The sequence below is a fragment of the Nothobranchius furzeri genome, chromosome 9, assembly GCF_043380555.1.
Source record: "Nothobranchius furzeri strain GRZ-AD chromosome 9, NfurGRZ-RIMD1, whole genome shotgun sequence".
In the NCBI taxonomy this organism is placed as follows: domain Eukaryota; kingdom Metazoa; phylum Chordata; class Actinopteri; order Cyprinodontiformes; family Nothobranchiidae; genus Nothobranchius; species Nothobranchius furzeri.
In genome coordinates, this window is record NC_091749.1 from 29,723,690 (window position 1) to 29,774,352 (window position 50,663).

The 50,663-nt window shown below is 44.5% G+C and overlaps 2 protein-coding genes across 4 annotated transcripts in view; both read left to right on the plus strand.

The window, feature by feature from the left end:
- Positions 1 to 2,238: 2,238 nt before the first annotated feature.
- LOC129153237 (leucine-rich repeat-containing protein 28-like) lies at positions 2,239 to 15,252 on the plus strand. Of its 3 annotated transcripts, XM_070554744.1 has the most exons (6): positions 2,239 to 2,456; positions 3,695 to 3,792; positions 14,198 to 14,300; positions 14,463 to 14,635; positions 14,753 to 14,912; positions 14,981 to 15,252. In XM_070554744.1, exons 2-6 carry the CDS (start codon positions 3,783 to 3,785, stop codon positions 15,048 to 15,050), a joined length of 516 nt encoding a protein of 171 aa, XP_070410845.1. In that variant the 5' UTR covers positions 2,239 to 2,456; positions 3,695 to 3,782; the 3' UTR covers positions 15,051 to 15,252. The 3 variants fall into 3 exon arrangements, with proteins under 3 accessions (XP_070410845.1, XP_070410846.1, XP_070410844.1); XM_070554745.1 differs by lacking the exon at positions 3,695 to 3,792 and having other exon boundaries at positions 2,314 to 2,456; XM_070554743.1 differs by lacking the exons at positions 2,239 to 2,456; positions 3,695 to 3,792 and adding an exon at positions 14,018 to 14,138.
- A 33,962-nt stretch (positions 15,253 to 49,214) lies between these two features.
- LOC129152247 (ladderlectin) overlaps positions 49,215 to 50,663 on the plus strand; it is a 2,448-nt gene continuing 999 nt past the window's right edge. The window contains exons 1-4 of the mRNA XM_054732550.2: positions 49,215 to 49,257; positions 49,390 to 49,455; positions 49,540 to 49,558; positions 49,944 to 50,038. Of these exons, the coding sequence (XP_054588525.2) occupies positions 49,390 to 49,455; positions 49,540 to 49,558; positions 49,944 to 50,038 (180 nt within the window). The 5' untranslated portion in view covers positions 49,215 to 49,257. The remainder of the gene's footprint in view (positions 49,258 to 49,389; positions 49,456 to 49,539; positions 49,559 to 49,943; positions 50,039 to 50,663) is intronic.

Here is a 50,663-nt window from a genome sequence, read left to right on the forward strand (position 1 = left end):
TGCAATGAGCTGAGGTGTCAATGGCCATCTTCCCCTCTCTTCCAGAGTCAAATGCTTTCCTCAAGTTCAACTGCACTTCCAGCAAACATTCGGACATTTAATGACAGTTGAACGGTCATAACTGTAAAATATATCACTGGAATAAAAATAAATATAACCTTATATGTCATCTGTTGTCCTAGCCTGAATTCAAACCCAGTTCCTCCGAGTGAAAGCCATCAGCTCTACCAGCTGAGCTATAAAAGTACTTACTAAAGTTTGAATCAAATTTGTTCTTCAGCTACCCCCATTGTGCTCAGAGAGGAAACCAGTGGGCCAATGAGGTAGAAGGTAAGGAGTGAAAAAAACGTACCAATCAGAGGACAGAAAAGATCAGCCACAGGCCAGAGTGCCAAAACTCCCTACAGCCGAGGGAGCAGAATCGGAAACCGAGCGCGCAGAAAGGCTGCCACCCGCAGTGAGACTGCCGCCAACTGTTTTCCTCTGCCTTGTGTGTGTGCTCGTTGGCCAACGTGCGCACGCAAGTTTGTCACTTGTGCACATCCTTGTGCGCTCACAGACACAGTTTGCTCCCTCTCAGAGTACAAATGACCTCTCGCCATGTATATTTTCACTCGAGAGGTTCTAACTTCCACGCGTGAGTCCCGTTCGCACGTGCGATGTGGACCGCGTGCACGGCGTTTTGGCACCCATCTGATGCCATAGGGCATCAGTTCAAGTTAGCCCTGTTTTGCACCTGAGATTAGTTGCTGTAGTTCAGCCTTAGTAGAACAGTGAGACTCATACTCATCACTAAACCGGTCACCTCCTGGAACTTATTTATGTTTTTATCATGATAAATGTTTTTATGCCTTTGTGTTAAGGGTTGGCTGTTTTTGACGTGATTTTTTTTAGTGAAGCTAGCTGGGTTTGGCTAAAACATGTTGCTATTAAGGCCCTGTCCACACGTAGCCGGGGATCTGCCACAACGTAGATATTTTTCTACGTTTTGGCCTGTCATCCACACGAAAACGGAGTTTTTTCACATGAAAACAGATCTTTTTAAAAACTCCGGCCAAAGTGAAGATCTGCGTTTTCTCCGTTTTGGGTGTCTGCGTGTGGACGGACAAAACCGGAGTTTTAAGGTCCGCAACGTCACTTTCCGCGACAAAAAAATGCTGACATCACGTGTGCGACCTGTGTTTACACTAGCCGGCATCATGGAAGCCCTCAGAGCTGCGCTCTGTCACTAACCGATCCATCAACTGTCCAAGCGCTTTTTGCTTGTTTGTATTTGCAAGCGGAATTACTGCTCCTTGCGGAAGACCACAGACGAAGGACGAGGTTAAGAACGGGGGAAGTACTGCCGCCTACATGTCTGGCATATCCTTAACAACGTATTTATCCGGGTACGTGTGGACAGAGTTTGTTTTTAAAACGAGGTGGTGTGGATGCAAGTTTTTGGAGGGGCGGATATTCGTTTTTAAAAAACCCCGGCTACGTGTGGACTAGGCCTAAACTTTTGGTTTGAACTTAGTTGAAATCACTCAAGGTGTGTGGGGTGGATGACCCTCTGTCATGGTCCACAGCAAGAACAGACTGGTACTGCAGGGTAACGATCCCTGTCTCATTGCTGAGAGTACCGTTATAGCACCGTTCTTTGTGGTTTTACTTTGACTGGTCTTCAGAACCAAAAAGCTTATTTCCGCTTGAAAACTTTTCTGGATCTGAAGTTTGTGTCCTTTGCCCTTTTCTGTTTGATGTTTTCTTTTTTGCAGAGTAACGAGGACTTTGGTAAAGTTTGCTGTCTTTAGGGTTCAGTTAGTCTCAAGCTGGAAGAAAGCCTAAAAACTCTGTTTTTCATTTAATTTTTATCAGGTTACACGAAACCAAATTACATTTCCAAAGCATATTTGTCAGTAATTTTTTTCTGCAGCTTATAAAACCAACAGAACAAAAAAGTTTCTCCCAAAATATTTACAGAAAGCTTTTATCTGACGCAGAAAAACGTTTCAAACTCTTTAAAGGTCGTGATGTCAAGCAAAAAGAAACTTGATCGGTTTTGGATAACAGAACATCATAAATAAAAGTCACGCTACCATAAACATGTATGTATTTGTTCAGTTAAAGACAAAACACCCCAACGTTCTTTGCTGTTCAGCCTGTTCTAGACTCCAGTCCGGTAGGTGGCGGTAATGCACCTTTACGCTTGTTGTCAACCGCCCAAAAGTATAATGAGAAGAAAACGGGAAGCGGTTAGCTTGTTGTGTTGGTCTGTGAACAAATGATCCAACTGTGCAGTCTTCTGCTCCATTTCCGAGAGAGTTTATCAGCAAAATCGTCTAATTGCTGCTACTGTAGGAATATTCTTACTGGCTCATGTTCTTATTTTTATTCTCAACAACTTGGTGCGAGTCTTTTCCAGGACAAAAGAAGATATTATGCAGTCTTCGTGACAGTCGGAGCTCCAAAATAAGGTCAGCACTAAGTTTTATAGACTTCCCACCCTCTGGGTCTGCTGTTGTTCTTTTGCCTGCCTTTGTTTTACCCTCAAGTTGAAGAGGTTCCCTTTATCATCATCGTGCGGATCTCTGCTTGGTCTGCTCCGCTATCTAGCAGGATTTGAAGTAAAATTAGCATGATATTCACAGATTCGACATTTCCCCCTCAATAACTCCGGATTAGAGTGTTCTGTAGAAACATATAAAATCTTTTCAGAATCGTGGCAAGGTATCAACAAGCTACAACCTTGTTTTCTTAAAAACGACCCGTCCTCTGATTGCGACGCATTGCGAGGAGCGCTTAGGGACCGTCTGCAAATGGAAATACCAGAAGCGGCTCATGAGAATAAAAGATCAAAATCTGCTTTGTACACTGTCCACCACATTCATAAAACATAACACTGAACACAGTGCACTCCCACGTTCAAAAAAGTTTCGTTAGCACGTTGACGCATTATAGTTTTGAAGAGGAAAAAAAACACACTATGCAGTTCTAAATAAAATTTTGTTGAAAACAAAAACAACTTCAGATGTCTGCAGCCAGATCTTCTTGTTGATTGGAAAACAGCTTGGAATGAACTTGTAGTACTGCAGTCCACCAGAGAGGCAGCAGCAGCTTAAAGTAGTGAGACTGCGGTGAAGTTAGCTTTATGTTGGATATTTGATGGATGTACAGTACAGTCCAAAAGTTTGGGCACACCTGCTCATTCAATGTGTTGTCTTTATTTTCATGACCATTTACATTGGTAGATTCTCATTGAAGGCATCAAAACTATGAATGAACACATGTGGAGATATGTACGTAACAAAAATGGCGTGTGTGTACTGCTTTACACACTCTTGGCATTCTCTTGATGAGCTTCAAGAGGTAGTCACCTGAAATGGTTTTCCAACAGTCTTGAATGAGTTCCCAGAGGTGTTCATCACTTGTTGGCCCCTTTGTAAATGGTCATTGTCATGAAAATAAAGAAAACACATTGAATGAGAATGTGTGTCCAAACGTTTGGCCTGTACGGTACGCTTCATGGTTCACTACAGCCAGTGCGCTGTGGCGGAGACGTGGATTGCTCTACTCCATCTACTTAGATCACCAAACGCTCTCTTTTCCAGACTGGATCTGTTCTCAGCTGATTAGAACTAAACAGTTGGGTCTTTATTCTCAAGCATTATTTTGAAACATCTTAAACAGCTCTTCTACTTTGTTTCTATTGCAGCTGTTGGCTAAACTCGGCTAACTAAAACATGCTACCACTTTAGGACCATCGATTATCATGAGTATTTCACCATAAGGATCTGGACAGCATGAATACAGGTACTGTTACAAAACTGCTAGTGAGTGAGTGAGTGAGTGTGGTTTCCTCATATATTTTCCGCTTATTTATTCAACAAATCAACTATCAAACTATCAGTCCTCCCACATCTATGTAGCGTTATGGATTGTCTACATTTTAAATTAACCTAGAAAAATTTGCATTTCTTGTAGAAATGCGGTTTGAATGCTGGATAGCTGAAACTGTAAGCTGAAGCTGCTGAACAGCTGAACTGAAGCTGAAACTAAGCAAAACTGTCAAAATGAGCTGAATGTGTTGAAAGATGTAGAGGCAAAAAGCACCAACAAGCAAATAAAGCACAAAAAGTAAGTGAAGAATGGAGAAAAATAATCCCAAATAGCAAAAAAAATCTGTGAACATTGTATGGCCTGTAAATGACCTGTATTTGATGTAGCACCTTCTAGAGTCATGGAACCCCTCAAGGCGCTTTACAACACAATCAGTCATTCACCCATTCACACACTCATTCACACACTGGTGGGGATGAGCTACGATGTAGCCACAGCTGCCCTGGGGCTACTGGCAGAGGCGAGGCTTCCGAGCACTGGCGCCACCGGTCCCTCCTACCACCACCAGCAGGCAACTTGGGTTAAGTGTCTTGCCCAAGGACACAACAACAGCGACAGACTGAGCGGGGCTCGAACCTGCAACCTTCCGATTACGGGGTGAGCACTTAGCTCCTGTGCCACCGTCGCCTATAAAAATCTGGACAGCTAAAATGTCTGAGCACTTGTAATTTCAGTTGGACAAGTTTAACAGTTTAATCTTTACATTTAGCTGAACTGTGAAATTAGCAGTTTATGCTAAATTTGGTAACTGATTGCTGAAGTTGTTGAATAGCTGAACTGAAGCTGAAACGAAGTTAAACCGTCAAATGAGCTGAATGTAGTGAAAGATGTGAAAGCAAAAAGCACCAAGAAGCAAATAAAACACAAAAAGTAAGTGAATAATAGAGAAAAATAATCTTAAACAGCAGAAAACTGAAATCTGGGAACATTGTATAAAAATCTGGACAGCTACAATGTCTAAACACCGTTTATTTCAGTAGGACTAGTTTAACAGTTTAATTTTTACATTTAGCTGAACTGTGAAATGAGCAGCATAAGCCGAATTCAGAAAATGATTGCTGAAGCTGCTGAATAGCTGAAGTGAAGCTGAAACTAAGCTAAACTGTCAAAATGAGCTGAATGTATTTAAATATTTAGAAGCAAAAATCACCAACAAGTGTAATAAAGCTCAGAATACAGGTGGAGAATGGACAAAAAATGCTAAACAGCAGAAAACTTTAATCTTTCAACATTGATTAAAAACTCTAAATTTAAAATGTTAAACAGCTGGCATTTGAATGAGAATAGTTTAACGGGTACATTTTTACAATTGGCTGAACTGTGGATTTAGAAATATTTACTGATATCTGAAACTGATAGATTAGCATATGTTCAGACTTGATATGGGATGGATGAATGAAATGATGGATGGATTGTTGGATGGATGTTAGATGGTTTATTGCAGTGGTTCCTAACCTGGAGGTCCCGACCCCCACAAGGGGGCGCCAAAGCCTCTCAGTGGGTCGCCAGGACCTCTCCACTTTAAGGGGTTAAAACTTCATTTATTACTTGTTTATAGCCTACATTTTGCTCACATTTTTTTTCATGAGTGAAAAGTTTACTGATTATAAGACAGGAAATGATTAGTACAGAAAAAGTAACACACTTTTAAGAACATTTTGCTCAGCTCACTGTTTTATTTTCAAGTGTCAAAAGTTCATTAAAGATAGGACTGGTTGATTAATCACAGCCTTTACAGTAAATAAACTAGTATAAACAGTAATATACACATTTAAGTACATTTTGCTCAGTGATATTTTTTATGTGTCAAACGTTTATTGAAAGGAATGATTGATTTATCAGTGTTTACAAGAAACAATGTGTTCAGAAAAGTAATACAAACTGTCAAGCACATTATGCTCTGTTTGGTTTTGTTAATGACTTTGTTCTGTACTGGAGCCTACTATTACTATTACTGTTATCTATTGAATCAAAGCATATTAAAATGTGCTTGAACAATTGTATCATTTCTTAATAATGTTTGTTCTGGAAGAGAGAATGGGAGGGGGTCATCAAAAATTTTACTGGTAAAAAACGGGTCCCTTGGGAAAAAGGTTGGGAACCACTGGTTTATTGGATGGATGGATGGATAGAAGCATGTATGGATTTATATGTAGATGGATGGATTCCTTAGGCCAAGCCGATCGATTTGATGTCTCACATGCGTGGGTGTGTAATTCCATTTAGCCAGAAGATGATTGACCTCTCTCAACCAATCAGGGGGCTGGGTGGGAGCGGGGCACTTTCCCACCTTCTGACGGTCAATCACATTGAACTTGTTTCTAGTTTTAAGTACAAACAGTTCAAAAAGATCAACAACAGGAGTCTGTTCATGGCTCAATATTCTGCTTTTTAATATTCATTCCTATGAGACTTGGTTAAAGTGATTTGTAGTTCCTTGTGTTGCCATGGTAACAGATGACAGGAGTCTGCTTTAATAAAGCAATGTACAATGTCACATGACTCTTTTAAACTTTGAATAACATTTCTATAATAAAGTATGTTGATACAGTTGTGTCTAATTTTCAGTTTAGAGTGGTGGGAAGCATTTTTATTTTATTTTAATATTCTCAAAGAAATTAACCGTACGATCACAATGTTTAGAGTACATTCATGAATTATAGCTCAAAACGAAGGTATATTCGTAAGCTGTAAGCCAGCGTGTGCCTCATTTCAATCGGACCTACGGTTCTCTCGGGACTATGCCAGAAATGGAGCAAGGGAGGGTCGATGCTCCTATCTTTCCCCATTATAACTTTTGTGAATTTTTCTGAAAATTTCAAGTCGTACCTCAGCTTCTACCTGCCATTTCAGAAAAACCGTAAAAGATATCAAAAAGCCTCTTTAATATGTTAATTAAAGGGACTATAGGGAAGTTTGACAGTCGAAACATGTATAGAAATAATAAATTTCTTCTTCATACATTCTCCTGCAATGCCCTGGTCCTGTAGAATGAGCCCTGGCATTTTTACTGTGATTGCCTGTTTTTCTGTAAAATCACAGAAAAAGAGAGCTGCTCGGGTCGAGTAGGCTGCTTCATGCATGTTCACGCTCAGGCATAGCCCGTAGCATTTGCTATCCTTAACTTTAGCAGCAGAGAGAGAGGCAGTGCCACTTTGTCACTGTTCCTAACAGCTTAACAGCATTCAAACAATAAAGAGAAACAGGATCACTATAGTTTAATTGCTTTAGAGCATTCAAACAATGATCAATAAGATGTGATATTCCATATGAATGACCAATCTGATTGGTCTTTGAATATTTGATTTGGTGTTGCAGTGTGAGCGTCCTGTCACTGTGTCCCGATTGATCATGCGCCCTGGCTACTTGGCCAAGGGGATGTTCCTTTGGCTGACCGGTTAGCTCTCACCCGGGAGTCTGGGGATCAGATCCCGCCCGGGCCCTCGTTTCTCCACCTTGCCACATTAGCATTACCTTTATGTTCTTTGACTATTCGGGGTGCACACACTTTATATTAATTCAGACAGAGTCAAGGATATAGGGTGTGTCCAAATCCATGGGAAGGATGCTTATGAGTACGGGTCCTCGCCGGTCTAGCAAGGCCGGGTCCTTGCTAGACCGCTAAGACCGGAACACAGCGGCTCTGAATTCGGACAGTCTAGCCTTCACCTCTACGGTGGCCCGTAGGTCCCGTCACAGCTGTGGCGGCAGCTACACGCAGAGGAAAAATGCTAAAGCTAGCGAAAATGGAGCAGGAATATTAAGGAGCTACAGCAGCTTCACGTCCATCAGCAGCGTTTGTTCACCAACGTTTTCAGGTAAAGTAACTTTGTTTATTCTAGAAGCTTTCAGGACTTACATGTTAACTTTAGATGGTTTCATGTATGTTTTAAGCTACAGAATAAACTAGTTAAACGTACACAACACATTTCTACAGAGTATTATCATGTAGGTAATTAATATAAACCAAATGCATTATAAATGTTGAATGCAGCAGGATGTTTTCTAATTTTATTTGGACCGTAGAATTTCTTATTTAGCATCAAATGAGGATAAAACGTTTTAAAAAACAGGCTTTTTAATAAAATAGCATTGAAGTGTTTTCAGTGTGCATTTGTTTATTCAACTTAAGCCTAATAATGAATAGATCTGTCTTAAAAATGTAAATTCTCTGTAGTTTTCCCTGCTGCTTTTCTTTAAACTGAACAGAACCAGTGTACTGCAGGTTGTTTTGTTTTACATTTTTCAATAAAAAACCTTTTTTTAATCTATTACAGGTCAGCATGCACTGTGCTGCACATCTGCCTCTGTGCTGGTGAAGTTGTGGGTCTGGAGGATGAGCCTGAGGAAGATGTGTGTGGAGGAGGTCAGTGGTGCTCTGTCCTGCAGGAAGTACCAGCAGACCACCACTACTGTTAACAGGCAAGTCATTTATGTAGGAACCTCTATTAAAAACAACACTGTGGTTTTATTTGCTGAAGAGTCACAATTGTTATACCAGTGGATCCATAAACCATCTCCTCTCATATTTCTGAATACGTCTTAGAAATGTAACAGCCATCGTCTGAGCCAGCCCAGCAGTCCCTGTAGATGGACGATGGAGTGGACAGTGAGAGGAAGCGTCCCAAAGCTCTCTCTGCAGACCGTCCTGTATGATGTTCCTCCGACCAGAAACGTCCAGCCACGGTTCTGCTCCAGCCCTCCATCCACGTCTGGATCCTCCTGCAGCAGATCCAGCTGCACTGTTAAAGACTTCCTGCTCACTCAGTTTAAATAAATGATCCAGGAAGAGTCACTCAGGTTAATCCTGCTTTAACTGTACATAACTGGTCCATACTGGTTTTTATCTGTAAATAAGTGTAATGTATTATAAATAATCTTGTCTCCTTACCATCTTTTCATTTTCTGTTCATGTGGCATGTTCAAAAACATCTGTAATAATAAAACTGGTGATAAAATCAATGATCAGAGTTATCAGTTAGTATTTGTTTTAATAAATGTGCTCAAATATCAAACAAACAGCTAATTAACATTAACATGATGACAGTAGGAGGCCTCTCTCTCCCAGGATGACCAACAGGTAAAGCCTCTCCTGACCCTGGACACCTGCAGTCCTACAGAGAAAATCAGAGACCACAGGTGACAAAAAGACAAACACATTTTTACATTTATCCACATGAGAAGATAAAAATTATATTCTTCACACAAACTATTTTAACTTCATTAAAACATGTCAGCTGTGTAAATCCCTGAATGTAAAACTACTTTTCACAGCAGAACTACTGTGGTTGTGTGTAAACAGCTTCACTCTTCACCTCTAAGCTTAATAAAAATGCTTCTTTGCTCCGTCGTCCTTAAAACAAATGACAAGTTTAATTCGACACACACACACACACACACACACACATATAAAGGAATAACTGGGACCCGTGAAACAAACTCGTTTTTGCTGATTTCTGCCTAAAATGTAATTTAAAAAAACAAATATACAAACGAAAAATGTCTATAAACAGAACCGCTTTCAGCTTAGTTTTCTACCGCTATTTTTTTAGCAAAGCCTGCTGGGATCAAGCTAGTTTACGGTGGGTTTTTCCTATTACACATTCAAGCTAGTTTTCAATGGGGCATGTTTTAGCCTTAAATTACATGAAAAAAACAATTTGCGGTATTAGATCTTATATAAAAACAAACCAAAAGTGCCCAAACACGTATTTTATTTTTTTGACCGCTATTTTTAAAAAAAACTTACACTTTAAGCTGTACTGCTCTCCCACTCCGTCCGCCATTGTTGTGAGTGTCGAGTCCAGCAACCGGCGCGCAAAGCATGCTGGGATACCCTTGCTCCTGTGAGGATCCATCAGACCCATCCTCGAAATGTGGGTGGAGCGAGGACGCATTTGAGGACGCGAGAATGAGTATTCTTGGAATTCGGACAGTACTCGTCGCTGCGCTGTGACGTCATGGACCTCAAAATGCGCTCTTACAAGCATCCTTCCTCTGGATTCGGACACACCCAGAGTTATGAAAATGAATGTAATTCAATCTTTCTAAACTATCGATTATACATGACAAGTTATGAAGGAAATGATGATTGTACAAGATAACAGACAATGAATGAAATGGCTAAATGTAATCTAGATGTTTGTAGCAAAACTATGTAAGTATCTGAGAGCTCTTGTGATGTCTGGGTTGTAAAATCAGTTTGGCCGTGTGGTTGGATAGGCTAGAGACTATTCATAAAACCAGCCGACTCCATTTGTGCCAAGTCTACACACCCTTTGTGTTGAAGGTCCCTGTGCTATCAAGGGGGTCGAGAGGTTGGAATGGAGACTGCCGATAGAGTGGACCTCTGGGCAACAGAACCCGTAGTTCAGCTCGAGCACGATCCGTCTAGTCTGAGATACCCTCCAGGTGACGGCAGGAAGCCGGCGTATCTATTTTGTATCTGATACACTTGCAAGGATTGCAGAGAGTCTTGAGTTTGAGTCAAAAGAGAGAAGATGGTTTCAAATGCTTGCTCACCCGATTGGCTGAACCAGGAGGCGACGGAGAACTGACTAGATCAGGAAGTGATCTTTGTTTTTGGTAATTGTTGTTGACAAATTTAGACAAATCAGAATTTGACAAGTTTAAATGCGTTACCAAAGACCTCAAATAATCACTCACTCACTCAGGTACTTAGAAGTTAACTCCTCGTGTGACGTGAAAATGTTATAACATTAATAATAATATTATGAGGTGTGAATATATTGTTAGAATTAACTTTTTTTTTTCTACCGTGTCCTGTCTGGCTGTGAAGCAAGCAGAATTGATGTCTGAATGCTGGTGACAAGCCTTACAGATTTACTCTCAGGTGGAGCATTAAAGCGTTTGCTTTTAATGTCACGCCTGATACTTAAAACTTTATTGTTATTGTTGTTGAATGCTTGGTAATTCCGACCAGACACGGAGACAGAGGTGAAAGAGAGAGGAAAAGAAAAGGTGGGGAGAGAGAGAGAGAGAGAGGGGGGGGGGGGGGGGTTCCACAAAAATAAACAATAATGAACAAGAGTCTGCTTCTAGACCTGCAGAAAAAGACAAAAAAAGGCAAAAGGACAAAAAAAGGGACACAAAAACAATACAACAAGATCTAGCTATCACTGCGTCAACTTGATGAAAAAATATATAATCAACATTGCTTAACTGAAGAATCACGATAAATCACAGTGCTTTAAGTGCCCACCATAGTCTTAAGACCTGTGTTTAACGTGCCCAAGCCCATACTTTTGAGAGCACCATGTGAGCACCTGTGTGTACACGCGCTTGTTTATTTAAGGTTTTTCTATAGGAGCGTCCAACAGAGAGTGTGAGGGACCACAGATCTGCCCCCCAAAGATGCGCAGGAGACGGGGGAGCTCCAAGTCCCAGAGATCCAGGCGCTGCCCCAGAACACAGGAACCCCAAGGAGACTGCAACCAGAAAGGCCCCCGCCCCCCTCGAGAGGCACAGAGGATCGCCCCGGGGGGCCACAACCAGCAGCCGGCAGAGTCCCGGGAGATATCAGCGGCAAGCCCACAGGCCCGCCCGCAGCCTCCCACCCCCTAGCCGGCCGAGCCCGGGACCCAGCAACCCGGGACCCAGAAACCCGGGACCCAGGGGCGACCACCCCCGCCGGGGACCCAGCAGAGCCCAGGGACCCAGACCCCACCAGGCAGCCCCCGGGATCTATCAGGCAGATGCCAAAATCTTAAACCCCAAGACCCGGTTGCCACGAACACTCAGGCAGACCACGGCACAACCCGTCACACCAGGTGTGGCAGGGGAGGGGGGACAAAGATCTATATCAAGAGAAGTTCCAGGAGAGGGGAGGAGTCAAAGGCCCCACCTGACATATACAGTCATACACAAACACAGTCACACACTCCCTCCCTCATGCTCACACATGCACATATAACCCAAGACTTACAAAAATGCACGCCGGACACCCACTCATGCTCCCCATACACACCCTATTCACTCTGATCCCGGTACTGCTGCACACTGGGTACAACCATCACCTGTAACCAGAGTTTGACCCTTTCTGCTGGGGTGCTGATGAGCAGGCTCCCCTGCCCAACGCTGAGCACAGCAACCCACCACCCCAGACCCCAACCAGACGGCCAGATCCCCCTCCTAGCCTCCAGCCCCAGGAAGCCTAGCAACAACAGAGGTGGCAAAGACCCATAGTCTCCCTCCGCCTGCTCCAATATAGTGTTGTGTAATCATGAGGTGTATTCCATGACTGTGGTGAGTGGGCAGTGCGGGCATCATCCGGCCTATGCCCACTGATTCCACCGCAGCACCCCACTCACACCTTCAGCCATCAGTGTCTAAGTGCGGTTTAAAATTGGAAGTGGGCAATGGCCCCCGGGAGGAGGCTGAAATATCCCCCTGCCAAATGCCGTTGAATGTGCTCACTCCCAAGGCCCTAAGTGTGTGTTTGTGTGGAATGTCGTCAGTGGAAGCGTATAAGGTGCAAATATAATTGGGGGGCAGGTTGCCACAGGAATGCGGAAATGGGGCCAACCCGCACTCCCTGACTTGCCCACCCCCCAAGGTCCTATGTGTATGTTTGTGTGATGATGTGAGGGAGCAGGAGGAGAGAAATATGCGGGGATGGGGAGGAATGGCTGGTTGGGCTTAGCCCTCCAGGGAGCCAGCTCCCCTACTGGCCCCAATAGGCACCTCTGTTGTCAAACTGCCACCCAGGGCATGGAGACCCCAGCCCATCCTGCCAGGGCCCAAAGCAGCAGCATTACAGAGCCTCACGGAGTCCGAGGGCACCAACCCAGCCCCACCCCAGCAGAATATCTATGCCCGTCCCTGCATTTGAACAACTTCCAGAATATATAAGACATGGGACATCCAGGTAAGGTTGGGTCCTCCCCCTCCTGGACCTCCCCCTCCCCTGTGATGGAACGGCAGAGGAGCCAAGGTCTACCTGAGGCCCCCGAACCCGGGCCAGGCACTGCTGGGTGTCCCTGCCTTCTTCCCGGCAGCATACATGTCAGGACCCGAAATATACCTCGTTAGCTGTGTGCTGCCGAAAGGAATTAACTAATTTTCTTCTTTTCCGCTTCTTCCGGCTCATCTACCGACCAAAGTCCAAGCTTATCTGTCGTTAATACCGAAGCGAAACTCGTAACCGTTTCCTCCAGCTGTTCCTTCAACTGACAACTGACACTTCTCACAAGCAAGTCTCAGTACAGCTTGCAACTGATTACCATTGGCTCATCTATTCATCCGGGTAGCTGATAGCACCCTCTAGAGGTGGCATGTTAGACTACACATAATAGAACTTCAACAGCGAACTATATGGAATACATTGTGAGAATATATGCTGCAGTTACAAGGTTAATAGCTCGTTTAGAGAACCTTTTCATGATATGCTAATTTTTTGAGATAGGAATTTTGGGTTTTCATGAGCTGTATGCCAAAATCATCAATATTAGAAACAATAAAAGGCTTGAACTACTTCAGTTGTGTGTAATGAATCTAATATATATGAAAGTCTAATGTTATCAGTACATTACAGACAATAATGAACTTTATCACAATATGCTAATTTTTTGAGAAGGACCTGTATATAACCGGTTAATACTTGTTGATGCCCACAGCTCACATGTATTAAGCAGCTGCTGCCTGATGCTGTGGTCCTTGCTGTTGGTAAAAAGTAGAGGTTGACCAATATTGTTTTTTCTATTGCTGATATGATGCAGGCAGATATGTAGAGGTCATGGTCAGCTGAAGGTCGATATCTAGACGTTTTCCACCATATCTGCATGTTAAAGTGTCACTAATAACATCAGTGAATGAAAACGTTTCTGAAGCTGAATCCGTTTTTCAACACTGCATTTAACCAACTGTTGGTGTTACACACTAAACAGTTACACTAAATTAACTTTATTTAGGTGTCTGACTTTAACACTGAACAGTGCATTTGACATTTTAGCGTGAGTATTGGGAAATTTCTAGATATGGGCCCATAAAAATTGGCAGTACGTATCGGCCATCGGCGGATCATGTCTTCCACATATCAGTATCGGCAATAGAAAAGCCAATATTGGTTAACCTCTAGTCTGGATGTTCCTAAAGGGGAAAAATAAATATAAAGGTCCTTCTCAAAAATTAGCATATTGTGATAATGTTCATTATTTTCTGTAATGTACTGATAAACATTAGACTTTCATATCTCAACCAGCTCTCCATGGCTGCCAACCGACTAACCTTCCTCCCACTTGGTGAGTTTTCCTTTATTTGTGGCTTTTTGTTGATTTGATATACAAATTTTGTGTTTTAGATCTCGGCAGATCCAGAGAGCTACAGTTTGTGTTTGTGGACAACAACACGGACCTAAAAGGTCTCCCGTCCTACATGTACAACAAGGTCATCGGCTGCAGCGGGTAACACACCTGACTCACTTCTCCTGACTTCTCATGCTGCTGTCACAAAGGTGTGTGTGTGTGTGTGTGTGTGTGTGTGTGTGTGTGTGTGTGTGTGTGTGTGTGTGTGTGTGTGTGTGTGTGTGTGTGTGTGTGTGTGTGTGTGTGTGTGTGTGTGTGTGTGTGTGGTGTATCCTACCAAGGGCTGGGGGGTGAGATGGGTGAGGTGCTGCGTGATGCTCTGATTGGGCTTCCAGCTGAGGTGAAGGTGATTGGATCAGAGAAGGATAACGTGGTTCCTCTGGAGGAGCTGGCCATGAGGACTCTGCACCACATCCACCAGCAGCACCCAGCAGGTGAGCACATTTACACCAGTTCTACATTAAATGACGACAGAGGTGTGTTTGTAGTTTCTTGTGAGAAAACCACATCTCCCTGTTTGCTGTTTGAATCCTGACCTGTTTTGTCTCCAGGCCTGAACCTGCTGCCCCCCATCAGCCTCCCAAAGGCCCTGCTGGACCTGCTGCAGTTCCTTCTGGGTCACTGTCACCGGTGCAGCCAGGCCATGTTCACCATCACATACCCGAAGTTTTTCCCACTCCGCGACACGGCCCTGGCAGGAGTGCACCGCAGGTCAGAACACGGATTTGTCCCTGTAGCAACAGACATGTTTGGTTCTGACATCTTTGTTCCTTCTGCAGAACCACAGTGAGTTTTGTGGCCTATTGCTGCTCCAGTCACTGCCACAGGACCTTTGACCTGCAGGGGTGATGCAACCCCCCCCAAAAAGTTCATCTTCAGTATCGAGGGGGACAGATAATGTCCTGAGGGCTGTCAGCTGGTGAAGCTAATCACACAGGAACTCTGCTACCTGCCATTGCAGATGCTGGACGATGGGACTGCTGCTCCTTGAGTTCATATTCCCTCTCTCTGGACATAAAACACTTGTGGTCTAGCTGATCAGCTTGGGTTGTTTGGGTTCAGGATGATCATCATCAGTGTTGGACCTGAGGACCACTCACAGGAGAGGACTTTGACAAGCAAAGACTTTGATTCTTGGGAATTCATGGAGTCATTTTGTAATAATGCTAATTACTGAAGAATGTTTAAAGGTTTCTTATTTAAAAGTGTGTCAAATGTGTTATTTATAAATAATACAATTACTAGAAGCTAGTTGTCATTACTGGCCTTAATGTGCTCACTTAATGACACTCTGTGTCATTAAGTGAGCAATGATGATGTTCAAGGCATCATTGTGTGTGTATCTATATATATGTATATATATATATATATATATATATATATATATATATATAATGTGTATATTTTGTATATATATGTATATATATATATATATATAATGTGTATATTTTGTATATATATATATATATATATATTAATATATCTTAATATATATATATATATATATATATATATATATATATATATATATTAATATATATACACACACATACATATACATATAAGGAACGTGTACATGTACAGGAATATCCTGGACAAGATCCTTCTCCAGAGTACTCAGGACCCCAGACTGGACTGAAGGTTTACCTTCCAACATGACAATGACCCTATAGGCTCACCGCTAAAATAATGATGGAGTATAGCTTCAGGGCAACTCTGTGACTGTTCTTGAATGTCCCAGCCAGAGGCCTGACCCAAGTGAGCATCTCTGGAGAAACCTAAAAATGTCTGTTCACCATCCAACCTGACAGAACAGGAGAGGATCTGCAAATCAAGGTGTAAGAAAGAAGCAAACACAGCGCTTAATCCAAATGAGTTCCGGTGCTCAACAGCTGGTACTTGCAATTTAAGAATAAAAAGGAAGGCTGGAGTACGCACCTATTAAATACTTTATTTGACCCAAGGGCTCCGGCCTTCCTCCATATTCTTGAGGTGTAAGAAACTTGTTGCATCAAGAAGACTCAGAGTTCATACATCTATAAAGTTCAGGACAAGCTAGGACATCATCATCATCAAAGAAACAACTGAATCACACCCAAAAAGCAAATGTGGTTCTTGGGTAGTCGGGGTGTTGATTTAAGACTCTGAGGAACCAATTTAAGCTGCTAAATAATTACATGTTACTGGAATAGAAATAGAACTAGAAAATTCATGAAGAGGTTTAAAAAAGGGACCTGCCACCTGGCCAAAGATCGTGTTTACACACATGTAAAAATGCCACACACTCAAAGGTTCAAAGGGATAGATCAATCTGCACAAAAATGAGACATCTTTTGAAGTCTTTTGCTAATTTTTTCACCATGGTAAATCAGATCCCTTATAAAAATAACAGCACACTTCCCACGGCCGAGCCGCTCGTTATGTATAATATTTGCGGGTGCACGCTGCCGTTCGAGCCGCTTTACATCCGCGGAAGAATATTAGTAAGTAAGTAATTACATTTTATTTATTTAGCACTCATCACAGACACAGAATCACAAAGTGCTTCACGTAGATCAACAACAAAACAAATCAATGCAAAATATGGATCTTGGACGTTAATCTGTGGGAGGGGTAGGAAACCGACTGCTGTGTGGTTGTTTTTAATATTGTAAAGCGCTTTGAGCTGCACTTGTATGAAAAGCGCGTCATAAATAAAATATTTGATTTGTTGAAGTCATAAAATCACAATGATCTTAACAGAAATAAATTTAAATCATAAAAAGTCATAAAATTACAAATGATCATAAAACCAATGAAAAATATTACAAATTTGAGTTAAAAAATAGCAAAACAAAAGATTTTGGTAAAAACCAGCTTTAAATAAAAGGGTCTTCAGCTGTTTTTTAATGGTTACCAGACTGTCAGTACTACACAAGGTTACAGGAAGTTCATTCCGAAGCCAGGGTGCAACAACCTGGAAGGAGCGATCTCCTTGACTTTTAAATCTGGTCTTTGGAACTTCTTGGGTCGGATCAGAAGAAACAAAAAATGATATAATCCTCGGGTGGAGAGCAAAGCAGCGTCAGCGTCGTCGTTGCCCTTTTAGAGCTTTGCTTTATGACGTCATCACCATCATCACGTGATCATAAGATCATAAGCGGATTCTACAGGCATTCAGTTCTCAGTGACGCACCGTCAGAGACAGTCGTGTTTGCTCGTTGTTCAATAGTGTTTCAACTTATCGTCTACGTGTTATTTAGCATTATGGGAGACTCTTTTGCACACAAGAGTTACTCTTCAGCTCTGGTTAAAGATTCAGAGACTTATATTAGCATGGAACAACCGCATTTGTCAGAGAATCGTGGTTTAGTTTCAGCAACCAAACGAAAAGCCGTTTCAGACCCTGGACCTCCCACAAGAAGGATTAAGGTTTCTGATGAAGGCAAACTCTCTGCAAACAACCAGAATATTACACAAATTGACAAATTCACAAAGAAATCCATTTCCTTTGATGTTGAGGGATCTGAAAATCCAGACAAGGAATGCAGATATTTGGTTCCTGCGAAAGGATCGTCCTCTGCCAAAAGGAAAGCTGTTTTTCATCACGAACCTCCCACAAAACGGTCTAGGGTTTCAGGTGAAGGCAGTGTCTCCAGACATAACCTGGATGAGACATCCAGAGTCTCAAAGAGGTCACTCTCACCAGATGGTGAGGGATCTGGAAGTCCAGCAAAGAGAATCAGACTGTCTGATTCTGAGAGTCCCTCGCCTTCAGCCAAAGATCAGTTCGAGGCAAAATACGAGCAAAAAGATCAGCTTGGAAAGGGAGGCTTTGGATCTGTTTATGGTGGCTACCGCAGGGCAGACAATTTACCTGTGGCAATCAAACATATACCAAAGAAAAATGTAGTCTGGACAGATACGGACGAGAACGGCCAGCAGCTCAGCATTGAGGTAGCCGCCATGCTAAAACTCCGGACAGAATCAGCTGATTCGGTGGGGAAGTCCGCTCCAATTTCCCTCCTGGACTGGTACGATTTCAACCAGGAACAGATTCTAGTGTTGGAGAGACCAGTGCCTGCAGTGGACCTCTCACAGTTTATTAAAAATAACAAAGGGCCCCTACAGGAGAATCAGGCTAAAACAATTATTAAACAGCTGGTTGATGCCGTCAAACATCTGGAGGACACCAACATCTTCCACAGAGACATCAAACCACGAAATATTCTGATTGAAACAGGATCAGAAATCCCGCGACTGCGACTGATTGACTTTGGAGTGAGTTGTTTCACCAACACAGAATATGAAAACGGCCGGTTCTACGGCACAGCGAAACACGTCCCTCCTGAGTTTATTTCAGAACGCATTTATAAGGCAGGACCAGCAACCGTGTGGCAGGTGGGAGTTGTTCTCTATGAAATGCTCCACGAAAGTTTGTTTGACTCAAAAAAGTTTTTCAGTAACAAACTCAGAATCAGGACGGACCTCTCTCCATACTGTACGAACTTCCTAAAGAGCTGTTTCATGAGAAGCCCACAGTGGCGTCCCACCTTAAAGCAGCTCCAGCGTGACCCTTGGCTTTGGTTAAACAGAAACTAAAGTCTTCAAAGCTCTGGATCCAATTCAACCGGCACCAAGCTAGATCCCTCCTAACTCAGACACCCCTCAACCCCTAACAGAGTCACCTATCATCTCCTACATTTCCCTCAACCCACTGCAGGACTGAGCCCAAAAAAAGGCCCTGGCAGTGCACCATAACTGTTTATATGATAGGAAATGCAAAGGCACACAACACACCAGAGAATCAGCATGTTGTGTTAGTAACCAGAAAGAGGAAAATAAACAGCTGGATCAAGAAAAGTCTGTCAAACCCGACCCAGAGAAGAAAGTTGAGATGATTTCTGCACCTCTCCCTCTGGGAGCTCCAGTTCACCCCCACCCAGGAATATGCTAGTCCAACTTATTGTTTACGACTTATTTAGCATTATGGGAGACTCTTTTGCACACAAGAGTTACTCTCCAGCTCTGGTTAAAGGTTCAGAGACTTATATTAGCATGGAACAATCGCAAAATCACAAATGATCATAAAACCGATGGAAAATGATTAAAAATTTGAGTTAAAAATAGGAAAACAAAAGATTTAGGTAAAAACAGCTTTAAATAAAAGGGTCTTCAGCTGTTTTTTAATGGTTACCAGACTGTCAGTACTACATAAGGTTAAAGGAAGTTCATTCCAAAGCCAGGGTGCAACAACCTGGAAGGAGCGATCTCCTTTACTTTTAAATCTGGTCTTTGGAACTTCTTGGGTCGGATCAGAAGAAACAAAAAATCAATCAATCAATCAATCAAAGCTTTATTTATAAAGCACCTTCCGCAACCCTGTCAGGAAGCCCAAAGTGCTGAACATGGTACAGTAGAAGTAAAAAAGGATATAATCCTCGGGTGGAGAACACTAAGGGCCTTGCCAAAAAGCAGCATCAGCCTCGTCTTTGCCCTTTCCCTTGACTCTGCCCTTTTAGAACTTTGCTTTATGACATCATCATCTTCATCATCATCATCATCATCTCCATCATCACGTGATCATAAGATCATAAGCGGATTCTACAGGCATTCAGTTCTCAGTGACGCACCGTCAGAGACAGTCGTGTTTGCTCGTTGTTCGATAGTGTTTCAACTTATCGTCTACGTGTTATTTAGCATTATGGGAGACTCTTGCACACAAGAGTTACTCTCCAGCTCTGGTTAAAGATTCAGAGACTTATATTAGCATGGAACAACCGCATTTGTCAGAGAATCGTGGTTTAGTTTCAGCAACCAAACGAAAAGCCGTTTCAGACCCTGGACCTCCCACAAGAAGGATTAAGGTTTCTGATGAAGGCGGACTCAGCGTTTGTGTTTACAACGTACCCTCGTCATTGGTCGAGTTTGGACCGAGCCGACGTGAGGGGGAGGTTTCAGCTACCATGGTGGACGTTAAAAGTAGAGGGTATTTGTAACCTCCACCTCGCCAGATGGTATGTTCTAACGTTCCCCTTGGGCGGCAAATACGAAAATTCACAGTCAGACTCTGACTGTCAGAGTTAGAATGCATGGGAAACAAATGCTTGATCACAACGAGAGTAACGTTTTAGGTAGCGAGAGGGTTAAGGTCAGGATGAGGAAGAGGGGAAGGTTATAAATAGTGAAATGTTAAGGTTTAGGTGCTGTTAAATGAGCTGGTTCAGTGCTGCGTCAGCGGACATCTCATCACGTCAGTTTTACGCTGCATTGGGATCTGCAGTTACAAAAGGGAAAAACCCCTTTTCGCACATAAGTAACGAAAAAGGGCACTTTTGGCGTCAGGGGTCTGACGTGGAGGGTGGCTGACCGAGCGTTTGTTTTTGACGCGCTGGGAGTGAGAATGTGTTGTTCAACCAGGTAAGCACCCCAGTAGGTCGTGGCAGACGGCCACTCATACTGAGCCAGGTTCTGCTGGAGGTTTCTCCCTTTTAAAGGGGAGTTTTCCTCTCCACTGTCGCTACATGCTTGCTTAGTATGGGGATTGCTGTAAAGTCACTGACTCGACTAGTCAGTGACTTTACAGCAATCAGCTGGGTTTCCTCACATAGAGACATTCAACTAATCAGAATAATGAACTCAATCAATTGTTCAATAATTTGGTTCAATTGGAGTGTTTGCACTTTAGAGTGCCTTGAGAGGATTTGTTTTACAAATTGGTAACATACAAGTAAACTGAATTAAGTTAAATAAAGATGGAGAATAAAATTTTATCCAATTGAAAAAAAAAAAAAAAAAAAAACTAACTCTGCCAGAGTGTCCCTCTCTGGGTCACTTCTGCCGGTCCCAAGCCCGGATAAAAGAGGAGGGGTTGAAATTGTGACACAGATAAAACATTACATGAGGTATTCATTCATTTATGGCTTTAAACACAGTTACATGAAGGAAGACATCAAGTGCTGCAGATGCCTGTTACCCCCAAATTCCACTACCTCCGCTCCGGTCCGCCCCCGCCTTCCGCAGCCTCTCGCTTCCGATCTCAATTTTTACTGGTACCCGCTCTACAACGGCTCCGCTCCGGTGCGGAGACCTGAGGGGGGCAAACAAGCATGCGCGGGATATTCGAGATCTTGCGATACAGTCCGAGCAATAAACGCAGAAGTTAGATCCAAACACCCGTTGTGTGGGAGAAGCATCAGCATGAACTGTTTAATCTGGCCATCATTTGTGTTGAGAGATCATTAGTGTTTGGATCAACAAAGTGTGACTACTTTGACAGTGGAAACTGTATTTTGGCTTACTTTTGTGCATTTAAACTTCAGCCGCCACTGATAGTTGTTAAAAGTTGTTAAACCTGTGCATATGAAACAAAAAACGCCTTTTGTTTATCGATTTATTGTGAAAAACGGAAGTTGTGCTCGCTCCTTTTCCTGTTGGGCAGTTGTGATTTCTGTCCATTTACTGCGGAGGTGCTCCGGCGTCCGGCAAAAATAGGATCGATTCTATTTTTGCCGGACGCCGGAACAGAGGGCGGCGCACGGCGCCGCACTGCCGGAGCACGGCCGCAGTAGTGGAATTGCTCTGATTGACTACAACGGGACCGATTTTGCTCCGGCGTTCGTGTCGGAGCGGAGCGCAGCAGAGCGGAGGTAGTGGAATTTGGGGGTTAATCACTCATTCATTTAAGTCAGGTTTGTGTGGTGACTGAGAGGGCAACATGGAAACCATGTATAGCAGGGGGTCCTGAGGACTGGATTTGAGAAACACAAGAACGTATTAGCGTCCTCGAGTATTGAGAAACGGACCTGGCTGCAACAAAAAGTGTCTATCTATCTATCTATCTATCTATCTATCTATCTATCTATCTATCTATCTATCTATCTATCTATCTATCTATCTATCTATCTATCTATCTATCTATCTATCTATCTATCTATCTATCTATCTATCTATCTATCTATCTATCTATCTATCTATCTATCTATCTATCTATCTATCTAACGTGATGAAGGAGCTATTCCTCCAAAGGTATCTGACCTTTTCCTCAGTTCCTTTTGACACAGCGCCAGAGTGCATGAAACAGCCTCAAGGTCATGCATTCGCTTCTAAACTGTTTACTTTCCAGCAATGAAGACAGAAGATGAAGAAACTCTTTTATTTTCTTTTATCAGATCAAAGAACTCTATATTCAATAAAGCTAATCAAAACAACCGTTAGTCAATAATACAATGTGACCGATGTGTGAAATCACAATATTATGATTAATATGTTCTAATTAAGTAAATGACTTATTCTAGTCACTAGACACGCTGATACACTAAGGCAGGGGTCGGCAACCTGTTCCCATCAAAGAGCCATTATTACCCATTTTCCACAGTAAAGAAAACACTGGCAGCCACAGCAGCCACGGCGTTGTGGGTGGGGCCTACCCTCAGACAGCAGAGAGCTGCTTTAACCAATCACAAAAGGTGACAGCAGCCAGTACCGGTCTCTCGTGTTCGTCAAAGTTATCTTTCATGAGACGATTATCAATAAAACGATTTATATAAAATGGATCCAGAAGTTGTAGCCCGTCTCTGCCTATATATCACAAAGCTGGTCCTGGTTGCTGCATCCCTGTGTCAGGTTCGTTGGCAGATCAGAAGCGTGACTGAGAGTTCGGTTGCCCAGACGCGGAGAGACGGAGATAACCGGCGTGGTTATCTCCCGAAGGTGTAGTTTGGAAGGTTTTGAGGGCTGGTAAGCCTGGAGACTCGATACAAAGTCTGGTGAGAACGATGACTGAGCAATGAATGAAACGCCGGCACTTCCTTAAGTAGTGTCGGCATGATGACGTCAGTCGCCACGTTGGTGGCAGGAATGAATGGAATGCAGTCAGCTGGAGGAGTTCGTGACAGGACCCCCCCCCTCTAGGGACGGCACCCGAAGTCCCAGGACGGCGGGCCCAGAAGTCAGTCAGCAGGGTAGGGTCGACAAACGAGCTCGTGGGCTCCCAAGAGCGTTCCTCAGGCCCGTACCCCTCCCAGTCCACGAGATACTGCCAACCTCGTCCCCGGCGGCGAGCGTCCAGAATCCTGCGGACCGTGTAGGTGCGATCCGCCTCAACACCGTGGGGCGGAGGCACCCGGACCGGCGGAGGGTGGAGAGGGGAGGAGATCACCGGCTTAAGCTGGGAGACGTGAAAGACCGGGTGGATCCGGAGAGTAGCCGGGAGGCGCAGACGGCAGGTGACTGGATTAATGACCTTGAGGACAGGGAACGGACCCAGGAAGCGAGGAGTGAGCTTCCGGGAGCCCGCCGGCATCCTCAGGTTAGCGGAGGAGAGCCACACCTGGTCGCCAGACCGGAAGACGGGGCCAGGCCGGTGGCGGCGGCGATGCTGACGGGCATACTCCGTGTTGGCCCGGGTGATGGCCGCACGGGCCCGGATCCAGGCGAGCCGACAGCGGCGGACCAGCGTCTGGGCAGCAGGGACCTCCACCTCGGGCACCTGATGGTCAAACAGAGGAGGCTGGTACCCGTAACAGGTCTCGAAGGGAGACAGACTCGTGGCAGAGGAGGTCTGGAGGTTGTGTGACAGCTCCGCCCACAGGAGAAAGCGGGGCCAGGTGGTCGGCTGGGACGAAGCGAAGCAGCGCAGGTAGCGTCCAAGCTGCTGGTTAGCTCACTCTGTCTGACCGTTTGTCTGCGGATGGTACCCAGAGGACAGACTGGTGGAAGCACCGACCAGGCGACAGAACGCTTTCCAGAAGCGTGAGACGAACTGGGGTCCTCGGTCGGAAACCACGTCCTGAGGGAAACCATGGAGTCGCACCACCTGTTCCAGGAGCAGTTCGGCCATCCTCTTGGCAGTGGGGAGGCCGGCCAGGGCCACTAAGTGCACGGCCTTGGAGAAACGGTCCGTGATAGTCAATATAGTGTCCAGGTGGTCGACCGCCGGCAGTCCCGTGACAAAGTCCAGCCCGATGTGTGACCACGGCCGCTTGGGCACAGGGAGAGGCTGCAACTCTCCAGCGCCGGGTCGGTTGGAGGACTTGGAGCGAGCACACACATCACATGCAGCTGTGAACTCGCGGACGTCCCTCCTCATGGACGGCCACCAGAGAGCCAGACAGAGGAACTGGAGGGTACGGGCTTGTCCTTGATGTCCCGCGAGCCGCGAACAATGCCCCCACGTGAGCGCCTCTTGCCGGCAGGAGGCGGGAACGTAGAGACGGTTCGATGGGGTCTCCGGCGGCGCTGGATCGCCAGGAAGTGCCGCCTGTATGGACTGCTCCAACGGCCATTGGAGGGAGGCCAGGAAGCGTTGAGTTGGTAGAATGGTCCGAGGCTCCGGGGGGGGCGGCATCTGGTGTGAAACGCCGAGAGAGAGCGTCCGCCTTGAGGTTCTTGGAGCCGGGCCGGTAGGCGATATGGAAGTGGTACGGCTCGAAAAAGAGGGCCCACCGAGCCTGACGAGGGTTGAGCTGGCGGGCAGTCTGTAGATGAATGAGATTCTGGTGGTCGGTCCAGATCAGAAAGGGATCGGTGGTCCCCAGGAGCCACTGCCTCCATTCCTCCAGCGCCCATTTTATTGCCAGCAGCTCTCTGTCGCCGACCCCGTAGTTCTGCTGTGTGGGGGAAAACTTCCGGGAGAAGTAGGCACATGGGTGGAGCTTAGAGTCTGGACCCCGTTGCGAGAGAACGGCCCCCGCTCCCACATCCGAGGCGTCCACCTCCACGACGAAGGGCCGGGTCTGGTCCGGGTGGAGGAGGATGGGTTCTTTAGTGAAACGTCCGACCAGCTCATGGAAAGCACGGACAGCCTCTGGAGTAAGGCGAAAAGGGTGAGGCTGATTGGTGGTTTTGGTGAGTGAGGTCAGAGGCGCTGCGAGGGAACTGAAGTTGCGTATAAACCTCCGGTAAAAGTTCGAGAAACCCAGGAAGCTTTGCAGCTGCTTCAGGGTCGTGGGTAGGGGCCACTGAGCTACGGCCTGAACCTTCTGGGGGTCCATCTTCAGGCCCTGGGAGGAAATGGTAAAACCCAGGAAGGAGGTGGACTCCTGGTGAAACGCACACTTCTCCAGTTTGCAGTAAAGTCCATGGTCCAGGAGGCGGGACAGAACAGCTCGAACATGCCTGATGTGCTCTTCAGCAGTGCGAGAGTAGATGAGGATGTCATCTAGATACACAAAGACCCAGCGACCCAACATGTCTCTCAGCACATCTGTAATGAACCGCTGGAAGACGGCGGGGCTGTTGCAGAGTCCAAAAGGCATCACCAGATATTCATAGTGGCCAGTGGGCGTGATAAAAGCGGTCTTCCACTCCTCACCTTCCTTAATACGGATGAGGTTATAGGCGCTGCGCAGATCCAGTTTAGTAAACACAGCGGCTTGTGTGATGGCGTCCAGAGCGGTGCCCATGAGAGGGAGAGGGTGACGGTCCCGGATCGTTATTTTATTTAACCCTCGATAGTCTATGCAGGGCCGGAGATCCCCCTCCTTCTTCTTAACAAAGAAAAACCCCGCGGCCCCGGGGGATGTTGAGGGACGGATGAATCCCTTCTGCAGGGCATCAGTTATATAATTGTCCATAGCCCGGGTTTCCGCCGGAGAGAAGGAGAACAGGCGACCCCGAGGGGGGGTGGTGCCGGGCTGGAGCCTGATCTCCAGGTCGTAGGGTCGGTGAGGAGGTAACCTGGTAGTGGGTTCTTTAGCGAAGACCTGAGCGAGGTCGTGGTAGTGAGGAGGGATGAGCGTCAGGTCTACGTCTGTGGGAGGGGCTGCTCCAGTCCGAGGTGCAGGGGAGTCCCGATGGTTATGGCAACCCGTGCCCCAGGCCAGGACTTTACTGGTGGACCAGGAGATGTGAGGCTCATGGCGGCAGAACCAGGAATGACCCAGGATGAGAGGCGTAGCCGGAGCCTGGATGACCAGGAAGTGGAGGGTCTCCCGGTGCTGGTCAATAGTCATGTGGAGACCCTGAGTTCGGTGGGTGAGAGGGTACGGCATGATGGGCCGGCCGTCCACAGAGGTCACGGGAATGGGTCGGTCGAGGGCGGTGAGGGGTATCTTGAGCCGAGTAACCAGTCCGTGATCGATAAAACACTCCACAGCCCCAGTGTCTAAAAGTGCCTCCAGTCTGGTCGGGCCTTGGTCCAGGTGGAGGGAGACCGGGAGAGTGGTTCGGTGTGGAGCCGGAAAAGTGGAGACTCCGGGCGAGACAGCTCCTACTCCGACCCGGAGGGACCTTTTCCCGGTCGTTTTGGGCACGTGCCACGGTGGTGACCCAAATCCCCACAGTAAGCGCATCTTCCCTCCTGGTAGCGCCGTGCCCGTTCCTCAGGGGGAAGATGTCCCAGCTGCATCGGCTCCTCCGTCGGTTGGTGAGCCGGCCGGCGGGGTGGCTTCCTGGTGTGTACGGGGGCTGGCATGGTGCTCGGCCGGTTCAGGATGCAGCGGTCCAGTTGGAGAGCCAGATCCACTGCCAGGTCCAGGGAGGTTGGGACCTCGTGCCCGATCATGCCCTCCCGGATTCTCGGTGACAGTCCCTCCAGGTAAACAGCCTTTAGGGCGGCGTCATCCCACCTCAACCGAGCTGCTGTCGTCCGGAAGCGAGAGGTGTACTGAGCCGCCGTCTGGGAGCCCTGGCGGAGCTGAAGCAGCCGAGTCTCGTCCGAGACCTCGCTGCTGGGGTGCACAAAAGTCTTTTTCATCTCCTTTACAAAAGTCTCATAGTCATTGCAGGCAGGAGATTTCTGATTGTAAAGAGCCGCCGCCCATTCACCGGCTCGACCTGTCAGCAGTGAGGTCAGCAGGGCGACGCGAGAGCAGGATGTGGGGTAGCGTGCTGGCTGGCACTCAAAAGTCATGGCCAGGGTCGCCAACATGCCCTCCGGGGACCCCCTGGTTCCGTCCCACTTATCTGGAAGGCTGAGGCGTGGTTCATTCTGTCAGGAACAGCTGCGGTCTGACGTTGCAGAGCAGTGGTCAGCTGGAGTACTAGATCGGTGAGTGACTCTATCTTGGTGGCTTGGCGATCAGCTATGGCACAGAGCTGGTTCATTTCTGCCGTATGCTGATCCAAGGTTGCGCGCTGTTGAGCCACTTCGGCACGCAGACGCGCGAACTCCGCTGGGTCAATTCGGGGCTCAGTCATCCTGTCAGGTTCGTTGGCAGATCAGAAGCGTGACTGAGAGTTCGGTTGCCCAGACGCGGAGAGACGGAGATAACCGGCGTGGTTATCTCCTGAAGGTGTAGTTTGGAAGGTTTTGAGGGCTGGTAAGCCTGGAGACTCGATACAAAGTCTGGTGAGAACGATGACTGAGCAATGAATGAAACGCCGGCACTTCCTTAAGTAGTGTCGGCGTGATGACGTCAGTCGCCACTTTGGTGGCAGGAATGAATGGAATGCAGTCAGCTGGAGGAGTTCGTGACACCCTGGATGTGTGAAGCTTAGTAAAAAAGCCTTGCTGCTTTTGCAACTTTGCTAGCAAAGCTTCGGATGTCCGTGCCCTCTCAGCATCAGATGAGTTCTTGTATTTTTCCGAGTGTTTCTTGTCGTAATGCAGACACAAATTGTAGTCCTTAAACACGGCAATCTCCTCCCCGCAAACCAAACACACGGCTTTACCTCCGACTTCAGTAAAAAAAAATACTTAGCAGTCCAATTTTTGCTGAAAATCCTGCATTCGGCGTCTTTCTTTTTTTTTGCATGAGCGGACATTTCTGGGGGCTACAATCACCATGTCAACCGCGGGCACCTGTTGCTATACGTATTGCATCATTGTGTACGTAAAAAACAACTTCAAAATAAAAGCAATGCAGCCTTAGTCCATGCATGAGGAAATACATTTATTTTGTAATTTCCAATTAACCTTACGCGGGCCGGTCAAAGTCAAGCAAAGGGCCGCATGTGGCCCGCGGGCCGTAAAATGCCCAGGTTTGTATTAGATGTGATTTCAGTGATGAATTAGATTAATTAAGTCAACAAAGTAGCATGTGTTTGTATTTTAGTAAGTTTTATGTAGATTAAATTAGAAAAATAACAATTCAGGGAAAAGCACATTTTATACCTATTTAGAGTATTTCCACAATAACACTTCCTCTGAAATATCAATTTCCCTCTGGGATTAATAAAGTATTTTTGAACTGAATTGAATTGAATATTAATGTGTATGCTACATTTACATTATTATCTAGTTTTTAGATTAAAAAATACTAGAGGAAAAAGGTGAAAAAGAGAAAGTACTTTTAAAATATTGTAGGGTAATGGTTTATGCTCTTTTATGAAAGATGAACCATCCTACATATTAATTCGGAATATTAATTTTAAAAAAATAATAACCAAATTTTATAGGGTTAAGAAGATTCAAAGGTTGTTTTCATCGATAAACTGACGATAATATCCGTGGGTCTATGTTTCAGTTCAATGAAGAGACAAGTTTGAAAGTTAAAAGTTTTAATTATTCAAATTAAACTAATGATTTTGAAATGACAAGCATAGGAAACAACAATCAACATTGGCAACTTTGTTGGACAATCTTTAACAGTTGATATTTTAAACTTGCTCAAATAGACCTTGTGTGGAATGTGTGAAGATTGAGAATGATGTGATATGAATGCGTGTGTGCGTCTGAATTTGCTTCAGGAAGAAACATGTGTCTGAGTGAAAAGTGATGGTTTGAATAAAACTTAGTTCTTATTAGAAAAGATGCATCAAACGCTATCTGGTTGTGGACTGCCTCACCGACTTAGGAACCTCTTTTAGATCCGGGACGTCACAGGAGGATGTTTCATCCAGGACACCTTGGCTGGCAGAGGAGACGAAGGTGTCGGACGCTCCGGTCCAGAGTTGACCTCAGTACACGTGATGATAAAGCGTTTGCAGATGCGCTTTCTTAAGTTTAAATTAACTCAGAGATCAAAAGACTCTGGACGAGTCTGCGTTAGCTGGTTGCAATTCAGCTATCCTGTCTGGCTTGGCAGGGATAGCGTGGGGGAGAGCCGGTGGGGCTCCGTTCCCCCGTTAGCGTTTGTTCAAGCGTCCTCTCTCTCTCGTTGTCAAACACGAACTGAATAACATGAACCGAAAACTTACCAAAACCCTTTCTCTTCTCAAAGCAAACGTGTGCATCAGAGCAAATGTGTTTTGGAGTTTACTGTGAGATTTTGTGTGTGTGTGAGTGTTTGAGTGTGCGTGTAGGTCGTTACCAAACATCTTCAAAACATTATTTAATTAAGTATTGATTCATTATAGTTATTATGATTACCCAAAGCATAATAATCATTCATTTGATTAAAACACATTTATAATAAGCAGAATGATAATAATGATTATTTAGCATTTAAAATAAAGAAAAGGAAGTTCAAGACTTTGTTATGTTATGACTACATTTCATGAGAACACCATCTTCTGGCACTGCAGGTGGCAGATGTTATGGTTTGCAGCAGACTCTTGCAGACTTCATGTCGGCAAAGGTCTCAATCTGTGGGTGAAAGTTCTGAGCGACCCAGCTCTTGACCCAGCTGGGCAAATGAAACCTTTGGCACAGAAAACCCATATTTCTTCACTTTACAATCCCCCCTTTCACGACGACATGGCGGTCAAGCAAAAACCACCTGACGTCGTGACCTCATTAACGTGATGTACTCATGAAGGTAGACATTCCAGTGTCCCAGATGGAGGCAGGAGCGATGAAGCGTCTCCACAGGTCTCGTGTAGAAAGGAGTATATCCTGATCAGATGATTAAGGCCAACTGTTGCAAATCATTGTAAAGTAATCCACTTAGGAAATCTTGAAAGCAAAGCTATGTCAATTGCAATAATGTAAAGGTATTCAAAAGGATATGGCAGCTCGTGTGTCCACACGGAGCTGGGCAGGTGATGTAATCCTCGGACGTAGACCAGGCGAAGTCCAGTGACGACCTCAACACATCTCGAACCACGACCGAAGCCCCATGCGACAGGAAACCAGGTGGAGTAAGGTGAAGACGACCCCTCTGATGGAATGGAGTCCAGACGAGCTCGGAGAAGGAGACAAAGTGAGACAGCCCATACGATAGATTGCGTTTGATGCAAATCAAAGAAATTAATCAAAACCTATCTATGGGTACCTCTGGGAAAATGTGTAGGCATTTTGTGAATTATCTAAAGAAGAAATGTTCTGCGCCCTGTTCTACATGTCATGTAAAAAGGTGATGCAGAGAAAACACAAATAAAATTAAAGCTGCAAGCAGCGTCGTTCGGCCCTCGCAGCTCTGCGCCGCTCCGGCCTGGCCAGCAGCCCGGGGCACCAGGGCACGTCTGGCAGAACAGAATCGTCAACCACCCCGACGCCAGAATCCGCAAATGGCCTCCTAGTCCGCACCTCACCCTGACTCAGCATCCCCTCTGAGCTCACCATTAAATTGAATTGTAAGGTTACGGCGTTACGCCAGAATTCGCCATGGCATAAAAGCCCCTCCCTTTCTGGAAAGCTATCAGATCTGAATGGTCATTACAACATCATGAAGACAGTGTATGACCTTAGTGTCATGTTCACTAAATTAGAGGGGACAAATACGGGTATTTCAGCATAAAAAATAGACTTCCTGTAGTCAGGGGGCGGGGCTTAGGTGATGTCAGCTGTCCACATTGTCATTTTTTACAGATATGGTCAATGATCACACAGACAAAGTTTGAAAAAGATCTGATCATGCACATGGGAGTTATTAAGTCAAGTAAAGTAATGGCGAAAGGTCAAAGTTTGAGGCTTAGCCACGCCCACACCTTTCAACTTTTGAAAAATCCGACGGTTGAATTTTTTCCCCTACGTCGTAAGAGTATACAGCAGAAGTTTGAAAGTGATTGGTGAAAAGGGCGACGGAGCATCACTCTCCAAACAACGTGTGCGAAAACCACTAAATCGCCTACTTGGACCAAAATGGCCGACTTCCTGTGCGACTTTGTCCTTGGCTCCAAGAGACTTTTTTGTAGGTCCTGAGACACCACATTAGTGTACCAAATTTCGTAATCCTCAGTCAAAGCATGGCTTGGGGCTATTAGTTTAAATGGTCCTAGGGGGCGCTATTTAAGAGAATAGGCCACGCCCACAAACTTCAGCTGTCTATTTCTCTTGGGGGTCAGACTAGGATCACTCACCAGAAGTTTCGTAGCGATATCACGATAACTGAAGAAATGAGAGGCAAACGTATTTCCATGGCGTGATGGCGATTTTCGCCATGCTCCCAAAGCCCCGCCTTTTTTCAAAACCTGCCAGTACTGGAGACTAAGTAACCTCAAGTTGTCTACTGCTGTTTCCCACAGAATCCTGGTGATTGGGTAAAAGGAGTCCAGTAGGGAGCTGTGAAAAAAAGAGTGGCGTGGCGACAGGTCAAAGTTTGAGGCTTAGCCACGCCCACACCTTTCAACTTTTGAAAAATCCGACGGTTGAATTTTTTCCCCTATGTCTTAAGAGTATATAGCAGAAGTTTGAAGGAGATTGGTGAAAAGGGCGACGGAGCATCACTCTCCAAACAACGTGTGCGAAAACCACTAAATCGCGTACTTGGACCAAAATGGCCGACTTCCTGTGCGACTTTGCACTTGGCTCCAAGAGACTTTTTTGTAGGTCCTGAGACACCACATTAGTGTACCAAATTTCGCAATCCTCAGTCAAAGCTTGGCTTGGGGCTATTAGTTTAAATGGTCCTAGGGGGCGCTATTTAAGAGAATAGGCCACGCCCACAAACTTCAGCTGTCTATTTCTCTTGGGGGTCAGACTAGGATCACTCACCAGAAGTGTCGGAGCGATATCACGATAACTGAAGAAATGAGAGGCAAACGTATTTCCATGGCGTGATGGCGATTTTCGCCATGCTCCCAAAGCCCCGCCTTTTTTCAAAACCTGCCAGTACTGGAGACCAAGTAACCTCAAGTTGTCTACTGCTGTTTCCCACAGAATCCTGGTGATTGGGTAAAAGGAGTCCAGTAGGGAGCTGTGAAAAAAAGAGTGGTGTGGCGGCAGGTCAAAGTTTGAGGCTTAGCCACGCCCACACCTTTCAACTTTTGAAAAATCCGACGGTTGAATTTTTTTCCCTATGTCTTACGAGTACATAGCAGAAGTTTGAAGGAGAATGGTGAAAAGGGCGACGGAGCATCACTCTCCAAACAACGTGTGCGAAAACGACTAAATCGCGTACTTGGACCAAAATGGCCGACTTCCTGTGCGACTTTGCACTAGGCTCCAAGAGACTTTTTTGTAGGTCCTGAGACACCACATTAGTGTACCAAATTTCGTAATCCTCAGTCAAAGCATGGCTTGGGGCTGACAGTTTTAATGGTCCTAGGGGGCGCTATATCAGAAAATAGGCCACGCCCACCGGATGTTGACATCAGATTGTTTGAGGGGCCAGACTAGGATTACTCACAAAAAGTTTCGTGACGATATCTTTAGAAATGACGAAATGGGAGGCAAACGTAAGGCCACGGCGGTACGTCTGACTTCGCCGCGCCGCCACAGCCCCGCCCTCTGCCGAAAACTCCCATAAAGTGACGCCAAGCAACCCCCACTTGTCTTGAGTTACCAGCTACAAATTTGTGGTGATTAAGTGAAATGGGGCAATTTGGGACCTTTCACAGAAAAACTTGACCTTTTTGGTCCTGAGGGGGCGGGGCTTGTGTGATGTCATCATCCGAACATTCAATTTACTTTGTGGGTGGATGACGAATGACCACAGAAAGTTTGGTAACTCTATTCCATTCATTTATGAAGTTATAGCAATTTAAATTTTTTTGGCGAGTAGTCAAACTTCAAGGCTTGGCCCCGCCCCTTCAGTATTTACGAAAAGTCAATTTTATTGTCTCATTTTGTTCGCCCATGTCTTCTGAGCAATTTTACACAATTTTTGAGACGATCGTGCAAAAAATGATCGAGCAATCCAATCAGAAACGGACCCTAAAAAGGGCCAAAACGGCAAAAAATCGCCATTTCAACCCAAAATGGCCGACTTCCTGTTTGATATTGACCATGCATGCAAGAGACTTTTCTGTGCGGACTGTTTAGTACTATAAATGTACCAAATTTCATAACTGTACGATAAACTAAGCTTTATGGAGAGGGGTTTTTTTTCACTTTGTAGGGGGCGCTGTTCAGCCATTTTCTTTGCGATTTTTTTGTGACCTTTAAAATATCAAATTTTTCACCAGGCCTGACAAGTTTGCAAAATATTGTGAGTTTTGGGGTATGTTAAGGTCCCCAAAAAGCTGTTCAAAGGGGGCACGGAATAACAAAAAATAATCAGAGCAAAAACAAGAGGCCTTCGCAGCGCTTTCGCTGCTCGGGCCTAATAAATTAAATCCTAACTCATATGTGAAAATCATCAGGCTGCACTGATTAAAGGCATATATAAAAGAAAAATCATGAAAATGAAGGGCAAATTGGCATGTAGCCCTTTAAGGGAAAGTTTAACAAGTTAAAATCTGTAATCAAATATAATCACTCTAGACAAAGTACTATTAAAAGACAGAGATGTAAATCAATTCTAAAAATGTAAATCAGCAGGTTAGTAATCCCTAAAAATGTGAGTTAGTAACAGGTGTCCTGGCTGAAGGCAGGTAACCTGAAAAAAAAAACTCAAAGTATATCTCAATTGTTAAAAATTCATCCAACAAAAAAAATCGAGTGAATTTGTAACGTTCCACCAGTGAGTGGAAAAGAATCCGGTCAGAATCGAGTTGTTCAGTAAGCGGTTTGAATTGGGTGTTGCGAACCCACAGAGAAACGAGTTTGAATTTATCTGTGGGAGCAGTGTCATAATCGATTTGGTCATCAAGCAGTTTGTATCTGGTGTTACGAACCCACAGAGAAACTTGTTTGAATTTACCTGAGGGTCCCGTTTGGAACTGGAGTGAAGCAGATGGTTTAGTTGTTAGATCAGAACCTGATTTTACCTGGTCAAAGTTGTTTATCAGCTTATCAGAGGCGACACTGTTGTGATCAGAAATAGTAGTGAACCGGAGATGCGAAAACGATGCTCGCAAAACAGGAGGAGGCTCCCCACCCCCCTTTTGTTTCTCAAACTTATGCCGTGTCTGTGAGACAGGTAAATCACACGCACACGTTTGCTTTGAGAAGAGAAAGGGTTTTGGTAAGTTTTCGGTTCATGTTATTCAGTTCGTGTTTGACAACGAGAGAGGGAGGACGCTTGAACAAACGCTATCTGGTTGTGGACTGCCTCACCGACTTAGGACCCTCTTTTAGATCCGGGACGTCACAGGAGGATGTTTCATCCAGGACACCTTGGCTGGCAGAGGAGACGAAGGTGTCCGACGCTCCGGTCCAGAGTTGTACCTCGGTACACGTGATGATAAAGCGTTTGCAGATGCGCTTTCTTAAGTTTAAATTACTCAGAAATCAAAAAACTCTGGACGAGTCTGCGTTAGCTGGTTGCAGTTCAGCTATCCTGTCTGGCTTGGCAGGGATAGTGTGGGGGGGGGAGAAAAGAGCCGGTGGGGCTCCGTTCCCCCGTTAGCGTTTGTTCAAGCGTCCTCCCTCTCTCGTTGTCAAACACGAACTGAATAACATGAACCGAAAACTTACCAAAACTCTTTCTCTTCTCAAAGCAAACGCGTGCGTCAGAGCAAATGTTACAATATCACATGATAATGGATGATAATACGAAGACAGAGTAGTTGACAGAAGACGATGAGAATGAACAATGGACTCCTCAGGACATGCACGAAAGTTCAGATAGCACAGATGAGGAAGACCATCAAGAATAAAGCAGGGATGCACCAGTGTGAAAACGTAGGCTTATATCAATATCCAATTTTATTTTGCAGTTAAATCCGATAACCATAATTGACAGATGTTACAGGAATATAGGTAGGGTGTTACGTGCCGTGCCCCTTTTTGGCCACAGGATGGCCCCAGCGGCTTCTGCCTCGCCCGTCTCCCAGTGCCCAGCTGTTTACAATCAGCGTTAACCACTAGACAGTAGGGCCTGCACGACTTTATTTCGACAGTCAAGTAATGAAAGTCGAGTCGACTTCGACTAGTTGTTGATGACGTCATACGCCGGAAGCGGCGGGGGGGTCGGTCGGTAGGTTCGCTGGAATTTTTTGACAATTAAAATTGCGCCCACATTTTCTAAGTTAAACACATCTCTTTTAACAACGGTAGTTTCTGCATCCTACTTCAGCCCCCTCCCCCTGCGCAGCAGCCGCAAACTCACTGATGCGCCTGCAGCCTCTCAGAGTTCTTGCTGCTCTAAACATTAAAATAATTATTTCATTTTCTGTTCCTCACTTCTGATTACCTTCAATGGTGTCTGTTTGTTGCAACCACCAGGTACAAAAACTAACTTGTTTTTATTTGACTATTTTTCTGTCCTGTCTGTTTATTATCTTCCTGCATCTCCTCTCAATCCTAAAGAGAAACTGCTACCTGGGTTCATATATATTCACCTTATGAGTTACCTTTGAACTGCAGTTCTAAAAGATCTACCGACCGCTAAAACAGCGGAGTGCCGCTGCTCGCCGGCTGACTACAACGGGACCGTTTTTGCTGCGGAGTTCGTGCCGGAGCGGAGCGGAGCGTAGATAGTGGAATCTTGGGGGCGCGTCACCGGAGGACAACAGTTGATGCGCATCGCTCCGCAACAGCAAAATGCATCAGGCACAAATAACAGACAGAAAACATGAAAGGAAATGAGCTGACATGAACGATCGCGTGTTTAATTTGTTTTTGAGGTGGTGACACCTGATTTGGCGGTGCTCAGGATGCAATGTCTGGAGCGCACGTCAATGATCAGAGCTTTGTGTGCACAAACTGGTTAAGATTAGGATGGGGGTGAGGGGAAGGTTAAATTGCTAGAGGGAAAAGGTCACAGTTTGGTTAAATGTCCGTTTTACCGCCGGTGTCAGTACCGCACAGCGCGTCGCCTCCGCCTTGATCCAGATGCGCAGGGGCTCGTCACCTGCTGTCTTTTCCGAGGACTGCATCTTGTCAGTCATTATCACGTGACAGCGACTAGTTGATGACAGGCATAAAAAGTGACTACAGAGCCGTGAAGTCGACTAGTCGACTAGTTGACTATTTCATACAACCCCTACTAGACAGCTGTTAAAAGCTGCTCTCTGGCCCTCAATCAACGAGAAGGTACAGGGTAGTGTAAACTCTTAGGAGCTTATACTATTCTCTTCTCGTCTGCTCTTTTGATAATATTCGGTTTGCTCGCTAGCTTTTGGTATAAACTCTTTTGGAATTTGGATTTGGATTAATAGGATTTGACGGTTTGGCCTTGTTGACTTCGGATCTCCCCTTTTGTATAAATATTAATATTCTCGGTTGTTTGTCCCCATCCCCTTCTGGGTTGGCGCTTTTCGTTATCTCCTTTGTGTGTGTGTGTGTGTGTGTATATATATATATATATATATCCTTTTGTTTTGTATATAGATTTTCTAACATCCTTTGTAAATATTCCATTTTTTTGTAATAAAATTCTTTATATTTTAGCGACGCAGCACTCTGCTTATTATTTAACCTACACACTACTTTTATTACTCCCCTCCTCATCTCTCCTAAAGAGCCGGGGACGTAATATAGGGATTTTAGAAAATAACAACACACTGAAATATTGCAATATTTAATGTTCAGTTATTAAATAGAAAATGCAGATTAAATATTTTTATTGAGGATTTACATGAAAACATTTACTTTATTTCTCTTGTGTGGTGCAACTGCTAGGTGGCAGCAGTTTTTACCACCTTCATTCTGATTGAACAATAAGATCTCGTGATAACATGGATTTGTTATTTATAGTAAAACTATAAATAAGTTCCAAACAACAGTAAAATATGTAAAAGTCAGTCAAATCTAATAAAATATGAAAAATGAGGCGAATCTAAAAAAGGTTTAAAAGATGAAGGTGATGTGAAGGATTTAAAAAAAGAGAAAAAGATATTTTATTTTAACAAGGAAAGTTATCTGTCCAGATGGAGGCGCTGTAGGACAAACAGAGGTGCCAATAAAACAAACGAGCTGCTGTAAGGACTCCTACTTAGTGTTTGCGAGGTGACAATACTTTAATGATGAATATAAAAGACTCGTTCTCACCGTTTTACTCAGGCTGAACTACAGCAACTATTCTCAGGTGCAATCTCACTACTGAGTGGTACAGGGGCTTTTGACCTGCTCTATCTCTGAGCTGGGCCAGTGCACCCATCTTTAGTGGACCTGGTGGTCCCGGACTCCTCCAGGAGCACCATATCAATACCCTACCTAGTGCAGACATCTGATCAACTTAGTCCACAGCAGCCCAGAACTCCTGGGGCCCCTTTTATCAACCGTACTTAGTTTACTCTCAGACCTATGCAGATTTCGTGTGTAGGAACTAATTTACGCATTGTGTGGTATTGAGCATTTTGTAGTCGTGCGTGGAAATGTAAGTAAGTAAAAGTTTATTTGTATAGCGCCTTTTACAGATATAAATCACAAAGCGCTGTACAACATAAGTAGGATCAGGGCAAATACCTCTAACCAATAAATACACCAGAAAAAACAATAGCAGTGATAAAATAGAACATAAAATCATGAGTATAAACAAAGTGAAGGTGTGAACCCGAACAAAGCCATCTTTTAGAACATTTAGGGAGGGAACGCCTGAATGAAAAGGTGAGTTTTTAGATGATTTTTAAAGACCTCTACAGTGTTAGAGAGACGGAGATTTGAAGGCAGACTGTTCCAAAGTCTGGGGGCTATAGTCTGAAAGGCCCTGTCCCCTTTGGTTTTCAGTCTGGTTCCAGGAACAGCCAGGAGGTTTTCAGATGTGGATCTGAGGTTCCGTGAGGTGGTGTGTGGGGATAAAAGCTCAGATAGGTAGCTTGGAGCCTGGTTGTTAAGATGAGTTGTTAAATGTTCCTAAGAAAACCTCAGACCATGCGTACAAACAGAACAAGGGAACCGCAACACCAAAGGTCTCAGCCATCCAAGCATGTTCCTCCTCCACAAATGATTTTACCCAATAAATAAAACAGCTGTGTCACATTATTGGTGCTAAAACACCTGCGACCGACAGGAATCTGACATTGTAGAATGGCTGATCTTGTGTTATTTTGTGATCACAATTTTTACTCTTCCCATTTTTAATCAGTTTTTAATTTAGTTTAATACATTTTTTTTCTTGTGAATCCTCATGATTTTGCATGAGACGTGGTATATAAAAGGTTGTTTCTTCTTCTTAATATTATTGTTATTGGAGGATTTTGCAGAATGTGATCTTTGGAGGAAATGCATCCTCCGTGAGCACACTGATCTGATTCCTGAATAAGATCCTTCCGGAGCTACGCTGTGATTTGGGACCCTTTGTGGAGTAACCTGGCCGTGGAACACTGGACCAGCTCCCTTTAGGGGGTCCTGGAGGGTGCGTGGGAGTTCGCCCAACAAATCTACATGTGTTTTGTGGATTTGGAGAAGGCGCTCGACCGTGTCCCTCTGGGCGCCCTGTGGGGGCTACTCTGGAAGTATGGGGTACCAGGCCCCTTGATGCAAGCTGTTAGGTCCCTACATGACCAGTGTCAGAGCTTGGTCCACATTGCCGGCAGTAAGTCGGCTTGGACTCTGCCAAGGCTGCCCTTTGTCACTGATTCTGTTCTTAACTTTTATGGACAGGATTTAGGAACAGCCATGGTGTTGAGGGGATCTGTTTTGGTGGTCCGAGGATCGGGTTTCTTCGTTTGCAGATGATGTGGTCCTGTTAGCTTCATCAGAACGTGATCTCCGGCTCTCGTTGGAGGGGTTCTCAGCTGAGTGTGAAGCAGCTGGGATGAGAATCAGCTCCAAAATAAGTTTTCTCCGCTGTGTGTCTGGGCTCTTACTTGAAGATGATAAGCTTGGTCATCCAGGAAGGGCCAGGAGTAGATCCGCTGCTCCTCCACATTGAGAGGAGCCAATTAAGGTGGACTCGGGCATCTGATTGTTTCTCCTGGACGCCTCCCTGGTGAGGTTTTCCAGGCACATCCAAACAGGGGATACCTAAAGGGAGACCCAGGACACGCTGGAGTCACTATGTCTCTCACCTGGCCAGAGAACACCTTGGGATTTCCCCTGAAGAGCTGGCCCAAGTGGCTGGGGAGAGGGAAGTCTGGGCCTCCCTGCTTAGGTTGCTGCCCCCGCAGCCTGGCTCCTGATAAGCGAACAAAGATAGATGAATGGCAATTTAAAATGTGTTCAAATAAAAAGTTTTATTTTTATATTTTAAATATCTATAGTTACGGAAAGGTGACTGAATGTAACTTGTTTACATCATTGTTAAAATGGAACATACAGTATTTACTTTAATTGCTAGGTGGAAGCACTGCTGCTTCTCAGTGAGGTCACATGTTTGGACCCCTGATGTGGCTTTTCTGCATGACTTTAGCATCTTCTCTTCATGCATGTATGGCGTATGTCCAGGTTGCCTCACACAGACCAAAAACATGCATATTATGTTGATTGAGGCTTTAAAGCATCACCTTAGGTGGACTCCACAGTAACAGGAAGAGTCAAACTGTAGCTTTCTTTGTTAGATTTTCAGATGGAAGTTTTTTTGTTTTCTGTAAGAACGTCTGAATTTTCTCTGAGTAATCAGGTTTCATCCCACAAACCAAAAACATGCAGACTTGTGTACTGGAGGATGAAATTGGCGCTGGGTGTGACTTGAGTGTTTCTGTCTTTACGCACAGGAGGGTTCTTCCTGAGACTCTTCTCTGAGCTTTGCTTCCTGCCTTCTAATTGGTCGTCTCTACAGGTTGAACTCAACCAGCAGAAATGGACGTATTAAAGAAGTCGGGGCTCTTCTAGACCTGTTGGCTGCCACATTGCCTTTTTTATGTCTGTTTGGCTAGATTTGGGGTCAATCCTTTTATTTTTTTTTTTACTTTTTTCTTTGTTTTGTTGTCATTGTTGGGGTACGCTTTGGCGTTCTCTGAATGTTGAATATTTTCAGTGTTTTTAAAAATAAAAAAAGAAAATTAATTTAAACACAAGTCGTCTTCCGTGCAGAATAAACAAACCCTTTGCCCTCCCAGAACAGCCTTTACCACCGTTGGCTTCGACCTGTCCCAGTGTCCCAGTCACAGGTCAGAATTACTGAGAGGTACTAATATAAGATGACTGAGTGAAAGCAGAACCTAACTGAATAACAACTGATTCAAAAATAGCTAGGAATTGATTTTTCTTTTCCATTAAAACAAAAGACATACGATTGGTGAGTTTCTTAGTTCTTTTCTTTTGTTATTGAGATAAATGCTCTGGGAATTTTCAGCCTCTATTAAAAAAGTTATCTTTCCTTTTATTGAAAGGTTAAGTTCAAAGCTACAAAAGAAAGCCTAATCCTTTTCAAACCTTACAGCTGCCAACTGTTTATGGACAGCCTGCTCAAGGAAGGGTTCTGGTCTTCCCAAACATCTTCCATTTAAGCATACTGGAGGCCACTGGGCTCTTAGGAGCTTTTAGTGCAGCAGAGATGTTTTTGTAACCTTGGTCAGATCTGTTCCTTGCCACAATTCTGTCTCAGAGCTCTTCAGGCAGTTCCTTTGACCTCATGATTCTCATTTTCTCTGGCATGCACTGTGAGCTGTAGGTCTTATATAGACAGGTGTGTGGCTTTCCGAAGAAGAAGAAAAGATCTTTTCTATAGCGCCTCTCAAGATAAAAATCACGAGGTGCTTCACAAAAACAAAAAATGTAAAATATAAAAAATGTTTTAGAAAATGATTAAAAATATATTTAAATGAGCAAAAATAGACAATTGTAGCTCTGGAGCTACGAGCTGTTGGAGTACAGCGGCTCGTCCGCATCACGGATCACGTTCTGGACCACAGAGTAAACCGCAGCGCTGCCATCAGAGCTCCTGATGGGAAGGTCCGAGCTTTGGTTGGAGAATGTCACCTTTGCATAGGAGAGGTCACTGAGAAGATCTGCAGCCTGAAGGAAAACAAGAACAAACACGGAGAAGCTAGTTTTCACACCGACAGCCCAGACTGGTGCATCCTGTCATGTTTACCGTTTACATCAACATCTTCCTCCTTCCTCCACCCACATCTCACATGCGTGTGTGTGTGTGTGTGTGCGCGCGCGCGTGCGTACGTGTGTGTGATCAGGACCGGAGATCCTGGTGCAGAAGAAGGAATATGTAAACAAAAATGATGTAAACAGAACATTTATGCAAAGTTCTTCCTAACTAATAACATAATGTCTGTTTGGACACACACCCATCTTTCAAACATCAACGCTGAGAGGAGATCACGTGACTTTTGCATCAGGAGCTTTCTAAGGTAACATTCTGCCCCGGGACACCAATGAAACCCTGTAGATTATTTCAACACCACAGAAAAGTACCAGATCTTACTGTTTAAATCCTCTTCCACTCACGTTCATGCTTGGGGTATTTGCGGGACTGGTTACTTACTTTTCTGTGTTGGCCAGAGCTGAATCTGTGTTCTTCGGTGACCCCTCACAGCCTGAAATATGAAATAACCTAACAACAGCAACAATCTATACAAAGCATTGAGAAAATCCACCGACACTAAACATTTTTGTATGAAGTCTGAATATTTAAACTCACATAGAAAACAGTTTTATTTGCTGCTGAAAGAAACGGGCAGAAACCCACCGGGCTGAAGCAAGCTGAGCTGAGTTATGTGTAAGTCTGATTCTGGCCGCAGAGAAGGTCCGAAACAGAACGGCAGTGTAACGGAATGGAATGACTGTTTTCCACCTAAAAGTCATTTTTCCCCTCTCCTCTGACACAGAACTAGTCTGCATGAGATATGTTCTCAAGGTCTCATGCATTTGCTCTAAACTGCTTCCTTTCCAGTCCAAGAGAAGAATGAAGAAAGGACTCTCTCCTTTTAATAAATCAAAAAACTCTATTTTAATAAGCTAATCAAACAAAATGTTAGTCAATAATAAGATGTGACCAATCTGTGAAATCAAAATATTAATTACTTTATTATAATCCTATAGAATATAATAAGTAATGTGACTTTAAATGTTTCCACTAGGACTGATCTCATGTAGCGTTAAGACATGACACATTACTTTTACTGATCCAATCAGAATCTGACAGATCTGACGGAGGCGAACAACATTCCACACCACACCATTCTCCGTCTCATTTCACCTTAGTAACACCATACATTTAGTGTTAAAGTTAGTCTAGTTTTAATTTGTTTAGTAATAAATCTTTAAACTTTTAAAACCTGACTCTCTTCTGTTGTCTCTGAGTTAATACGACGTGGTTACATAATCCCTGCAATAAAAAGTTCCAATCATCTGGTTAAAAAGTACCCACAGATCCATAAGGTTGATTTCATATTTACTATGGAATCTTATGGCTCATGAAATAACATGTAAATTAATTCATTACAGCAGGAGGCAAACATGGTTCAAAACATGAAGCTTCATGTTCTCAAGTCTTCTTTCACCTGCTGTTCATCTAAACCGCTTCATCCTCACCGGGGTCAGCAGCTCATTTATGAAACGTTATGAAGCAGCAAGTAAAAACAAAAGGTCTTTATTTTAAAGAGCAGGGTCAGGAAATAACACATGTAACATAACAGGGACCAGGTCAGAACCAAGAGTCAACAAGAACACCTGGACTGAACCTGCTATAATACGGAGGAGAGGGATGAGACAGGGAACGGGTGTGGCAGTCACCTGAGGAGTGAGCGGTGCTACGAGACACAAGAGGAGGAGAACTAAAAACATCATCCATCCATTTTCAGCCGCTCATCCAGAGTCAGGTCACGGGGGGAGCAGCCTAAGAACGGAGGACCAGACTTCCCTCTCCCAGCTGGGCCAGCTCCTCTGGGGGATTTCCAAGGCGTTCCCTGGCCAGGTGAGAGACATATTCCCTCCAGCGTGTCCCGGGTCTTCCTTCATTTCCCCTCCTGGTTGGACGTGCCCGGAAAACCTCACCAGGGAGGCGTCCTACTTAGATGCCTGAGCCACCTCAAGTGGTGAGGTAACGGTCACAATGAACCAAAACAACAACATGCTTAGAAACTAAAAGGCTGGAAATATGAACTGAACTAAACCAGCAGAGTGACTAACTGATGACAACAGAACCTGAAGACTAACTGAAGGCCAAAATAATTATAAAACTAACAAGATCACAAAGAACAGAAGTGCACATGGAGCTAAAGAACTGGGGGAGTATTTTAAATAAAATATAATATAAATAAATTGTATGGTAAAAGATGTTTACGGTAAACAAAGCTAGAGGATGAGAGATGTTACTGCTGTGGTGCAAAAACAATAAAGTTTTTAAAACAGCACCTAAATACTAAACTAGATGAAAGAAAAACACCTGCAGGTCCTCCTCTGAAGAGCTCTGAGTTGTGTTTTTCTGCATGACGTCCTTTTACCTAAACATAAATATTATTCACATTAAACCAGTTCTCTGATCTGCTGCTAAACAGTGTGCCTGTTTATTTCTCCGTACAGACGTCTGGGACATGCCCAGCCCCGCCCAGCAGATGGCAGCATCATGACCAACAGACTACACCAGAGAGGTCCACAGTCCTGGACAGTGTTTGATGGACAGTGTTGGGAGTAATGCGGTACAAAAGTAATTAATTACTGTAATGCATTGCTTTTTGCTGTAATGTGGTAATGTAAGGCATTACAGGGAAAGAAAATGGTAATATTTACTCGGTACAATTGTCAGTAACGCTGTAATTACAATGCATTTTTAAACCCAGAATCAAGATGTGTTCCTTAAAAATTCAAATTGCGCTAAACCCGAAGAAAGATCCAGTATGTGCATATATTACGTCATTTATGGACTCAGCTTTGCGGGCAGAGAAGACGCCGCGGTAACGGCTCAACTACACCAGCTGCGTCCTGCACGCGGCCGCTGCAACATTCACAAAATCGCTCCACCAAAACAAAATAATTCACTTGCGATCGTTCATATCAGCGCATATTCTCTGGTATTTTGTGCTTTTCTGACGTGCTTTGCCTCAGCTGAGTTCATAATCTGTGCCCCGGTGATTTCAACTCATTACTGCTGGAGCGCCGCGCATGTGAAGATCCCTTTGGCTGATTAGTTAGAAAGTAGGAAGTCTAGGAAACAGTTTTTTCTGGAAGAAGGAGAAAACATGCAGCATGCAGGAAGGTTAGAGAGAGAAAGGGCCGGAAATTATTCAAATAAAATAAAGAAAAAAAGAAAAAAGTAGGTAGATTTACCCCCAATACACATTTTTACCAGTGAAAAGCTATAATATATAAGCATTTAATATTTATACATGTGATAGAATCAGATCACCCCAGAAGTCAGTCCCACATCCAGGGTCGTTTCAAGGCATTTGGGGACCAAGGCAAATATAGGCTTGTAGCCCCCACCACCTCACTCCCTGCTCAGTTAATATAAGATGGCAGCGTGCTGAGAGCACATATTGTTGTTGCTTTTATTTAATAAACAATCATTTTAAAGCACTGTTATTATATCTGACTGTTTTTAACAGCAATCCTAGCTTAGACACCACATCACTTTCCACATATATGTCATGAGCTCACTGAGCGTCAGATTAACAGATTCATACTGAAGTTGTTTTGGTGAAGTAACTTAAAGTAATGCAAAAGTAGTGTAATGCCTTACATTTTAAAATCAGTAATATTGTAATGTAATGAATTACTTTAAAATGAGGGTAACAAGTAATAAATAATGCATTACAGTTTTGAAGTAACTTGCCCAACACTGCTGATGGAGATGCTGTAGTATGACCCAACCAGGACCTTCATCTTGTTTTTGTAATATTCAGATTAGTTTGATCTGAAATATTTAGGAGTGATCATGAAAACTAGTAAATCTAGAAGGGGGCAAATACCTTCTGGTACTTCTGTGCCTGAGGCAAACTGCTACAAAAACTGAAGTTCTGTAAGTTTTTGGTTGTTTTAAAGCTCAGTTTCTCAGTCACCTGTTACTTTTTCTCTGGATCCTGTTCTGCATTCTGGTCCTACCAAGCTCTCCTGGTTCACCAACGTCTCTCACCAGGTGAAGAAGGCATTGCAAAGATGGTTGTTTCTCAGGAAGCTACGTCCGCTCCACCTGCCCAGCTGCTCATCAGTCACTACCTTGATGAAAGCCTGACATCCTGTGCAAGAGTTGGTTTCCACAAAGTTTTCTGCTTCAGCGGTTTTATCATTTTTGTCACTTTTTTAAATATATTTTTACCAGTTTTATAGAAAAAATAAAAACTGGCATAATGATGTTTTGCAGTGGAGCAAGTTTGGACTCTTTGATCTGTAGTTGACTGGAGATGCACGACAGAAGATGACAAAGTGTGTGAACAAGCCCTGAGATCCTGTTTGAGAAATCCGCTACAGAAGAAGGAAGCAGAGAAACTAAAATAAACATGAAAGTGTTGGAGACACAGAGGTGTTAACAGAACGTTTATGCAAACAGCTTCCTGACAAATAAAACGTAAAACACTTAACGTCTGTGTTTGGACACACACCTGTCTTACAAACAGCATCAAAAGAGAAGATCATGTGACTTTTTTATCTGGAGGTTCTCTAAAGTCAGATTTAACCTGGCAAGCCAGACTAAATATATCTACACTCAGCTAAAGGATTATCAGGAACACCACACTAATACGGTGTTTGACCCCCTGTCGCCTTCTGAACGGCCTTAATTCTACGTGGCGTTGATTCAACAAGGTGCTGAAAGCATTCTTTAGAAATGTCGGCCATATTGACAGGATAGCATCTTGCAGTTGATGGAGATGTGTGGGATGCACATCCAGGGCACGAAGCTCTCGTTCCACCACATCCCAAAGATGCTCTATCAGGTTGAGATCTGGTGACTGTGGGGGGCCGTTGTAGTACAGTGAACTCATCGGCATGTTCAAGAAACCAGTTTGAAATTATTGGGGCTTTATGACATGGTGCATTATCCTGCTGGAAGTAGCCATCAGAGGATGGGTACATGGTGGTCATGAAGGGATGGACATGGTCAGAAACGATGCTCAGGTAGCCCGTGGCTTTTAAACCATGCCCAATTGGCACTAAGGGGCCTAAAGTGGGCCAAGAAAGCATCCCCCACACCATGACAACACCACCACCAGCCTGCACAGTGGTAACACGGCATGATGGATCCATGTTCTCATTCTGTTTACGCCAAATTCTGACTCTACCATTTGAATGTCTCATCAGACCAGGCTACATTGTCCAGTCTTCAACTGTCCAATGTTGGTGAGCTGGTGCAAAGTGTCACCTCTTTATTCTATTTGTAGTGAAGATGAGTTGTACCCGGTGGGGTCTTCTGCTGTTGTAGCCCATCCGCCTCAAGGTTGGGTGTGTTGAGAGTTCACAAATGCTTTGCTGCATTCCTCGGTTGTAACGAGGGTTGGGGTTAGGGTCTTCTATCAGCTTGAATCAGTCGGCCCGTTCTCCTCTGATCTCTAGCATCAACGAGGCATTTTGGCTCACAGGACTGCCGCATACTGGATGTTTTTCCCTTTTCACACCATTCTTTGTAAACCCTAGAAATGGTTGTGGGTGAAAATCTCGTCTGGCACCAACAACCATACCACGCTCAAAATAGCTAAAATTACCTTTCTTTCCCATTCGGACCTTCAGTTTGGAGTTGAGGAGATGGTCTTGTCCAGGACTACACCCCTAGATGCACTGAAGCATCTGCCATGTGATTGGTTGGTTAGTTATTGCATTAAGTAGAAGCTGAACAGGTGTTCCTAATAATCCTTTAGGTGAGTATAATTTAGTCTGGTTTCACTCTATGGACGGCTCTCGGTCGTGGGATGGGTTCCACCGCTGTCTTTCAAACAGTCTCCACATGCTACTGGACAACGAACAACGTGACGTAGTCACCGCAACAGATGTCGGTAAACGAGGCAGTCTGTTGTTGAAGAAGGTGAAAATAAACCCTTTTTCTGAATAAAGGACTTAAATACATCAATCTGCTCCTGATTTTAATGAAGCCCATGTCCAAATAGTCCAAAATTAATGTAAAAGCTGTTTAAAACGAGCTGTCACCATCTTATTTCACATCAACCCGCCCACCAGACCAAAAACCATCCCTGATTGGCCCACAAAGTGAATAGAGCCCACAATAGTGCGCCAATCACAGCGTTCTATCTGTTTGAATCCCCTTTGGAGAGCTGTGATTGGCTAACCAGAATGCGTCTAGGGGCCGCAGAGGTTCCAGTGGAGCGTTCCTGGACCAAAAGTTGCAAAGCAAGATTTTGGTCTAGCTCACCAGGCTGTTAGGTTTCTGCTTCGGGATACTAAAGCCTTTTCCCAGGAACACCACAGAAAGCAAAAAACTCTGTGGGCTTGGGAACGGCAGTCTCGTCGAGCTGCACCAGGCCGAGCTGCACTGAGTAATGCTCCTGCAAAAACAGCTTCATGAATACCTGTAGCTTATTCTGACACCACATGAAGGCACCAGACCTCATTCTTTTTCTATGGCCTTTAACCTTTGTTCAACCAGATGAGTGGAGTGAGAACTCCAGGATCTGGCCAAGAGGCAGCAGCAGCAGACACAGTTAGCTTTACACTAAAGAACAACCGGTAGACAAGATAACAGCGATCAAAATCTGATAAATCAGTCAGACATAAAGACAAAAGACTGTTCTCATATATGTACAAGCAATCAGAACAGCTGTAAAACAGTCTCTAGTACTCAGAAGCAGGAACATCGATCAGAAACTGTCGATCACCATGAATTATTAAGGTAGATAATGGACTGAAGACAGTGAGCTTCAGTGACTTTTGCAGCTCGTTCCAGTCGTTGGAAGCAGCAAGCTTGAACGAGGAGCGGCCAGAGGAGGTGCGAACTCTCGACGGGGGCGACGGTAACACAGGAGGTGCTTGTCCGGAAGATTGCAGCTTTGCAGATTGCAGTGTAGCTCATCCCCACCAGGGTGTGAATGCCTGTTTGAATGGGTGAATGACTGAATGTGTTGTAAAGCGCCTTGGGGGGTTCCAGAACTCTAGAAGGTGCTATATCAAATACAGACATTTACCATTTACAATCTCGAGTGCTTTCTCCCTAAAGGAGTGTGTCCTTGTCAGCACGCAGGGGTCCAGTCTTCAGACATCGCTGTCCTCTGGGCCCCAGACGCTGGCCCCCCAGAGTCCGCCTTGGCCTGCCTTGGGCGTCGGATCAGGAGCAGTGTGGGCAGACACTTCAAACCAAACGTGACAGGAACATCCCTGTTAGTAAAACTGTATTTCCGTGGTGCTCTCGCTAAACAGCTAAGGAAATAAAAGGCTTTAAGTTGTCGTGTGTTTTGTCTTTTAGCCATTTCAGTGTCTTTTTGTTAAAATAGATCATTTGAATTCTTTTGAATAATTTCATAATCTTTGATGAATATTTAACATTATGAGTTAAATACGAGGCTGCGCAGTGGCGCAGTGGTTAGAGCTGTTGCCTTGCAGCAAGAAGGTCCTGGGTTCGTTTCCCAGCCTGGGATCTTTCTGCATGGAGTTTGCATGTTCTCCCTGTGCATGCATGGGTTCTCTCCGGGTACTCCGGCTTCCTCCCACAGTCCAAAATCATGACTGTTAGGTTGATTGGTCTGCCTAAATTGTCCTTAGGTGTGAGTGTGCATGGTTGTTTGTCCTGTGTGTCTCTGTGCTGCCCTGCGAAGGACTGGCTCTCTGTCCAGGGTGTACCCCGCCTACTTGCCCGTTGACTGCTGGAGATAGGCACCAGCCACCCACCCCCCCACCCCCCCTGCGACCCTGCGTGGACAAAGCGGGTTCAGAAGATGGATGGATGGATGGATGGAGTTAAATACAAGAGTTCTTATCTTTATTTGGCTTTAGTTACAGGAAGCAGAGACATTATTTACCAAATGGAAAGCGCTGTTGCTACATAGAATGGATTCGAAACACCTTAGACTAACAAATTTACTTTGACAGTTTAAATTGTGGACTTCTTTCCTCAGGAATTTCTTATGGTCTGCATGCTTTGGAAATATTTGACTAGTGGTGAGTGACACACACACCGAGGAGCTAAAGGTATATAAATGCTGTGTTTTCATCCCCGGAGCATTCAGTCACCAGCTACTGCTAACCTCTTCAGCTGATCATCACAACAAGGTAAAGCTGGTTATAGCGGCACTCTTCATTTAGATGGTTGTTATAAAGCATTAATGAGTACTTTCAGCCTTTATTATTTAGGATGTTGAGCTTTTGCATCGGGTTTCATCGTCTCTAATGACTTTTCCGCAGATGGCTTCAGGTCTGTCCTTGGCTCTGCTCCTCTGTCTGAGCTCTGGGCTCTGGACTGGAACGGATGTAAGTTTAAATGTTCAGACACGATTCTGATGAGAGACGCTTTCTGTTGTGAGTCAAACGAACATTTTATTTTTTCATCTACAGGCAGGATGTCGAATCAGAGGTTGGTGATTCTGACTTTACAGGTTTTACAGACACAGGGACACATTTCTCTGTGCTTAGGCCACTTTTGCACAACAGAAGTCTATGTGGGCCAAACTGAGGACCAGTCATCGTAGTTTTGACTACATCTCTCAAGTTTAATGAATTATTTTCTCACTCAGACAAAACAACTGCCATGAATCTTTGCAGCAACACATTTTACACACGCTTACGTACTGTTTTGTGTGTGTGTGTGAGTGTGTGTGTGTGTGTGTGTGTGTGTGTGTGTGTGTGTGTGTGTGTGTGTGTGTGTGTGTGTGTGTGAGCATAATTAACTTTTCTATAGAATCCCACTTAAACAGAACCAAAGTGTTGACACTGATCCTGATGTGCATGACCTTCTCCAGCTGCTGATGCTGGCGACTGCCCTCCTGGTTGGAGTTGGTTTGAAGATCGCTGCTTTGTGTTTGTGAAGGATGCCTTGGACTGGGCTGCAGCTGAGGTGCTTTACTCACTTATCAACTTAAACTTTTTCCTCATGAATCCTTTTTTGGTCATAAAATCACAGTTTCGTGACTTTTTAGTCATTTCTGTTTGATGTGGTTTCTATATTTTTATGTTACTGAGTCATTTGAGTTAAATACCGATCATTTGCGTGACATGAAATCAGTGTTTGTGTTTAAAATGAACTCGTCACGATGCGGTGTCGGTGGTGGTGGACCCATGTGTGGTGGAGCTTGACCAGGAGGCAGAAATGCAGCTCAGGTAAAATAAAACAGATTTAATGAATCATGGCAGGTAGGATGAAACAGCAGGAGCAACGTAACAGGGTGAAAACACAACAATGACCTGACAAGGGATAAGTGCAGAACGGGGGTATAAATACACAAGGATTATCAGGAACACAAGGGCAGGATAACAAGGGGCAGATGAGTCCAATAAGCAACTAATGAGGGGTAGACGGGACCAAGAGTCAGAGGGGTCGGAGCAGATCCTGACAGAACTAGTCCAAACTACAGTTCTTACATTTTAAAATGAGTTAGTTCAGCTCCTAGTTCATAAGGACGCAACAGCAGAAGACCCTTGGAGCTGGACCCCGACTCACAATCCTCTGATCACGAGGCAAC

Excerpts from the sequence above, each read along its gene's own strand:
- LOC129153237 (XM_070554743.1), top strand. The coding sequence starts at position 14,042 with ATGTTCATTATTTTCTGTAATGTACTGATAAACATTAGACTTTCATAT. Across the intron at positions 14,636-14,752 it reads CCACCAGCAGCACCCAGCAG|GCCTGAACCTGCTGCCCCCC; the intron begins GTGAGCACATTT and ends TTTTGTCTCCAG. Across the intron at positions 14,913-14,980 it reads CTGGCAGGAGTGCACCGCAG|AACCACAGTGAGTTTTGTGG; the intron begins GTCAGAACACGG and ends TTCCTTCTGCAG.